The 60,718-nt window shown below is 37.6% G+C and overlaps 1 pseudogene; it reads right to left on the bottom strand.

Annotated features, from left to right (window-relative positions):
- Nucleotides 1–659: 659 nt before the first annotated feature.
- LOC113074636 (netrin receptor UNC5B-b-like) lies at nucleotides 660–49,771 on the bottom strand (annotated as a pseudogene).
- Nucleotides 49,772–60,718: the final 10,947 nt, after the last annotated feature.

Below are 60,718 nucleotides of genomic sequence, written 5' to 3' on the forward strand. Positions count from 1 at the left end.
TATTATATATATATATATATATATATAATACATAATATATGTAGACACACACAGTCACACACACACACACACATATACATAGAAGCCAAGTCAATTAAATCAACCAATATTTGATTATTTTTAGATTCTTAGCCAATAAATAATAAATAAATAGTTGTCCCATGTCAGTTCAAAATATGGTGACATCCTACATAATTAATAATATAATATAATATAATATAATATATATAATTACTTTAACTGATTAATTAAAATTAGAAATGGTAATTATAAATAAATAAATAGTCATATTTAAAAAACAAGCTGTACAAGTCTTCACAAGCTGTACAAGTCTTGTGACTGTATACATTTTAAAAATGGACTGTGAGGTGCTATCATCTATTTCATATTCTCAGTTCATATGAAGTTTTGACTTCATTTCATGAGGTTCAGCTTTATCATGCAGGACAGTGTGCTGCATATCCAGAGATGAACAGGACAGAAGTGACAGAGTGAAACAGTACACACACACACCCACACACGTACTTCATGATCATACTTATATAGCATCTATATAGATTCATATTTCCAGTCACTTTTCCTTGGGTTTCCCAGACACAATCACGTGAGTAGCCAGACACACAGAGAGAGAGGGTTAAAAGTGGATGTCAAATAAAAACACTGTTATTAAAAGAAAACTTACGATGGGTTGCTTGTTCAATAGAAACCTTTTTATCTGTCAGAAAAAGGCAAAAACAAAGACAAAACAAGAAATAATGAACATGAGGATGGATGAGCAAAGTTATGAGCGTAGATCAGAGATGACTGCAAATGAAAGTGGAACAAATAATCCATAAATGCAAATACAAGACTCAAATGATATATCAAAGCATAAACTCAGAAATCACAGTAAGTTTATGGCAGGCAGAGCAAAAGTAAATATGTTAGCGTTCTCAAGGGATGGTAGGCACTAGAGGAATCATTTGTGAGGAGATATATATATATATATATATATATATATATATATATATATATATATATATATATATATATATATATATAAATGTATGTATGTGTGTGTGTTTGTGTGTGTGTGTGTCAATGCTGCATTATTGATGCTTGAATCTGGGTTGTGCTCCAACTTTAAGCCCAGACAGACCACACTTAAACTTCCAGTCTGCACTGTGTTCTGGCTGAATAGTGTGTGCATATGTGAGTGTGAGTGTGTGTGTGTGAGCATGCTATTGATGTTCTCCTGAGATAATTCACTGCTGTCAGTTGTGCTCTTCCAAAATCAGCTCTGGGTTGAGCATCCAGTGTCAAGATGAATCTGGCTCACCATCACATGGCTGATGTGTTTCTTCACTTGCTAGTATTAAAGTACATTTGTCTGGCTGCCCATACTTCACGTTTACCCTCTTGCCCATCTGTGCTCACAGCCATGTGCTAACTCATTTTCTGAGGGTGTGAGGACAGTTGCAGTTTATTTTTATTTTATTTTTTTTATTTTTTTTACTAAATGAAAATTGAAAACACTGCCTGGCAACTAGAAATATTTGTTAGATATTTTTACAGTTACATGTATTTTATTTCAAGTACATGTTTAATGGTATTAATTTTTAGCTTTAAAGTACATTTTGTTCTCCATTTGATCTATTTTAAAATATCAATTATTTTTGTGATGCTAAGATTTTTGTGATAGCAAATTTTAACTTTAAGCTAATTTGTTCTCCATTTTAATGTATTTTAAAATATCAGTTATTTCTGTGATGGCAAAGCTGAACTTTTCATCAGCCATGATTTTTTTTTCAGGATTCTCTGATGAATAGAAGTTCAAAAGATCAAAAACAGCATTTATTTGAAATATACATAATTTAAGTAACATTACTTTAAAAATAAGTTGAAGTTTTAGTAATTTTGTTGTGTGCTTAATATCTATATTAGTGCTGTCAAACAAAATTAAATCCAAATAAAAGTTTTTGTTGTACATAATATATGTGTACTGTTTAATTATATATATATTTCGGTCATGTGACTTACAGCGAGCACACAGTCCTTCTGTGCAGTTCTTGCTCTCCATCATGCTGCCGCTGCAGTGACGTCCTCCGTTACGGGGTGGGGGTGCCTGACATTCCCGGCTTCTCCAGTGGTGTGCACTCTGTCCCACACGCTGACCACTTGGCCCACTCAGTCCAGCCTCCGTCCACTAGAAAATACATAATGAGCATTTACACAGCGAATCATGAATCTGTTAGTGGATCTGATATGAATATAGTGTGTCTGTAAGATTGTGACAGGGTGTCAGTCTTCACCTGGACAGAGGGTGGTGCAGGTGACCCTCTGGAATGGTGGGCCGTCACAGAAGGCTCCTCCATTGAGCGGTGCTGGATTGGTGCAACTGCGTGTTCGTCGCTGCCAACCCCGCCCACATTGAGCATTGCACTCTGACCACTCTGTCCAGGGATGACCAGCCCCCACTCACTAAGAAGAGCCAGATAAACATATACATGAGCCAATATACACTGATATGCAGTTTGCTCTGAGGAGAATGAAGCCTGTTAGACACACTCACTGGACTATTCAAAGAAAAACAAGCAGCAATGCAAAATGAACTACTTTGAGCAGTACAACAGGACACAATGTACAAAAGAACTGCATATTATGTCAAACATAAGAGATAATGTACAGTGAGTCAGCATGTCATAATATTACAGGACAACCAGGACCCTGATTTAAAGCAGAGAGTGCCTTGAAACTTCCTCAAGGTTTTTTTTTTTTTTTAATAGATTAATGCACTCATTACACAGATACTTACCAAATTATTTAATAAAATTAACATAAAATATTTGATTTTGTGCAGAAATAATTATTTAACCTACCATTCGAAAGTTTGGGGTTGGTAAGGAATTTTCAGAATAGAAGTAGAGTAAAAACAGTTATTATAAATATAGAATTATATAATATTATAACAATACAAACCAGGTCAGGATGGGAATTGAAAGGCCTCAGCATCTCTGGCCCTAGCAGAAGGAAACTTAATGCTCAAAGATATCATAGAAGCACCATCCATTGGGAAGGCAAGGCCTAGGAATGACCCCACTTCCAAAGGTGTGGGAGAGAAGAGACATGGTCCAGGCAGAAATAAGGGACCTAGAAGAGGGAAGGAAGGCCAAAGTGAGCTAGGAATCCAGGGAGCCTGGAACAAGGTGGTATCTCCCCCAAGAGGAAGGTGACATGGGCTGACCTTTGGAGGCTCGGACTCGAGCCATACCGGATCTCATTCTTGCTTAGGGCCGTCTTTGACACCCATTCCAACCCCTGTGAACCCTACACAAATTCGGGGATGAGGGATGACCCAACATGTAAGCTCTGCAGGCAAAAGGCAACGATGGCACACATCTTGACAGGAAGTAAGACCGTGCTTGCCCAGGGCAGATACAGATGCCACACTGACAAAGAACTGACTGTGCTAGCTGACATCCTAGAGCAGGAGAGAACCAGGAAATATCAACATAAGAGAAAGACGCCACCTGGTATAACATTCGTCGAGGAGGGGACAAAGCCACAAGGTTCTCCTGCAGTCTGCCCAAGCACGGGAGCTTAGGGTAGACCTGAAGAGAAGGCTTCAGTTCCCAGATGTCGTCCACACAACCTTAAGACCTGATACGGTCCTTTCCTCCACAGAAGGAAAGAAGATCATCCTAGTGGAGCTTACAGTGCAGTGGGAAGAGGGGTGGGAGGAGGCATTTGAAAGGAAGTCAGAACACTATAAAGATCTAGTGCAGGAGTGCAGGGACAAAGGTTAGCAGACATGGTTGTACTCAGTCGAGGTTGGATGTACAGTAGGGGGGCTTCCCCACCCAATCAGCCTGGAAGCTGATGACAGACACTGGAGTGAAGGGGATTGAGAGAAAGAAGGCAGTGCGTAGACTGGGGAGGCAACAAAGAGAGACTCCTGTTGGATTTGGAGCAGAAGGAAGGAGTTGAATGGCTGGCTACAACTGCTGACCCACCAACAGTAGAGTGTTACGGTTAAGGGTCGAAACACTTCAGGATCCTTGGTAACCATCTGATGACACAACCTCCTGGAACAAAGGCTCCAGCCATTGCAAAATTACTGAAGGGAAAGCATCCGAGGATGTATGTTATCATTGAAAAATAAATATTTTATAACATTATAAACCTTTAATGCATCCTTAATGTACAAAAATGGATTCTAACAATAAAATTAAACTGACCCCAAACTTTTGAATGGCAGTGAAAATATTTGAACTATTTAAATTACACTAGAATAAAAAGAGTGCAAAGTAAGACAAAAAAACATGAAACTTTGGTCAAATTTTAAATGATCATTATAGACTGCAAAATGGTGAAAATGAGTATTTCAGAAAGCTGTATGATAAATATTCATAAACACTAGGCGTGATTCTAGTTTTCTTTTGTCTAGAGAAATTCCCCTTGATAGTTTCAATCAATGATTCGGATCACTGCAGGGATTCTGATTGGTCAAGTGGTTACCGTAGACGATGAGTGTGGCAGTGCTGCTACGTCGCTTAGCGACCACATTGCGAGCCACACAGGTGTAGTTAGCCGTGTCAGAGAGTCGAGCCTGCTTGATGATCAGGTCATGGTCGATGGTAATTAGAAAGTTTGAATCCAGCGCTGGGTCAATGAGCTCTTCGTTCTTCAGCCAGTCCACCTGTGGCATTATAAGAAATCAATCCATTCACTTTGAAGTAGAATGATGTGCATCAGGAACAAAACTGCACTTAAAACCATTTGAACAGAAAATTAAAAAGCACCAGGCATGCTCTGAATACAAAAAGGTATAACTGGATGAATATATACAGTGTAAAATATCCTGCGTGGTTGAAAGTTTTATCAAGCCAGTGATATTATAGTACAGCCACAATCAAAGATTGTATGTTAGTTATTATGCATGAAACAAACTGAGAAAAAAACCCAGTTGGAGGTTGAAACAATAACAGAAAGCATAGGAAGGCGATATTGCACCTCAGCAGGCGGGATGCCCTCTGGTGGACGACACTGCAACAAGACTTCCTGCTCCAGACGCACTTCCCTGCCAAGTGGCTCCTGTTCAAAGTTCTTCCTTAGGTCTGATAAACACAGAAATATTTATTTTTTACAAAAACAACAACAACAACAACACAACAAAAATCTAAGTGCTTCCATTTTTTTTAATTCTAAGCAACAAAACAACAACCAAAAAAGCATGTGTTATGAATTAAAATAGCACAAGCAAAAATAGTGAGTGTTCTTTAGTCAGAATACTAGGTTCTCTTCAGGTTCTGTCTTTTAAATGCAGAGTGCCTGCCTAAGAAGGCATTTGACACCGACAGATCACATAAGCTGCTGAACACAAACTCACAGGCGATGCGGACGTAAGCCCGCCGGCTCTTTGTGGTGCCTGCCGAGCTCCAGGCAACACACTGGCACCAATAATCCTCCAGTCCAAACAACTCCTCTACCTGCGTCCGGGAGACAGAGATATCTACCTCTCTCACTACTAGACCTGAGACAGGAAAAAAACAGGAACATATCAATCAAGTTTTAAATGTATGCATCACTTCTGACAGATGTAGTAAAATTGCAAGCCCCAGACTGTGCTTTTTTATTTAAAATAATACATTTTTGGTGATGTTTTTAGCACAGTATGTTTGTCTTTAAAGGTTTATACAGAACGTTCGTTCAAAATCAATTCCCCAGTGGAGAAAATGAATGGGATCGACTCAACTGTCAACTTTCTGGAATCAATCTCTGAAGTGTAGCCTATTCTACAGTACATAGAAACTTCACCAAGCCAACACCTGTACTCCAACAGACATGTTTGAGATTAATATTCTAACCTCTAACTACCTATTAATGTCTATGGTTTTACAAGTCAATGTTCAACAATCACATATGTGACCCTGGACCACAAAAAATGACAAAAAGTCAAACCATACATCACTTGAAAGCTTCGAAAAATTGACACTTAACACTGGTTTTGTAGTCCAGGGTCACATATGGCGTCCACATACTTTTTGTCCATATCTCCACACTTTACCTGTGATAGGGTCTAGACTCTCCTTGGTCACATGGTCATTCTGATTCACCCATTCTCCATTGCATTTGAAGTATATCTGCGTGGCCGGCGCAGCCTTGCAGGAAAGTTTGACCGGTCTGTTTTCACTATGAAGGCGTCCTCCGGCTCGCTCTGGAATTCCGGTAACGGTTCGGCCGGGGCAGACGGAAATGAGTCCGGGAGAACTTCGCTGTAATCGCTGCCATCTACAAAAACAGAGGCAGAGAGGTAAGAACATGTGTACAGTTTATTCACAAGCATGTCTCTGTCACAGCAAATGAGTTTGGCCTGAGGGGTAATGGTCGAGACAGTCAGTGTGTGTTGAGAAAGACTCGGTCCGTGACATTTCAAGTGTACAGTACTCTAGTAATACAGCGTCTGCTCAGTAAAGCATCCCTGGGGAGTCCACACAGAGCCACGATGAAGGTGGGGGAGCTTGACCTTCCATTGAAACGCCCAGTGATCACACATTATCCCCTGACATTTTCCCAGTGACAGATCCCTCCCAGCACAGAGCTCATCCAGGGGCCTTCGTGTTTCACGGCTCCGCACCCAGGCCCTGTCACCTCCAACACGACAATGCTGTTAACCTTTCGAGCATTAAAAGCTACACAGACTATTGACTACAGAGTGAAAATGAGGTCTGTAGACACTGGCGCCGCGGGGCAAAACCAGAGAGCTGTTGGTTTGCACTTTCTGTGATTTGTAGCACACACTTCTCAGAGCGCACTTTTTTTTGGTCGGGGTGGGGCTGTGAAATGCTATTTTTCTTGACTAACCTTAATTATACTAGAGTGATAATGTGCTAAAACTTGATGGCATGTGTTCAGATAAGTAAACATCCTCGGGGTTTTCCCCCCAGCTCAATGCACTACATTTGTTTTCAATTTCTATTCTTCCCTAGTCTGCAAAATGGAAATAATAGTCAATGTCAAGCCTAAAAACTCATCCCAGAGCAGGTCTCTCATTGGCAGGCATAATCACAAATGACAACAAAGGCAATTACAAACAAAAATCCGACTCCGATGGAGATGACACCTCCTTTTGGCCGTGACAGGGGAGAGTTCACCCATTAAACTGCAAAGGCTCTCATGGTTGAAGGCACTGCTTGAGTTTAATTATCACGCATGTACAACTGTCATCAACTGGCATTGTAATGATGTGACTAAAATATTTCTGACGGCACAGCTTATCTTGCTGCAGCGCAGGAACATGATTAAGTTCTCATTCATATCCTGTAGCAGGTTGGACTCCAAAATCAGCAGCTTTGCCATCACAGGATTTAATTAAATGTTAAATAGTTTAAAACAGAAGTGTTTTTTTAAACAGATATTTATATACTTACTCATTTCTTTTATCTGATCCTTTCCATGTCAGTGAAATCACTACATAAAATGTAATATACCATCAAAAAAACAAACAAAAAAAAGCCAGAAATATTCTTCTCATGCACATCAGCTTATGTTCAGGTTGTGGGTTAAGTGCCCCTAAAACTCGCACCTGGTCAGAATTCAATAAATGGTAAAATGCAGATTCAAAGAGAAAGACTGAAGGACAGAAATGGAGAGAGCGTGAGAGACTGGGTGGTGAGGAGACATCATAAGTGCTCTGAAGGCTGACATGCGGGTCAACTGTCTTTGTGTGCCTCTGTGTTTGATGGAACAAGCGTGTGTGAGAGGTACAGGGTCTGGACTTGTCCGCTGACTGCAGAGGTGAAAGAGGTGAGGGAAGAGCAAGTTGAAAATTGGATTTTGGAGGGTGTTTTCACATACAAAGGAGGAGAAACTCTATACAGGGCAGGTCGAAATAGAAAGGGCAGAACAGAGGAAGAGAGCGGGATAGAGAGAAAGAGAGCAAAAAAAAAAAAAAAACTAGGCTTGACCACTAATGCATTATCACAAACATTTCCAAATCATTACACCTTCAGTGCTACTTCACAATATAGTCAAACGAAAATGTCTCAATGTTATTTATTACACAGAATCTTGAGATTTTACAACTAGGCAAAGTCCTGTGTAGTGTTACTGTGTGTGTTCGTCACAATCAAATCTAATTTACGCACACACATCAGATAGGTCACACATAGAAGGTCCTATAGCTGAAAGTGTCAGTCCAACTTTGTGTCATTTTATGACAGCTACGTCCTTTCTCCAAGCTCACAGTGAAAAACAAAAAACATTAGGACACACACTCAGTATAATATATATATATATATATATATATATATATATATATATATATATATATATATATATACCTAAAGTACAGATTAAAATAAAAAATATATACAAAATAAAAAAAATAATGAAATATTAAAATAAAAATAAAATAAAATCGTTAAAATAAAAGACAAAATAAGAAAAGAGTTAAACAAAAAAAGTGTTTTATCCATTAGTCACAGACAACACAAAGCATCCTCTTGACATTTCAAGCAATATATCTTAGAGGATGGTGTTCACAAAATTGTCACCATTATAAACTCTGCACGTCATAAAAAAGCATAAAAAATAATAATACTTTGTTAACAGAGAGATTCAATCGTTTCAGCACTTTCACAAATATCGCTCTCCCTTTCAAGACGTGAAAGTGCATTGTGCCAATGACTAACTCTGCATCTCTATTTTTCTCTCTCTCTCTCTCTCTTCCCTTTTCTCCTTTCCTCCCTTTGTGTCGCTCTCTCCTCCGACAGCTGTCAGCTTGTCTTTTTCAGACTTTGACTTCTCTGTCGATAAGCAATTGTGTTTCTCTTTTTCCCCACTACCTCCATATGGCATCGATTGCTACAGAAAATCACCAGTCAAAAACATAGCCTGTCATTCCCTGTCACACACACACACAGAGAAGAGGAAAAAAGAAAGACATTTTGTGGAAACAAGGAAAGAAGCTGAGAGAGAATGTGTGCTAGACTTCTTTATGTGTGTATGTGAGTGTGCACGTGTGTGAATGCAGGATCTTTTGGGTGACAAAACATGTGTGAAAGTCAGTGTGAAAAAGATAGAATCAGTGAGACAGATACAGTCCTGAGCATATGGAAAGGAGATGATGGTTTTTCTAATCTATCTATCTATCTATCTATCTATCTATCTATCTATCTATGTATCTATCTATCTATCTGCCTGCCTGTCTAAATGTATGTCTGTCTGTCAATCAACAAAGCTTGATTTCTTAAATTGTAAAATTAGCTTGATTGTTAAAAATAAGGTGAAATAAATGTAGAAAAAAAGCACACAATAAAGACTAAATCAAGAAATGAAATCAAAAAATCAAAAATAAAACAAGAGGCTAAAAATTAAATAAGGAGGTTTGTGTATATATATATATATATATATATATATATATATATATATATATATATATATATATATATATATATATATATTTACACACATACATTTTTTTTTTTTGGAAGAGCACAACTTGCCTGAAACACATAATAGCTCATACTCCACTGGGCTGGACACTAACTTTACAAAGAAGGCTCTCAAACAGTTTGAAGAGCAGACATGAATACCCATCAGGCCCTTTGGCAGCCCACAATTTAGCTGGAATGGTCCTGGCACTCCTAAAAAGAGGGAAGCTCTTAAGAGGCCCCCGACTGCAGGTCTTTTATCACTGTAATGATAGACAAGACACAGCCGGGACCAAAGCCTCCCAGATCTCAGTCTCTGGGAAGGGTGTAAACATCCACACATATGTGCAAACAACCATGCACACTCATGAACACAAAAACAAGACCGCGTCCAAAGCAGAGGCAGATGCACTTTGGGATGTGCGTGAAGCGATTCTGTTAAGATTGCAATGGAAGAGAAACAGAAATGCTCAAAGGGACAACACACGCACAAACAAACACATGGCTAACAATGATGTGGCCTGAAATCAAAAATGTTCCTGGACCTGTCTCGTCTCTCTCCCACGCAAACGAACAATGCAAGTCAAAATTATACACAAAAGAATGGCGACGCTCACTGAAGAAGCCACAGAGGGTGTCAGACAGTGCAATTTTGCTAGCTCCAGAAAGTCTGCAGCCATGGGAGTCACACTTTATCATTAGCTTACAAAGGCTGTCATTACAGTCCACATAATATATATTGACTACAGCTTTACCCTCAACTTTGCAGCTCTTATAATGATGCTTTGAAAACTAGAGGATCTGGACTTCATCAATGCTGAGAATCAACATTTCTCACAGTCAGACCTCAAGCGGTGAAAATGAGTGGTGAAAACCTGCCCACAGAGACTCTAAGTACTAGAGTGTTCAAATCTTCTGCCCTAAAGTGGTTTTCACTACTTACTTATTAGTATTTTTATTGACAGAAATATAATGAGGATGTGAAAAGAGTATGTAAAGGGATAGCTCAGCCCCCTTAAAATATATTTTAGGTTCAGCAGCAGAAGGAAAACCAGACTCCTTTAAGATGTTCTTTCAAACCCATGTAATAGCTCTCAACACAAAACAGGTAGAAAAACACAATTTACAAATTTTAAAATAATTACCACTTTACAGTAATTTGCACAGCAAACAGCTAGTGTTACTGACTCATCCGCAAGTGTTTGATATAACCTGTGTTACACCAACCTGTTATGTTTCATCTTAACTGACAACAATAACCGGTTCTTATGATTGTGTCTGATTGGATGAGGTCGAAACCTGTTGATTTATGGAAACCTGTTCTCACACCTTCGTTCAATAATCTATTAATGGAACACGTTGCCTGGCAACTTTAATCAGCCTACAGTTAATTTATTGCACAACACTGTTTGGCAGAAGAACTGTGTTTGTGCTTATTGCTATTAATAAATATAATTATATACTGAACTTTGGTTTTTATTCTTTTGCTATTTCTTTTTAAAGAAATACACTACCATTCACATTTTTGAAGTCGTAATTTGTTATGAAAAATACAGTACAATTTTGAAAGATTAATAATAAAATAAACACACAAAAAATCCCGGCCTGGTCCTCTGTCGTCTTGCACTGTCATTACTCCTCCATTTATCCTACCGGAGCTCCTCCGTGGGACTCCAGACCAGTGAGTTGAGCAGGTGTAGTGTATTAACATTAACTCCACTGGCCCCGCCCCTCTCGTCACAAAGATAATTAGCAAATGTTACTTGAGCAGCAAATCAGCATATTAGAATGATTTCTGAAGGATCATGTTACGCTTTGCCACCACAGAAAAATATAGGCTACTACAATAGCAAAACTAGGCTATTCTAGTTCACTATATCTATATCTAAATAAATATGTAATAATATTTCACTTCATTACTGGTTTTGCTGTGTTTTGTATCAAATAACTGCAGTCTTTGTCAGAATAAGAGGCTTCTTTCAAAAAAAAAAAAAAAAAAAAAAAAAAATTACTAACCCGGAACTTTTTTTTTTTTTTTTTTTTTACCAAAAATATAATACAAAAATATAGTTTCATGGGCACTTAGAAATATTTACCCACTGGCAGGTGTCAGAAAGTTCATTTTGGACCGCACACAGCTTATTTCAATGGCACTACATTTTTTTTTACCAATTTTAACAGCACTACAGAGAGAGAGAGAGAGAGAGAGAGAGAGAGAGAGAGAGTTTGTGTGTGTGTGTGTTCTAACCACCACTACCATCATCATCATCATCATCATCAAGTTCTCCACAGGAACACTGTAGTAATGGGCACACAGGTTGGACTAAAGAGAGACAATGAAGGATGGATAATAAAACATCCCCTGGTGCTTCTCATAGGACAATTATGAGTGATTAATATTCTGAGTAAATTTAAACAAACATAATATCTGGATTGGAGCAAGGACAGAAACATGAGCTGGACAGATCTGTTCTACACATTTTTCACCCTTCCATGTTAGTTTATTCAATATTTGGCCTTATTGATATGCTTCCAGCTGCCAATAAATGTCTATCAATCTTAGTATTACATAATAGGCCATATATAAATCCATTCCATAAAATTCTGTAAATTTCGCCTAAAAAATTCAGTGAAAAATTCTTGGTGAATCGTCTAGGCCTACACTAAGAAGAATCAAGGGTAAAGGGAAAAGGAGATGGGGAACAGAAGTGTCATTGAAGAAATCAAGAAAATGGTGTAAAGAAGACAGGAGGAAAAGGACAAGATTGAGTGAGAACAGATAAAACCACTGGAGACAGGAAGAGAGAGTGACACAGCCTGCTAGAGAGTGTGTTTTTATAAACACCGGGTGAGTAAGGTGTATATTGACAGGTTTTGGCGGTCCATTAACACATCTAACGTAAAGAAAGCGGGAACATCGCAAATCTACAAGGTCACAATGAGTTCACTGCACGCACACACACACATACACAAACTGTCTTTACTCGCTAAATTGCCATGCACAATGCGTAAAGAAAAAGGCAAAACGTGTTTAGAATAACTGAGTGATGTTAGAGGACAAGAGTTACAAAACATAAAAGAACAAAAACAATCAGTAAACATGAAAGACATATTTCACCCTGGATGGATTTCCCAGAATGCCCTTCACTTTATCAGCCTCTTTTTCCTCTCTAATCTGAATCAGAATCAACACTTCTTCCCTTGCAGGACAGTTGAGCTTGTTATCACTTGGCATTCTCTCACCGATACACACAAAAACACAAACTGCAACATGTAAACACTAGCATGTACAAACACATATGCGTCTACTCAAATGAGGTGTGAGATGAAGATCTAAGAATAATGGCTCGAGAATCATCATGGCAACAGAAATGTCACGCCTTTGATTGAATCTAGCATGTTAACAAGCTCTAGTGTGACAGGGCTATTTCTGTCCTCTGTGTATGAGGGGATGTGTGCGGACTGAGTCTCAAGGGTGGCTGGCAGATTGGCATAGGTGAGGGTTTGTGGGAAGCAGATATTTGAACTGACAAGAATGCTGCTCTCACACGTTCAGCTCATTTTAAGAGCCGCCGGACAAATAGGCACATGTACATGCATTTTCGCAGACGCTGAAGTCCCTTAGGAGATATATGTTGGTGTGTAAACAGACACAAAGAAACACATGGCATGAATGTTTAGACATTATTGCACAAGGTCTTGACTCCGCCCCTCTGGTGCACATCCACTCCATCTGGCTTCATAGTTACCATTGAGAATATTAATGACGGCAGCTGTGGTGTGTGTTAGTTCTCAATATCAATGATTGGTGGTCATTTTCAAAAGTCCAACATAAACCTACTAGACCAGAAAATCTACCAAATCACACCACACCAACTGAAATATTTCAGGTCTTTTATTGTTTTAATACTGATGATTTTAGCATACAGCTAATGAAAACCCAAAATTCCTATCTCAAAAAATTTGCATATCATGAAAAGGTTCTCTAAACAAGCTATTAACCTAATCATCTGAATCAACTAATTAACTCTAAACACCTGCAAAAGATTCCTGAGGCTTTTAAAAACTCCCAGCCTGGTTCATTACTCAAAACCGCAATCATGGGTAAGACTGCCGACCTGACTGCTGTCCAGAAGACCATCATTGACACCCTCAAGCGAGATGGTAAGACACAGAAATAAATTTCTGAACGAATAGGCTGTTTCCAGAGTGCTGTATCAAGGCACCTCAGTGGGAAGTCTGTGGGATGGAAAAAGTGTGGCAAAAAAACACTGCACAACGAGAAGAGGTGACCGGACCCTGAGGAAGATTGTGGAGAAGGACTGATTCCATACCTTGGGGGACCTGCGGAAGCAGTGGATTGAGTCTGGAGTAGAAATATCTAGAACCACCGTGCACAGGCGTGTGCAGGAAATGGGCTACAGAGAAGCAGCACTGGACTGTTGCTCAGTGGTCCAAAGTACTTTTTTCGGATGAAAGCAAATTTTGCATGTCGTTTGGAAATCAAGGTGCCAGAGTCTGGAGGAAGACTGGGGAGAAGGAAATGCCAAAATGCCTGAAGTCCAGTGTCAAATACCCACAGTCAGTGATGGTCTGGGGTGCCATGTCAGCTGCTGGTGTTGGTCCACTGTGTTTTATCAAGGGCCGGGTCAATGCAGCTAGCTATCAGGAGATTTTGGAGCACTTCATGCTTCCATCTGCTGAAAAGCTTTATGGAGATGAAGATTTTGTTTTTCAGCACGACCTGGCACCTGCTCACAGTGCCAAAACCACTGGTAAATGGTTTACTGACCATGGTATTACTGTGCTCAATTGGCCTGCCAACTCTCCTGACCTGAACCCCATAGAGAATCTGTGGGATATTGTGAAGAGAAAGTTGAGAGACGCAAGACCCAACACTCTGGATGAGCTTAAGGCCGCTATCGAAGCATCCTGGGCCTCCATAACACCTCAGCAGTGCCACAGGCTGATTGCCTCCATGCCACGCCGCATTGAAGCAGTCATTTCTGCAGAAGGATTCCTGACCAAGTATTGAGTGCATAACTGAACATAATTATTTGAAGGTTGACTTTTTTTGTATTAAAAACACTTTTCTTTTATTGGTCGGATGAAATATGCTTATTTTTTGAGATAGGAATTTGGGGTTTTCATGAGCTGTATGCCAAAATCATCAGTATAAAAACAATAAAAGACCTGAAATATTTCAGTTGGTGTGCAATGAATCTAAAATATATGAAAGTTTAATTTTTATCATTACATTATGGAAAATAATGAACTTTTTCACAATATGCTAATTTTTTGAGAAGGACCGTTATATATATATATATATATATATATATATATATATATATATATATATATATATATATATATATACATACACACACACACATACATACAAACATGTCTAATATTTATTAAATTATATTAAAGTTTATTTTATTACTTATTGTTTTATTTATATATATTATCATGAAAGTAACATAAAAGTGTCATAAAAAGAGCATGATGGTAAGACGCTGATGGCAAATCTTCACATTTGGCTGAATTGTCCTCTTAAATCAGGTAGTTCCTGAGTTTCTAGAGTGTTTATATGGGCATTTAACACATTAGATGGGAATGGCATGAAGATGGAGAGCCCATCAGTGCTCTTCTTCCTGTGCTGCTGACTCTGTATTGGGGCGCAGCTAGAGGGCGCCACCCCCCACTGAGCCCATTTATCAGCCACCATCAATAACTGCCCCATTCCGCAGCACCCCCCTCTGAAAACCACTCTCCCCCAACACCACCTACCGCATGGGAACAGACAGAGAACCCCCAAACCATCAATCACCCCCAGACAAACACCAGGAGGAGAAAGAAAAAGTAAGATCAAGTGAGGGATTTTTACTCATGTGAATGCGATCGCTGAAACAAACAGCTCTTAAAGTCAGTCAAGTGACAGCAATTCATGGGTGTGTATGTTGTGCAATGCAAGGTGGCACCGGTGCCAGTCACTCTGTATGTGTGTGGCTGGTTGCCATGACATTCAGTCACATGGACCAGATCCCCCTGAGGACCTTTAGTTGATACACAGATCTCCATGGAACAGCACATTACTGAATTCAACACCATCCAGTGCTCCCTTCCTGTTAGTTTCCTGTCAGAACTAAATATTTCAAGATAATTTTTCCAAAGGACAGAAGCAGTGTCATATCTGGATGGAAGAAGCTTTTCATCTCGGATTCAAGCTGAGCTCCTTTATCATTTATATTTTTCTGTTTTAATATTTTGGTGTCATGCAAAATAAAAAATAAAAAAAGGTATTTTTCATCTGACATACCAGTAATTATTTAATTAAGGTGTCTATGATGATTTGAAATATATATATATAGCCTATTTTACTACTATAGTGAGTACACGGGGAGTTCTCCATCTGTGCACCTTTACCCCCAACACATACCCCACCCCCTTCCTCCTCGGGTTGAGCCGTGGAGCCAGGCTGCTTTAAATGGGTGTAATTAGATGAGAAGATGAGCAGCATTCTTTCCTGAGGGCAGGGTGATTACAGGCCCTCTCTAGACTCCCTACAATTACCCACTCTATTCCAAACACACACACAGGAATGTTCTCTCCCCTCAACAAACTACTCCACCTGATTACCACTCAGTAGAAGGACATATAGAGGACGACATGCACACACAAGCACTCAAACCCTAAAATGCCAATTTTGGAGAGGTGAGCTGAACGCTCTGACCTCTGACCCTTGATGTCAACACACACGTCTCAGGCAGTGATGGAGTAATGCCCAACAATACCTTCGCCTTAAACCATGGACACAGACCATTTCTTTGTCTTTCTTTCAATGTATCATATCAGAGAGACTGTGGTAATTATAGAAAATGGTATGTTGAGAGACGCTCACTCGCTGTGGATTATAATGAAGACCAACCTGTAAGTCATTAAGTCTTATTTTGCGCTTGAGAGAGTCAAAGACTAAACACATTTCTTTTCAAACCTCAGATTTCTGAAACATTCATATCACACTCTCAAACGTGTATCAGTTAGATCCAATATTTCCCAGACATTTAAACAGAAAGAATAGGCAAACAGATAAATATTGTTTGTATGTGCATGTGTATTCGCCAGGAAAAACATTATTAAGAAAAATAAAAGATTAACACGATGCGATGCATTACATTACACTCACAAAACACGTTGAAACCAGTCTCGTTTTCTGATTCAGAGCCAGTGATGTGTGGTGTATTGTTGTTTGTCTATAATCACATTCTTTTAGAGCAGAGTCAGCTAATTTCTTTGCTAAATACAAAGATCACTTCCACAGATGTGCTCAGTTATAGATCTTTAGTTCATTTTTGATTTAGTGGTCAAGTTGCTTAGTGGACCAGAATAACCCTAACCTGTCTTACGAACCTCTTAAAAAAAAAAAAAAAAGGTACACATGCATTGGGAATAATTACAATAATAGTAAACTAATCACACCACAACAAACCAATATGCTGTATTGTGGAAACATAGACTTAAGACCATAAGCTGTCATCATTTACAAAAGAAAATTCAAGCAGCCAAAAGCTTATAATTGTGAATAATTCTATTCAAATATGTGGCAAAAACAAGTTCTCACTTTAAAAATCATGTTAAATGGTACAGCACTGTATAAATGTAATGAGCTTTTGCTTGGTTGTGTGTGTGTGTGCGTGTGTTTATGTGTGTGTGTGTGTGTGCGTGTGTGTGAACTGCTGCATCATCAGAATACCAGTGTTGCCTTTGAGATATGTGGCTTCACACATGTAATGAGGGAAAGGAGGAGCACTGCAAGTTAAAACTATGAAAAAGTAAAAGATTAACAAAACAGAACAATGCAAACAAACATACTGTAAAAAAAAATCCAACAGAATAAAAAGATCACAAGAAAGTAACATGAAAAAGGAAACAACAAAACAAAAACAAATAAGAAAACAACAAAACAAAAACACGAAATCCAAACAAACAAAAAAATGCAAACAAAACACACAATAGAATAAAAAATGACAAAGCAAATATCAGAGTGCTAGTGAACATCAGGACTTTATCTGCGGCAGGGTTCTCTAGAGAGGGATACGATTAGATGAACCTTCCAGAAAAATTTCATCAGGACTCAAGAGAAGATACTAAAAAAGATAGGAAGAAAAGACAGACAGAATAGAACGAGAGATGGAGCAAAGGGGAATTTACCCAGCAACCCTAGAAATCACTGGAGAACACGAGGATGTGCAGCGCAGCGGCTAATCCAAAGAATCTTACTTCCACACAAAAAAAGAGAAAGAAGAAAGTCTAGTAATGAAACGACATAGTTTGGAGACCAGGCTGAGAAAGAGGTTGATTGTTCAAGTAACCAAGGAGAAAGGAGAAGAGTGAAGACAGAATAAGGCAATCTGTTGTAGAGGAGGAGGACAGAACCAGGAAGAGGGAGGGAATGAAAACATGTGTGCCGTGTCTAAGTAACCATGGGAAAGAGTGGAACATGGAGAGAGAAAGCTAGAGGAAAATAAAGAGACATGGTATTAATGCAATTCCCTGAATGAGTTTAATGTGGCCAGGGGTATGTTGGGCCGCTGTTGTCTTCGGCGCTGAGCTGTCCTTACGAAATGTGTTGTGACAGCCCAGCATCTCCTGAAAAAATGCTTCAGCAATGCTGCACCCGTCATGTTAATGAAGACGTGTGAAGACGTGCAAAACCGGCAACCAGTCGACACATTGCGATTGTCTTGCACACGAACATATCGGTGTATGCACAGATGCACAGCGGTAAGAACAGACAGCCGACTGAAGCTCGCTGATGAGCCGACGCAATGCTGAATCACTCCGATATTCCACGTACATAACAGATGCTGAAAGACTGGCATGATCACTCGTGCCTGTGAATGGATGGGATGTGATATATTGGCTGTAAACAGCCAGACACACACAAGCAGGGGGATTGGCATCACTCTGCTCTGTCATTGCGTCCCCTTGCATCAGAGTGTTCCCCTGGTGCTCACTCAGGCAAGAACAGGTACAAAGAGCACCAATGGCGCTCCTTACAAAACACTCCACATGTACACACAGTTAAGATGGAAAGATGCTTCGAGTTGGAGCCGTAGGGTAAAATTAGCAGACAAACCTAAAGTTTACTTAAGAAGACGAAAGATAGATAAAACGAGAAATAAGGTAGTACTAGAGCGCTTCATCGATCTCCTGACCCTACATTGGCTTTGGCTAAGTGAATGTGTCCTGGGTTCAGATTAGCAAAGCGTAATGCAGTTTACAATCTTTATCTACCCTGCTTTTTGCTCTTTCCTACTGATTTATTTTTCATCCGCCATGCCACTATCCATCTTGTAGATTTAACTTATTTAACCTCTGACCCTCAACCCCCTCATAACCTCTAATTTTCTCCTGCACTCACCTTGTAGATAGACAGCACAGAGTTCCTGTCCTTCACCTCCATTAAAACAACAGTAAAAAAGCTCTTATAGGCTATAATGCCTCTCACTTACATTACTGGTTGTTTTCCCAGTCTAGTGACTTGGCACTCTGATGTAAATTATTCATAAACAGTGACTGACATGCTGATGGTATTTTCATCATAAGCAGACATGAGCGAGTGTGTGTGAACATGATATGGCATCGCTAGATTGTAGCTAGCAAGTTGAAATGCAATATTTAGTGCACAGTGCATAGAAAATAAGTAACCAAATCTTTTACAAGTCTCAAATTTGTCAGCTCACATGGGTTGTCTGAACCGTGGAAGTCTAGAATTCCTGGAGAAACGTTATGACAGTTATTCGGTTGGAAAAAAAATACTGCTGTATATGCATTTTAGTTAAACCCACGCTTGCAGCATTTACTATGAACCAAGCCACTCTAAAACACTGAAAACACTGGATCATGAGCTGCATGCGTGTAAATGAACACAGTGCTGCACTTCACTCCGAAACACTCAATGCATAGACTATATTTAATTAAATCACATTCTTGCAATTTAATAATTGCACTTATCCATATTGAGATTTTGGTTTTATTTCGATTAATTACACAGCCTTAAGACACGACTTAAGTTGGACAGTCTCTTCCTGTCTAAATAATGTTCCTTGGCCAGAACAAGCTGAGTGTGGACCAGATTTTATACTTAAAGTCAAAGTCTGACTTAATTTGTACATGAGGCAAAATATTGTAACCTCTGATGAATGAAATCTTCACAGAACGTCAGTCATTTGATGTGTCACGACTGATCTAATTCCTCTGACTAACTATATTTTGGCAGAAGGGTTTGATCAATTTTGTTTGAAACTGTTATATTGCATCATTAATTGAAAACACATTATCAGGGGTCCTGTCAAATGAAAGCCTTCCACTTGACGCATAGCAAAATGCAGGCTGTGTGAAATCACAGCTGCACTGCAGTGATGGACAGATAGTGACAGTGTGTTACTGGGAGCTGTGGTAAAGAAAGACTGGTCCTGTCACATGTCCAGAGCCCTGGGCTTGGATGTTTTCTTCTCTGATGCCTAGACACAGCGACTGGCGTGACGAGCCCCTGTGCCTGCTATGACGATAACAAGCAATGACGTCCCCTGTCTCTCTCTCGTCTCCTTCAGCTGCTCTTCCCTCCTTCACGGTGTCTTTTCCCACTCGTTTCACACAGCCAGGGCAATGGATGAGGACTCCAGTCTCTGTAACAGTGGCAGTGCTCTGGAGTGCAGAGAGGATGCCAACTGTGTGCCTCTATCAGTTCAAGCATTCCTGCTGTGCATGTTATCACAACCCTGCATGATTGATTCATTAGCAGTCTGATGAATTTTACAGCTGTTTTGTAGTGTTTACATAAACGCCAATAATAGCTAAATAAGCAATAGGCAAATATATGGTAAAATGTAGAATTTAAATGTAATTATATATAAGTGTGTATTTGTGATTAATTTGATTATAATCAGGGGTGCACATAAGTGGTCTGCAGGCGCAACCAAAATAAGAAAATTGCACTCAGAGCATGCGTTTGCGTAACGACTTGATTGACAGCTGTTAATGCACAATTACCATTTTAGATTGACAAATTGTACTGTATAAGATTTCTATTCAAATTGAAAACATAAATCTTTATAATCTTTAGCTACATGACTAAATGTAAATGTAAATGTAGGCTACCCACTAAAGTATTCAAAGCACAATCCAAAACTGTGACATTTCATTCACTGACGCGCCGGCAACCCGCCAAAATAAAAGTTTACTGATATTAAGTTTGAAAATGAATCATTTAAATAATTCAAATTAAAATAATAATAATCAAAATATTAGCATTTTATTTTTAAGTTTACTATAAACTATACACTATATTTGTATTTAATACTAAAATTAAAATTTACTAAAATTAAAACACACTTTATTATGTAATTTATTATTTTATAAAAAAATAATAATAACCCCTTTAAGGATCATGTGACAATGAAGACCACAATAATGGCTGCTGAAAATTCAGCTTTGCCATCACAGAGAAATTATATTTTAATATTTTGAATATTATAATTTCTATTAATAAATTAATAAATCTTACCGAGCCCTTTTTAACAGTAATATATAGTATTCTAAACATTTATTCTGTTAATGGAGAAAAATGCTTTTTACAGCAAAATGGTGTAGTTATGATTCTCTCCTACCAGAGGCCAATGAGGTCGTGCTAACCAGCCAAACCATGACCCCTCTGGTACTGGTACATGTACTGAGCCTCAGACCCTAGGAATTTAAGTGTTTCTATATTTGTTGTTTGCAAAGTTTTCTTTTACACATCTACATAATTTTACCATTCCACTCACTGTGCATCAGTATTAGTGGCTTTGACATGCCGCATGGATCACATGCTGTCTCTGGGTCAGCTGTTTGTATGCAGCAGCGCTCTCTAGATACTGTGGCTGCATATGGACACTGTCTCCAGAGCAGAGAGGGGCGGCGTGGGCCTGACTATTGCTGAGCTTTCCGTTGTCCCTCACCGCATTCAGGCAAGCCCAGAGCTATGTGGCTCCCATTAGGATGATAAAGAGACCTCTCATCAGCTCAGTCCCTCTGGCCAAGAGCTGACATAAGATTTACCTTCAAAAGAGCTTCGTATACGCCAAACAGCCTGCTGAGAGACTGAACAGACGGAGATAGAGTGGGGGAAAACACAGAAAGAAAGAGGACTGTACCTCTTGGCCATATTTATTATATTTCTAAGCTTGTAGTCTAGATTTTCTTAGGCTGTAGTGTAACAGAGGAGCCTTCATAGTACAAAAGCACTAAGGTTTTAAATGTAGAGGGTAAATCAATAGAAAGGCAGGGAGACGGATGGGGAGATGCAGTGTGGACTGATAGAGAGAAATAATGAGGAAAAGGTAAGAGAAAAATGATGTAGGTTGAGTCTGACCTGCATAACAGAGAATAATATTGATTATTACTAAATTAGTGCTGGACTGACCAAGAGCGCAACGTTTAAAAGAGTAAAGACTAGACTGAACAGGTAACAGTTCACTAAGAAATTAAAATGTTATCATTTACTCACCATCATATTTAAAATGACATAGATGAAGACAAAAGCATCAATGTATCACTAAGAAAAACTATATTCAACGCACTATTATTATTATTAAAGGCACAGCTAAATGTGACATTTATTATAATGGGTTTATGTGTTCATTCTGTTTTCATTCACTTTAATGGTACAAAATCAAATTTTGTTGCAATGTTGAATGGCTATATTTACTCATTTTATCCGAAAAAACTGATTAAAAAAATCCCATTAAAAAAATGCCATTAAAGGGCTCATATGATGCAATCTAAATGTTTTCCTTTCTCTTTGGAGAGTAACAAGCGCTTGGTCCATAAAGAAGATCTGTAAAGTTGCAAAGACTAAAGTTTCAAATCCAAAAAGATATTCTTCATCAAAATTAAACACTATCACTTTCAGGCTTGACCTGATGGTAAAACTAAGGACATTATTAACCAGCCAATCACAATGCACTGGGTCAGTTGGCCAATCAGAGCAGACTGTGCTTGTCTGAAGGAGGGACTTTGTAGAAAATGAAGTGTCTGAGAGACGCGGGGCATAGAGGACATACAATAATGTACAGTATTTGAAAAATTATGTGTTTTTTGAACATTAAAGCATGTCAACATATTCTGTTACACAAAATACACAAAATAATGACACAATTATTTAAAATAGACTTTCTTTCTTTCTTCTATGTTCATTTGGAGATGCAATGTAAGAATATATTTAGGATTACACATTTTTATGTTGGCTGTGATTAAACACAAACGTGCTTGATTAATTAGCTATTTTTTTAATCGACTGACAGCATTACTTTATAAAACCTTATCTTTATTTACTCATCTCTATGTCATTGCAAACATGTATTACTTAATTTTTTCTATAGAACATAAAATACATTTCTATGCAATTACTATGGATGTAGACAGAAGCTTTCAAGCTTCAACAAGGATGTTAAATTACAATAAAAATGTTATAAAAATATGTTCAAGTGAACTAAAAGAAGTTTAATTCATGTACTATTTTTTTTAATCCTTTTTTATGAATTGATTTTTTCATGAATTGGATTGATCCTTTCAACTCTCTGACTAGAAGCAGTGGCTCAGCATATTATCAGTGATGACTATTACTAAATAAACTTCAATTTAGGTCTGCTTTCATATAAATTACTATCTGGATTCAGAAGATTTGGAATATAGTGCACTGCACAAGTCATATGGAGTTCAATGATGCATTTCATTCCTTTTTGATGCTTTAAAGCTCAAGTCCTTGTGCATCAAGAAGGAAAGTCATAGAAGTTTAGAACAACATAAGGGGGAGTAAATGACATTTTTGGGTGAACTATCCCTTTAAACACAATGCCAAACACAATTAGGGCAAGCCAGCCAGCTTAGAAGAGAGGACAGAGACAAATAACATGAGGTGCTTTAGAAAAAATCACTTTATCTATGAATGTGCTGTTACAGACAAATCCGTACGGATTCCACAGCAACACGGTGACCGTTACTAAAGCCAAAATCTGAGAGAGTGGGTAAATCCACTTACGAATGTCATTAACATGAGCAAAGGCAACATATGGGGGCTCTAACGGATGATGTCATGGTTGGGGTGGTCTACAGGAGTATAGGAATAAACAATGCCGCCCATACTCGCCCCCCCTCAGACCTTCACCAAAGCCCAGATTATTGCAGTCAATCATAATAGATTATCTTTCCACGAGAGCCTATAATCGCTTTGTGAAATCATAGCTAAATCACATGCAAGCCAAAAACATTTTTTCCCGGGAAATGCTTTAGAAAAACATACTGTAGGTGAAAAAAATAGTCTCTATTGTACATGGAAACAGAGAATAGAAAACCAATATGAGTCCAAAATCATTTCCATGTGCACCGCAACCGGCATGCACACACACATCCTCACACACTCAAACTAATATAATATCCAAGTGTCCCTGTGGGACGCTCTCAAACCTTTTAGGGCCAATGAACCTGCTATTTCAGTGGAATGGGTGTGTATTTTTTGAAAGCGCTTGTCTGCTATTAAGAGAAAAGCCTGTCATATGAATGTTGCATATCTCAGGGGTCTTGTATTAACTGACTCTTCACACTTAGCTGTCTGAAACAATACCCAGGACAACTACTGACAACAAGCCTGAGTGGGCCTTTGGCCATGGGACAACTCAGAAAAGACATGAAAGGTTACAGCAGGGGTAAAAGGGCAATCAGAGCTTCACATTGAAGGTACAAATGGATGGTAAATGAGGTGCCTAAATGCCTTAAAACTCTGAAGACTATTCCCGGTTTGTTCTTCCTCAAAAGAGACCACTGTACGAACTTGGTAACTTGCCTTGATTTAGGAGTGATTAAAAAATATCATTTACACTACCATAAAAGTTTAGGGAGAGCAAGATTTTGTTTTTTTCCCCCAATAAATTAATAATTTAACTCAGCAAGGATGCAGTGAATTGATCAAAAGAACATGTTTTAAATAAATGCTGTTCTTTTGAATCTTCTATTCCTCAAAGAGTCATAAAAAACATCAGTTAACACACATTAGTTTACATCAATGATAATATTGTTTCTTGTGCAGCAAATCAGCATATTTGTTTTATTTCTGAATTATATATATATATATATATATATATATATATATATATATATATATATATATATATATATATATATATATATATATATATATATTACCACAACCGTCATAATTCCTTGTAATTATACATTAAAGGAACAAGGGAAAAAAAACAAATGCAAACATTTAAGGAGTCAATAATGGCTCCTTAAAATATTAACAGCCAGCCCATCAAAATGAATTGCTTGAATGAAAAAGAAGCTGAACAAAGTATTATATTTTTAACAGAATGGTAAGTCTTTTGACTTCTGGGTATTTAACTTCAGCTGAATAGTTACTCAGCAGTTTCCCTGGAGCAACCTGAGGTTAAGTGTCCTGCTCAAAGGGCAAAATGGTAATAGCATTCTCTTAATAATTGCCAGTTCACAGGTCACCTCATCCTGGGATCAAACCTGTAAAAGAACCTCGCCACTAAGCTGCCATGTGCACAATTATACTACATTGTACTTTTTGATGAATCACTATGAATTACATTTACATGTGCAAAGTCTATGAACTTAGAATTTTAAGGAGCAATTTTAATTGCAAATTTTGTAACAATACTTTAAGATAAAAAAAAAAATCCTTGGTTAAAAAAATTCACTAAAGATTTTTAACAAAAAGCAAGTATAATACCTTGAGGGAAATTAACAATCTAAACCAAAATTAACAAAAAATGTCTAGGGGCTATTACTAAAACCACAGTACGAATTAAAAGTATAAATACTATTAAAATCTGTTCATTTTTATCACCTCACATAAACACGTTCGACTACTTAATGTACTGTGGAGAACACCAGTCAGCTTTTAATGTAATGAAGTTCTTTAAGAGACTATGAAGTACTTAAATAATATCACACCTGTGTATTTGTACATAGTTTAAGAGGCTATATTTTAGCCTAGAAACTTTATTACCACTACAAGGCAACCATGAGTCACTTACCGACATGGAGCAATTTATCACTTCACATAAGTGCTATATATTTAATAATACTGTACAGTAAAAACATAAGATTTCTCCCTAGTGTACAATCTAAACCATATTCTGTACAACATCCAACAGACGTACACTGCATGTTGTATATTAATGTTCTTAGTTAACTTTTATGAAGTAAAATATTCAACAACTAGTCCGCATCCACTGTGACTCATGCATACTTAAAATCCATCCCAGAAGTCTGAAGTGAACCAGGGCGTTTCAAGTCATGCTCTAATCTCACTGTACCATGAAATGCAATTCGTAAACATCACATGAGGAAAAACAGAGAGAGTGCAAGAGAGTAAGGGAATGATAAACCAAGAGACATCAAGATCGCTATCAGCAAACCGAACTAGACGAGAGGAAAATGCAATGAAAACACAAAGTAGCGCGTGTAAATTGGATAACATCACTGATGCGCTCAAGTTGTAGAAAAGAAGCTCAAGTAAAAGAAGTGGTGACCAATTACCTGCCAGCACCCTAAAATCTTCCAGCTCATAATCTAATTGCGCTCTGTTTAGCCTAGCCCACTAGATCCTCTCAGGCGTTCCCTGGAGGAGGGAAGAATAATGAAATGTACACTGCAGCCAGAGCCGGGCCCCGGCTGAGAGGAAGCTAGTGTAAACACACAGCAAACCCCTCAATCTCCCTCATATGAGCAATAAAACCAATTCTAATATGCAGTTGGATGCATGCTTTTATTTGTTTAGCTCAGGTGCATATTATGTGGTCCAGTGAGAATAGATGCATTAGTAAGCTAAAGGAGAAGACAAAGTCTCTTTCTATCTCTGTATCTCTCTCTGCCCGGGGCTGAACACCTCAACGCTCACTTGCTGCAGCTCTCTGCTCCCTCTTCTTGCTTCATAATTCATCTTAAACTGGGGGGGGGGGGGGGCAAACAAGCAGTAAAGCAACATGAGGATGCTAAAAGCAAAGCCCATCTTTCAAAGGACTGTACTGTATGTTAGGGGAAGCAGAAGAGGACAGATGCGTGTGTATATGTCTATGTCTGTATTAAAGATGAGCCTCTGCTATTACATAACAGCCCAAGTGCCCAGGTACAGCTGAATGACACAATACTAAACATTCATTGAATAAGTGATGTAATTCTTCATCTCAGACAGACAGCATGCCTGATACTCACTGCAGCCTCGAGCACACCTTTTGACCAATTAAATGCCGGACTTTTTTTTATAGATTAATAATCAGTGAATAAAATATTGTACTTACCAAAAATCATTTCTTGCAGATAAGGTACACATAACTTTCATTTGAATGTTTGGGTTCAGTATGGGGTAACATACCATATTAATTTCAGTTGTTAAATGAAATGAACGCTTATTGAGGATGCCTGACACCAAGACGAATTCCTTGTGTGGAAATAAAGTGCTTTCTATTTCTGATTAAACTGAATAATATGACAGTAAAAAATATTAATAAATGTTCCACAACATTTTTACTTCATATTCAAAGAATTCAGAATTGTTTTTTACTATTTCAAAACTTAATATTCTCCACAAAAATATTAAGAATTAATAATAAAATATACATTTATATATTTATTTATGCACACACCAATTCATCATATCAGAATGATTTCTGAAGGACTATGAAACACATCAGCTTTCCCATCAAAGGATTTTTTTTTTATATATATATATTAAATTAGAAATATTTAATATTAAATTTTAATAATATTTCAAAACTGTAATGTTTTACTGTATTTCTGATCAACTACATGCAATTTCGGTGGGCATAAAATACTTATTTCGAAAGCATTTTTTTTTTATCTTACCAACCCTAACCTTTTAAACCTTTATATTTTTGTTTCACTTTGATATCATGTTCTTTTTATACAAAATCCTAAATAAATAAAGTTACACAAAACATGGTATTAGATCTTTTTTAATATTATTTTTTTAATTTATTTAAATATTTAAAAAATATATGAATTTAATCTCAATAATTCTTATAAAATGTCCAGATCTTTCAAGACCATGGAAACCTGTAGCCCATTCTGGCCAAAAATAAGAAAAAGGAAAAAAATGTGTAGACTTTTTGAATCAGAAGTGCAGTCAAATATGCATCAAATGGTCAGTGAACAGCATGTGTCAGAGGTTATGTAATCCCTAATCTGTTTTTATTTTTTGCCGGAATCAACACACACACACACACACACACACAAAAAGGGCAGATCAGGCCATGTATGCAGTAATAATCAACAGAGAAAATATGTTGAAGGGGGAATATGTATGATACAATGACAGAGCTCATCATCAAGTAATCTTCTCAACGCTGGCTTGTTCCCGCTCTGTCTCAGTCGCTCCGCACTCCCCGTGGGCATGCTTAAACGTTCACATGAACAACAACGCAAACATGCCAACGAAGAAATCAATAGCGGTGTGTCATAAGTGGCGAAGTGATGAATACATGCGCTGTATGCTGATGGAGTCTGTCTGTTTAGATCATCACTCTGATGTCATGTTTTTGGAATCTAGGACAGTGGTCAAGCATTTTAATACATTTTCTATTAGAATAACATGGTCAGTAAGAGCGCGAGTTGGGTACAGGACCGGCCAGGCCCTAAAAATAATACAGAATCTAATCTGAATTATGGTTCAAAGAGATTAGGGGTCCGTAATCCCTTGAATAAACAGGGTAAAAAAGTGAGCATGAAAAAAAAAGCTTAGGTGGGGGTTGAACTCCCTCCTGCGGACACCATTTGATAATAAGTCCGTTTGTAGGTCCTCTGAGATGGACAACACCATTTCATCAAAACCACGCTAATCCCTATGCCATCCCTCTCTCTCTTTCTCTCTCTCTCTCTTCTGTGAGCCTCCTCAATCCCATCCTCCTTTCCCTTTGACCATCCATCTCCCAAAAGCCTCATAGCTAATCTGAAAGCCAGGACTGAAAATCCATGGCTGTGATCCAGGAAACCTGGAGCTCCAGAATTGACGTGATTACTGGAGTAGTAAGTGAGATTGAAAATTAAAGGGATAGTTCATACAAAAATGAACAAAAATTGAAATTGAACAAAATCTCAATGTCCATAGAGTGGAAGTCAGTGGGGTTCAAAACAACACTGAACCCCACTGTCTTTCATTGTATCGACAAAAACAGTCTTCAAATAAATGTCTTCTTTTGAGTTCCAAGTCTTTGGAACAACATAAAAGACAATTATGGGTCAAATCTCTTTAAGGTATGGGTGGTTAAAAATCACTGTTACTAAAATGTGGTTGAAATAGACATAAAAATGACTAAATGTAAGGCTGTGAATGGCATTTATGCAATTGTTGGAAAAAGGGACCAGTCCAGTCACAGCATGGGGACACTGAACATGATATAGATTTTGTGCTTCAGCTGTGAGCGATGCACCACAGGAGACAGCTAATGTTGTGAGGAAGACACACATCAAAATTGGTGGGAACATTAATAAATTATAATTGAATGATAAAAATGTTAAACAAAAACTGTTGCAACTGATCTGCACTGGTAAGATATTTTTTGCACAGGCACATCTTCCATGGCATTTTTATGTCTATGGCAATGTTTTATCTGCTATAGCTGCAACATTATTCAACACTGTCTTGTGTTTCATATATTAATCTGTCTTTTGTTCAAAATCTGTCTTTTACTGAAGCCTTTGTTTTCTGACCTTTGGATGAGTTGTGGTGAAATGCCATTCGACCATGCATGACATCAATGGCTCTTAAATCTTACAGCAGACTGCGGTCTGACTTTATTACGCTCAATGAAATCAGCTAATTTATAGGCTAGTTAGTCTGGAGAATATTTTCAATCTACAAAGACCTAGCATTATTTCTTTTTGAACCAAATTGCAGATATCAAACGAAAATCCCTTACATTTATTTTATACTTCCTTCCTCTGAAGAACAGCCGCTCTGAAGACCTCAGCTTGGTTTATAATAGACAAGAATATTTCGTTTCACAGTTCGTCTGGTGGTAATTTTATTGCACAATGTAACATTTCTGAAGTTAAATGTTAGTTTCATCTCTCGAGGTGATAATTACCAAACAATTTAGGGAGAAAATGTTCGGGAATAACAGTATCGGCCATACTTTCTATTACCTCACTGTGACTGGGTGGGCAAAGTTTCTGAACACTCAAAAGGTGTCACTGACGTTTAAATAAGGTCATATTTTAAATCCGTTTTCTTTTTTTATGGAGGAAGTTTTGAGTAAAGTTACAGTACCCTTCAGTTACATCTGAAAATAGAAAATCTCACATTTTTGGAGTACTAAAAACAATTCACAAACAAATATTTTAATCAAATTAGATTAATACTAAGCTACGAAACCACACTGCCATTGCATATTTGATTAACTTGGGCCTCTTTTGGAGTTGTCCTTCATTTTTGAGAAGCCTATTTCACACATCAGACATTCTGTAACAGAAACAGAACCACATTACGGAATAATAATTAGTGTTAATGTTTCTGACAAATCACCAAACCAGATTGAAAAAGAGACTCTTCAAGAAACAGAAGAAGCCTCAAGGTTCGAATTGATCAAAGAGTCAGACGACTCTTTTTATGTCCTTCGGAGGTATTTAAGGCTGTATCTCTGTCACAGGGTGCGACAGACACCCTTATCCAGGACGTCTCTGTATAATTACATGCAAGAGGGCCGTCATTTCAACACTGCTCCCCTCACTAGATGAAAGACAGGTAAGACATAGTCATGTAATTGGCCCTCTCGCTGAGGGAAGAGGAAAAGAGGGCAGGTGGGTTTGTTTCAATATGTCCTATTCATCCTTGTTCCCACCATTTCTATCTGACTGTCTCCAGTCGATTGTAGGTCATGTTTTCCAATGCGTCTGTGTCTTCGGGACATATCTGTGGCGCTTAAGCGTCCAGATTTACACACTCCACACCACTGTATAACGGTCACTCAATGTAAACACGTGCACAAACAAAATAAATGCTTAAACGCAGATGTATGCAAGCGTATGAGACGAGGGTGGACACATCAACTAACAAAGACTTGCTTTCAGTAACACTTGGTAATTTAAATCAATGAAACAAAAGCGTTCTTGCACTTAATAGCAAGAGCGTGTACACAACAAGATAATCGTTATTTGCTGCTGACAGCAGAAGATGTAAGCAGCAAATGACTGCGAGATAGACTTCATGTGCCTTCTTTTCTCCACCATTTCACCTTCGATTTATTCTGGAAATAAAAAATTAAAAGGGACAAATGGGGTATTTATAAGTGATTATGAGATACTAGAAGAAGGTATTACAGTGATGACACCTCAAATTAAAACATAATATAAACAAAAATATAGAAGAATTAATTGATCAATATTAGTGAATAAAATAAAATCTGTTAATAGGAAAAAGTTTAAAAAGTTTAAATGACTGGGAATACGTTTACCCTTGCAGATCCCCGTAGAGCTTTTGTTGTGCCTAAATCCCTGTTCTGGACAGATGGCAACATAAAGACCTCCACCAAAAGTATTCTCTGACCCCAGAACAGAAGTTAGTCTTTCATGCCAGTTTGTTTCTTCCACCACCTGTCAACCCCTGAGTGACATACTGTAGTGTACAGCTCTTACATCTCTCCTGACAGACCGGAGAATACACACAAAGACTTCCTGTGAGCCTGTCCTTCCAAAAGCATCTTCTGTCAAACCTCTCTATCCCATGGGCTGCTGGTTGTCTGTTTGTCCCTGCTCAAGTCAGCTATTAAGATTCAATGTTTGGTCGTTTAATGTTAAAATGCTACACTTCAGACAAAGGAAGAGGGTTGGAGGTTTAGGTTAACCTTGTGCGCTGGCACAAAAGGTTAGGCTTTGAGGCTTAACTGCACTCTACGTGGCTTACAGTAGAGAAGGTACAGATAGAAGTATCAAGACAAGACTGTTTTTTCATGCTATAGAACGAATGAGAATCTTATGAAGTGTAACTGATTTCAGCTCTCTCATTCTGTAGTAAAAGACAAATTTATTGTGTCATCTTCAGTGCTAGAAACAAAATTCATTTTCAAAACAGCCAATGTCATTTTTTTATTCATTGTTCTCAACTGCTTGCTAATGGATATTTAATTGTTAATTCTAATTTCCCCTGTTTTTAAATTTTTAGGCACCCATTATCACACTTAAAGTTTATCTCTAAAAACGCAAATAATTTAATACACACTGTTAAATGTAATCTTCAGCTAATGTCATAATAAAAGTCTAATTTTCCATACTGTATGTTATAATGTTGTAATTGTAGTATCTTTATTTAGTTATTTAATTAATTTGATCAAGATATTAATATTAGCCATTTATCAGTTTTCGGTCATAACATGAAAATAATTATCTGTTTATTAGTATCTGATTATTTCAAACTGAATTGTATTTTCCATAACTACTTAGATATCTTTCATGATTGAATTCTTTAAATGGGTTATATGAAATTGCTAAAAATAACATTATTTTGTGTAATTTTAAGGTAAAATTTTTACAAAGCTCATCGGTCTGAAAAGCCAGGTGTACGCCGATTGGCCAGTTATCCAGTGCGTTGTGATTGGCTGAATGTCTCAAGCGTGTGATGGAAATGTTATGCCCCCTTAACATACTGTGATGCCGTGTGTCCCAGTTCGACGACAAAATAAAACCCATTACAAACGAGGCATTTGTTTCGTCCAATGGGAATATAATTACTGATTATAATGGCTTATACTGTCTTTTACGCATTGCGTATGGCGCCACATAAACATAAAACCATATCTGCATTTGTGATCAGAGAAACGACAAACAACAAGCGCTACTCTACACTGCTCAAAATTTGCGTAAGTGATTATATATATATATATATATATATATATATATATATATATATATATATATATATATATATGTATATATGTATATATATATGTATATATGTATATATATATATGTATATATGTATATATATGTATATATATGTATATATATATATATATATGTATATATATATATATATATGTATATATATATATATATGTGTATATGTATATGTATATATATATATATATATATATATATATATATATATATACACACACACACACACACACACACACACACACACACACACACACACACACACACACACACACACACACACACACACATATATATATATATATATATATATATAACTTTTATAAAGAATATCTCTCTTTGTCTTTGAGACTTTAGTCATTGAAACTTTACAGATCTTTTAACACTCCAAAGAGAAAGGAAAATTTAAATAGCATCATATGACTTAAAGAACATTTTTTATAAAAATTTTAAAATGTAAATTTCATTTTATTTTCAGTTTTAAATGCTGCAATAATGTAGTAAACTATCAGATACTGAGATTCATTTTAATACCTGCAGAAGATTACACTTTTCTATGTAACTAAATTCATGTTTTAAAAGGTTAACTTTAAGCGTAAGACAATGGCAATGGTTGTTTATATATAAAATTGGAAAAATGAGCATAAACATTAAAAAATTAAAAATGTAAATATGTATTATCTAAAACCATTCAATAAACAATGTTGCTCTGAAATATCATGCATTCACAACAAAAATCAGAAAGAAACACTTTGGATCTTGACAAATGTGTGGTCAAATAATAAAAATAACTCCTATCAGTCCTGATGTACATTTTAAATAATGTTTGTTATTATTATTAAGCTTAATCTCAGTCAAGTCAAATACAGCCATAAAAACCTTAAGAACTGTCATATACAGAACTGTAGTGGGATAGAAAAAAAAAAAACACTCTCCCACCGATGGTCTGACAACATGATGTCAGAAATCATTATTAAAGAAAGTCCCACTGCTTCACTTCAACATTAATCAATCAAAGAGAAACACCCTGCCCACATCTCAGCTTTCAGATCGATAAACATCTTCACAGCCTTCATGAGTGCAATCCTGCTCCCCCTCCCCACAGACCTCAGGTCTGGCTGGGCTCTGTACGGAGCGCTCCGGAGCGAGACGTGCAGGGGCGGCAGAGTATAGAACGGTCGCGCAGGGAGTTAATGAAGCCACACCAGTCAGCATGGCCGTCCATCTGTTTCCTTAATCCTTGTAAACATGAGCCACACTGTGATAGGGTGCTAGTCAACCCCATTGCTGTGATTTACACACTTAAGGACAGTGCTCACTGTGAATGGATGGATGAGCAGGCGGGGTTTGGGAAAGTGTCGGCCGTGACAGCTTTTATGAGATGTCTCCGCAAAGTATCAGGGTCTGCAAGTAGCCATATTAGAGAGGTGAAGCGGAGCTGAGTGAGCAGAAAGGTGAGAGTGAGGTCGGCCGTGCCATCCATCTGTCCATCAGTGGGTAAGAGGCTTGGGGAACTGAAGAGGAGGCATAAGTAAAAAAAAACAAGTGAACGCAGAAAATCCAAACATTGCACCAGCAATAAGTGCGAAGATGCCAATCTAGATTAAGGTAAAGTGTCAAAGTGAAGCTTGTTGAGTTTGCACAAGTGAGGTGTGTGAAAACACACCTGATTGACAGGCCTTGTGAAAATGGCCTTGCTGTGAACCCCAGTTAGTAGTTTAAGACCCCCTCTGCTTCACTTCACTCTCCAATTGCTCTTTCGCACTCATCCCATCACCCACAACCTGTCAGGTTCAGCTACCGCTCACATTTTTAAACCATTCTTGTGTCTGAACTTGCTATGCTACTACTTAACCGGCTAACTAAAAGATTTGAGAACATATTTAAACATCTAAAGTAGGGATGTCAAATTTCGATTATTTCCATGATCGATCGTCGTTTAAATTAACGATCAATTAATCGATTAATCGTTAACCATAATACTGCAAAATGCGTCTATTGCAGGCACGCAGTCAGCGGTATGACAGGATGTGCAAAAGCCACACACACACACACAAAACGCTTTCTCACTTGAATTAAAGAGGTTTTAATCTGAATAAAATGCTAGTAGCAGGATTATACAATGAATAGATGCGATTATGATCATTTGATAAAATGAAGAGATTGCGCCATACTTTTGAGGTCATTTTACTTTGTTGACAGTTTCCAGTCCCTCACGGAGAACGCTGAACGCGCCTCTTTAAATGGTTTTGTGGTGCTCGTTGTTGTATTTTAAAGCACAATTGCAATGTTTTCAACTGACATTATTGTATAAAATTATCCGAAATAGGGCTGCACGTTTTCAAGTTTTTCATTAACCGTTAACCGAGGCCCTTAGCGGTTAATAATCGGTTAACCATAGTGTGCGCCAGGGTTTCCGTTGTCCGGTAATTTCCAGACATTGGCCAAAAAAAAAAAAAAAAAAAAAAAAAAGTCCGACAAAATTTAATCTCACCGGTCAAACTGTCCTATTAAAACTACCTAATAATCCCGCCCACTAACACAATCTGTATTTGAGAATAAGCCTAAAATGTATAAAGCAAATAGGCTATACACCGACCTTTGGCTATGTTATAAAGGAACAGGCTCTAGTAATGGTTATGTAACTTTCCGTGTTTCGGCGAAGGTAACAAGCAGGCTCCGCGGCCGCCTCGCTAAGGCTATGACTATGATATGTTTGACAGATACAATATTTGAAAATCGATAATTATTTTTTTTAATTACATTTATATCTGAATTTATGTCAACCTATAGACTTTCAAATATCAAAATGTCATGAATTAATATGTATTTGTGTACAAAATGACATATAAACATATTTTCCTATTATATTTTGCCTGGAAACGCTTCCAACAAGGCGTCAGTTCTATTTCAAGCATGCACGCGTCGAGCCGCGCCTGAGCCGCGCGTCTCACGCAGGCAGTCGGCAAGCTCTAACCTGTTAACATGGGAGCCGAATTAAAAACAGACACGCCACGCAGCTGAGATGCTTTCGCTCATCGCCACGCATCCAGTGAGTCCTGACCAGCCTAATGATGCCCGGGTGTTGGCTGTTGAGATTACAACAACGAGGTGGTACTTGAAGAATATCTAAGCACTGTATTGCAATACTTGCATTTTGCCCCGTCACTCTCAATTTTAAAGTGCTCCAACGCTGTACTTTTTTTTGCCCGCTTCATATTAGAAAAATGACTTCTTCTTGTGGACATTACAAATGTCTGGGAGCGCTCTGGCGGTCTCTGGTGGTGCAAAAATGTATTACAACTAAATTCGATGCACGCCATTGACGTCACTTAACCGAGCAAAATGTTTCACTCGGTTACGCAATTTTTAACGGTTAATCGGTTAACCGGTTAACCATGGACACCCCTAATCCGAAATGTGGAGCGCGTGTGACTGCGCTGCACATTAAGTGAACTACATCGGCGCTGCTGCACCAAAACACAGTTGCTCACATTAATTTGATCCTGCTGGATTCTGTCCTAGAAAATGTCAGATTTTTAAAAATCCGGCATACAGCGCATTAGATCGTGACAGTGCATGTGTGCAGACGAGGATGAGCGAGCGCGGCTTTGGCTAGATTTATTTGGAGGTTATTGCTCATGTCTCATTCGGCACAAATCGAAATGTTTCCATATTCGCAATGTATTTGAATGTTAAACTATTATTTATAATGTAAACTAGGCTTGTACTTAACACGCATTCGCATATCGACGGAAAAGATTATCCTCTTCATATGAGCAAAAACGCGCCCACACTTCTGTTTTAAATCCGTTAATCTTAATTAGCCTATTTAAGTCGGATATATTTCGCATAGCCGATTTAAAAAATAAAAAATAAAAAACATGAAAACAAATTGTTATTTTTATTTTGGGCCTATTACTTAGTAGGCTATAAATTTTCCTTAAAGCATCCCATTTTGTCCCAGCGCTTAGAACCTGTGCCCTAGTCAGGTCCATGCAGAAACTTGTGAACGATGCTCGGCGTCACCGTTTAGTGACAGCAGTGAATGCTCCGGGAATGTGTCGGTCACAGCGCCTATTAATCGCTGTTTTGAATCCAGCAATTATTTATTTAGAAATTATAAGATCTGATTATGACAAGTGTGGTATAAAAGCTTTGTTTATTAGAGGAATAATAGGTTAACTGGAAAATGTTAGATCGCGACCATGCTTTTGGACCCCATAGTCTTCATTTACGCGGCTTTGTTCTGGTTTGCCGGTTGGTCACGAATTTCCACAAATTCAGTATATTTAGGCATTGTTTCTTTTCCTAAATCTTCATAGTCTAACCCTCTAATTTCCCAGGTTTATTTTATTATCTTTCGCTTTTAATAACTGTTTTCGCATCTCTTACTGTGGTAAACATGGGAAGGGAAATTAAAGATTTCATGAATTAAGAATTCGTTCGATTTATTAATTTGTTCCCTTATTTCACTTAAATCATGGGTTATTTAGGGAACAAAATTAATGAAACATGGACAATTGCCACATTAATAATTCGTAGGAATGAATTAACAAGTTGTAGGAATGAATAGACTACCTGTCCTGTCACTGTGTCCCGCAGCCCTGCAAAGCGCACGATATACAACAGTTATCTGATGAAATGATTAGTAACTACATTTCTATTGCAATTAATGTTGAAGAACTTTTATGTTGTTTCTATTTTAATGTACTTTAAAGTTTAAATCACATTAAAAGCTTAATTTGTAGCTACATTGTGAATGAATGATGATGCTTTTATATATCTTCACCGTCACTCACTCACAGCCGCTCGCACGTGTTGAGTGCGCATGAGCCGCACGCAGCCCAACATTGAATCGGTTAACCGACCATCGATAGCCTTAATCGATTGCATCTCTTATCGACAATTAATCGATCGTCGATTAATCGTTGACATCCCTAATTTAAAGTAATTTGGAAATTAATTGAATATATTTCCATTATAAAACCCATTTGTGTATAAGACTCATTCAAATCAATAATTTGTATTTTTTTTAACTATTCCTTAAAATAAACGTATTGTAAGAGTCATTCGTTCGGAATCAAGCGGGTTGTGATGTTTTTTTAATTCACTAAAAAGAACTGGTTTTAGACATTTTCAGTTTTGTTTGTTTTTGCCAGCAGCCCATTAGAACAAGTAAAAAAAAAATTTTTCTCACCGTTATGTTGCTGGTATACTGTAGTTTTACTGCATCACATTCAATACACGCTTCATACTATTCCAATGAAAACTGTGATTATTTGAAGAAGAAAAAAAATCTTTATATTTACTCAGCCCTAAAAAGTTTTTTAGTTCACTGTCTTTATGCAATCATACGCTTTTTTAAATGGACGAGACTGCTCAAAAAAAAAAGTGTCTGAAGCCTTTGTGTATGATGTCTGTAAAATAAACGTGCATTGCACCTCTGCATTCCCACTTCAAACAGCTTCCAGAAGTAGTCACTATAACTATTACAAGTAAAACTTTACTTGGTGTACGACTGAAAGTACCCCACCCCTAAAAGTAGATTTCACAGGGAATCACAGAACCAACTTTTTCCGATTAACCCTTTTCTGCATTTAAAAACACATTAAATGGCTCCAGAACCTTGTCGGTGGGGACGCATCACCAGAGTCTGGGAGTCGGGCCAGAGGGTGTGGAAGCAGCAAAAACACATACTCCATAGGGATTAAGCATCACTATTTTGCTTTTTCCAGAACAAGCCCAGCAGTCAGGGTGCAGCCAAAATCCATGACACTCATCCCAAGGGCGTTGACTGTGGAACTGGGCCTCCTTGACTAGACATGACCTGCTTTAGATGTGTAAAGAGTGCCTTTCATTGGGTTCATTTGTAAAGGTCAAATTCTACACAACAGCTCCAGTGGATAAAACATTTACTGCATTGCTTTCCCTGTGAACCTCTAGACTGGATATATTTATTAACATTTATACACTTCTCTCGGGTGTCATACACTCTCAAACATTCTCATTTCCAAGTCAGGCAGAGTCAGGGTTGCTTTATTACAAAAGCACATTGTGTGTGGCCTTCTACATCTGGCACAAAGAAAGCTACAGCGACGCCACAAGAGGACATTACTCTTTGGTCACACACCATCAGACTGCCTTTACCAGCACGCCACACACACAGGGGACGTTTCGTTCCAGCACTTCGACATTGAAAACCAGCCGGTGAGCAAGCATGTGTGTGTTCTCGGATAAGACAGGCCACATCCCTCCCAAGAGGCCCCCTGTAGCATGCAAACCATGGCAGAACCCTAATAAAAACCCCAAGAGATCTCCTTCACCCCTGGGGCAGATGGGAGTCTTAATAGGCGTTAAACTAAAGCCTCTTTCACACAGAAATTCCTGAAAACACATGGATATTGTGTCCCGGGATTTGTCCCGGTATCGTATAATTGTGGTTCATTCACATTGCCAGTGATTTTCTGTTCAAATCTTCACACACATCCCGTAAAGACATGTGACATTACGATGTGACGTAATGTGACATGCAATGTGGCATGTTTTGTTTCACTTAAGCTGGCGAACGATTACAACTTATTACAACAATTAACTGATCTCTTTTTCATTACAGTTTGCACATATTTTTCGTCACGAATTTTAGATCTGCCTTCAAATCACAAAAATGATAGGATTCTCCACACCAGCTTTCGAAAAGGGAATGCAAACTCCCCTCACAATAAAGGAACCAGAACAAATGGGAGCACATGAGGGAGTGGATAGGAGATGAATGAACTACTAAAAAGAACAAGAGAAAGGTGTTTGACAACAAAAACAATCAAATATTGGAAAGAGATGCCATATTTTGTCTCTGTATGAGGTACAGAAACAAAACCATAGTGTCACACTTGGGCATAAACCACAGGTTGGCTGTGGTCTAATCTTCAGGCATGGACCGGGTTGAACTTCCTTTGAAGGCTAAGAAGATGAGGGAAATCTCCATGGCCTCAGAAAGTCTCTCTTTCAAGGCAGAAAGCACAAAGGCAGGTGGACTGCAGGAGAACTATTCACGTGGCCCTGGCACCACCGCTTCCAGACCCCTGCCGAAAGGAATCTGACATGCTACCCAAACCCCCACCAGCACCATCAGGGGGTCTGAGCTGAAGGCTCTTCATTCCTTCATTCATTTTCATAACTCTTTTAACTTTCACATATTACTTTCAAGATCCTGATGCAAGCCATCGGTTTGCCAGTCTGACTCAGAAGAGAGGCTTAGAGAGAAAAAAAGACCAACTTTACAAGTCACATCCATCTATCAATCAAAACGAGGAGTATCGTTTCTCTGGCCAGCAACTCAAAGCAAACCCTGAGAGCGAGCGACTGACACTTCTAGATGTCTGTCATGCAGTTGGGTTTGGAATGGATGCTACTGTATGCAGCCATAGCTGGACCTTGCCAGACACAGCAGCCTGGGGAAAGGCTGTCCGCCAAAGACACTAGCCGCATTTCCACTGTCGGGCCAGTGCGAGCCAGGGCTTAAAGCGGGCCGGGCGGGGCTCATAGCCTCGGGCCAGTAGCACGAGGCCAGAATAGCGCAGGGTTTCCACAGAGGAGCTTGAAGCACCGCTGCACGTCACTAAAACACGCCCTTTACACGCCTCTCAGAAAAACGTCATGCAACCTCATTATTTCACCAACAAAGAGAAGTTATCAGAAAACTAAGAAATAAGTCACTGGAACATGCGCGATCACAAAACAAACATAATAAAAGCGGCTGTTTGTTTGCATGCTTTGTTATATATTCAAATTCAAAAGCATCGATGTTTTAACTATAGAATTGATTTAATTTATCAGGACTCAAAATTAATCTAAATACACTTATTACTATTTTATTTATTTATTTATTTTTAACGCTTATGAAAATAGCCTGCTTATTCAGTCGAGTCTGTTTCTGTTTATTAGCCACAGTAGCCGTCATATTTAGAATGAATGATAATATCTCTATTTTTATAAAAGCTCCCGAACAAAAAACATTATTAGGCCATATGATAGGCAACGTGAGAAAAACTCTCGAGACGAGGTTTGTGACAGATAATATAAGTTACTTAATAAATACACGATTGTGATAGAGAATAAGAAGCTGACGTCTGATTTCTTCAAGCAGTTCATATTTTACCATGTTTACTATGGTAATGTGTTTAGCATTCATATCTTTTTCATGGCTTATAAATATTTCTGCCTTGTATGGTGATTTTAATCCACATTGGATCAAGTTATTTCAAACACTCGCTGCTGACTGAAAGAGAGTTTTGAGCTCGACTTATTTAAAAAAGTGTTTAATGCTGGTGTTAAAGCTGTTATCTTTCTGAAATGATCCGCAGTGCAGTCTCGCTATTTTTTATAAAAGCTCCCGAAAAAAATCATTACTAGGCTATATTTTGATGATATGCAACGTGAAGCTTAACTTTTGAAAGGAGACGACAGATAAAATGTTACTTAATAAATACACAATTGTGATAGAGAATAAGAAGCTGACGTCTGATTTCTCCAAGCAGTCATATTTAACATCTTTACTGTGTAACGTTAATGTTTAGCGTGCATAGTCTTTTACATCGCTTATAAATATTTCTGCCTTGTTTAGTGATTATAACCCACATCGGATCAAGTTATTTCAAACACTTGCTGCTTACTAAGAGTGAGTTTTGAGCTCAACTTATTTTAAAAAGTCTTTAATGCTGCTGTTATAGCTGTTATCTTTCTGAAATGATCCGCGCTGATGCTCTCCAGACACGGAGAAACTCCGCCTTTGTTCATAACCCCTCCTCTAGCCCCAGCTGGCCCGCTTTGGCCCAAGGTTTTCGTCGGGCCAAAAAACCTGGCCGTTGGCCCCGAGGAAGCCCCGGCGAGGCACGATCAAGCCCCGGAAGTGACAGTGGAAACGCGACTGGCCCTGGCACGCACTAGCACGCCCGGTCCTAGCTCGATAGTGGAAACACGGCTACTGTTGGCTTGGCATGAGCCTCGGCTGCAGGTCTGGCTCATTGTGAAATATTCAGGAGTCTCCTACAAGGGAAGTGTGAAGCTTGGAGTCGACTGGCTGGCATTAAAAAGAAGAAGATGAAAGACTTGGTCACATGTACAGTAAAGGCCTAAGACTTTAAACTCAAACATGACGGCTCATTGTTCAGGAGAACTGAAAAACAAGTGTGACTAAGAATGGAAAGCCGGGACAGGAAACGCAAACATACACCGTCAGTCACTCTCTCAGTGCCTAAAGGAGTTGCGAGTACACTGACCCCTCCTCCCCATCGCCCTTCACCCCACAAACACCCCACACACGGTGGCAGAAAAGAGCCCCATTCAGTTCTCTATTCAGCCCGCCACAAAGCCACCCCACCGAGTCATTCTTCTATGGACCCTGTCACTCTCCGCCCCTCCGACCCACCACCACCACCCAGCTGCCGTAAACCAGGGAGGGGTGAAGAGTCTCTCTCTCTCTCTTGTATTCTCATTCAGCTATCCACTCCTCGCTTTGACTTCATTAAAGTCTCTTTCTTTGCTTTCCCATCATCCACCCATTGCTTTACACACAATGTTCCCCACAACACTCTCTGAACAGATTCTCTGTTCTTCTTGTTCATGTATCCTTGAAGTCAGTCTTTCTGCTATAACTCACATAATATGTGTAGTAAAACTGTGACAATCAATCCCCCCCACCCCCCAAAAAAGTTTGATACACTTTTACTGTAATAAAACCATGGTTATTTTGTAAGGTAGTACAAAGACTACTTACCAAATATATAAATAAACAAATACACCCATATTAAATATTGATTTGAGCTGAAATTAAATATTAACTTAAATTAGAATAAAGCATTTAGTAAATTACAAAGTAAAAAAAAAAAAAAATCAGCCTAGCAGCAAGGTGAACACTATAAGAAATTCAATTGCATATTTTATTCATGTGCAATACATATTTATATGGACTAGTAAGCCAAAACAAATTCCTTCTTAATTTTAAATAATCTCTTATTCAGCTATTTGTGGGTTTTTTTATAAACAGTATTTTCTACTTCTATTTTCTTCTGAGCTTAGCAGAATTTATGCCCACCATATATATGCTAAAAGTTTGCCAAAAGTGATTTTTACTATAGTCAGCTATTCTGGCATTAAAAGACAATGACAGCGAAGTCATTGGCAGATATGAAAGTTGCATGAGCAACAGTGAAATTAATAATTGAATCTTCATTACACATAAATAAAAATAAAAAAACCGCTGAATATAGCAATGGACCAATCAGAAGCAGTATTGCAGAGAGATGTGCAATAAATCTTTTTAGTCTAGTGTCCTTCCGCTCCCACACACTCCCTTTCCTGTTTGTTCCAGATTTATGATATTGTACATGCACAGTATTGGCAAAGCATTAAAATGTCCACCATTAATATAGATAGCTCTAGGCATCGATAAGAACCTTAATAAAAACTTCTCCACTCAACGATCTGCTCATCACTCGCTCTTCTCTGTCGCTGTCCCTCACTCTCCCTCCTTCTCTCGTCCTGTCGCTGTCTTCTTCTCTCAGTCTGTGCCAGGGACTTAATGATGCTTGAATGCCAATGCTTCTGACTCCTGACTTTCCACTCTCACCCTCTTTTTTTAATAAAGTCTATTTAAAAGGCAATCCCTATGCTTCATCGATCTACATCTCTCGATGATATCTCTCAGGCTTTTTCTTTATCACTGCTTTTTACTCTTAAGTATGAATACAGCTGCACTCCATACTTCACACACACATATCCACATAAAAGAAAGAAAAAAAAACATATCTATTTTAATGTTAAGGTAGATAAACAACAAAATACACCCACTCTCTATGTCCCTATGAGTAAATAATCAAAATGAAGATTACAATATATATATATATATATATATATATATATATATATATATATATATATATATATATATATATATATATACTTTATACACACAAACTTAAGTTTGAGGTCAGTAAGATTATTTTCCAGAAAAGTCTCTTATGCACACCAAGGCCACATTTATTTAATTAAAAAATAAACATAATGTAATGCAATGTAAAATAACAGTTTTCTATTTTTAAAATATATAAACAAATTTAAAAAGTTATTTATTCCTATGATGGCAGTGCTAAATATTCAGCAGTCATTACTTCAGTTTTCAGTCTTACATGATCCTTCAGAAATCATTCTAATATGATATTTGGTGCTCAAGAAACATCTCTTATGATTAGCCATGCTCGAAACAGTTGTGCGGCTTGATATGTTTTGTAACATTATAAATGCCTTTACTGTCACTTCTGATAAATGTAATGCACCCTTGCAGAATAAAAGTTATTATATATCAAATACCGGCTGAAATAAATGTTTAAAAAATAATAATAATAATAATCTGACAATTCAGCATGTAATTCAGTCAGGCGATAATGAAGTGTTACTAACAACCCTCAACAAGTTTCTGTACCACCCCTCTCACACCTGCCTGCACAGACGACACATGTCCAACACCACTTCAGAAATCCATTGCATCATAAACAGATCACACGCACAACCATAAACTGCTTTAAAATATTAAAGAGGGCCACTTTACAGTGATGAATAATACAGTTTGGGGGTGAGTGGAAAACCAGCAATCTCCTCCAGTGCCCTCTCCTCACCCCTCTCTCTGCCTCCCACAGCGGCCATAAAGCTAATGCACACCACAAGACTGGCGGTTCAGATCTCTGCCAGACCTCTCACCGATCCATGCATTCCTTCCTTCGCATTTCCCTTCCTCTAGACCTAATTACAAGCTGGTTCTCTTCCTACCTAAGTTTTCTTCTCTATGCCTTTTGTAGATTTTGCATTCATGGACGAATTTAACAACATGAATCTTACCTTTCACAGCAAGCAAACTCAACCACAGTTGACCTATTCTCAGACATAACCAATTATCCCCCCATGCCCTGGACTACCGGCAGAGAATTCCGGCAGCCTTGAATGGGGGGGATCCGACATGTTATGCTCTCTGAACATGATAGGCAAGAAAGAGGACACCTCCCTACTCCATCTTGACCTTAGGCACTTCAGCTTGACCTACATCCGCCCACTTTTCACTAGGCCTGAACTTAATCCTCTTGAAACTGTCCAAACAATACGAATCAGAAGTTTAGGTGTTATTCAGCGCAGTCTCGAGAGTGGAATCTTCTCCAGCTCCCAAAACACACAACCCGTGCACGACTGCACGTGAATCCAGACAGTGCGACTCCATTGCGTATACAACAGCACACGTCTGCCGTCTCGATCCAGCTCAAGAGTGTATACAGGGACGTTCTGCCAAACAAACACACATGCATAGACACACACACAAACAGGGAGGAGAAAAGCTGATTGGGCAAAGGAGCCAGAAGTGGGTTCCTGGCAGTCTGGGTAATGAATGTGTATGTCAACACTGAGAGAGCTATACCATACAGGAAATCTGAGCTCAGCACATCCACAATACAGACAGACAGGAGGGGCAGAGGAAGAATACAGGACTGGACAGAATGAGAGAGAAGATAAACGTTATCCATCTTGAGTCTGATGTTTTATGGATGATATGAAATATGCGCTGACATCTCCGTCTCAACGAGAGACAGGCTTGGAGTACTTCTGTCTGTAAAATCTAGACGCTAAATGTATGCAGAAGCAGTTTCTCACATACTGTATAGGTGAGATCAGGGCAAGTTGTCACTTTTTTTATACACTACAATGAATAATTCTTTGAGTGGGTTTATCTAGTTATTTCTTGACTACAAAAAAGCAGCTGAATACTTTCAATATTTATTGCCCAAAGGAAAAAAAAATAGTTTGCTAAACACAAATCCAATAACATGGCATGTTGTCTCATGATGATTAATTTAGAACATTTAAAACAACTTGTTCCTACACATATCCTCAAAACACTTTTTTCACCTTTTCAGTTAAATTTTTTAGACAACTTCCCTGTGTGACAACTAGGCCAGATCTAGTCTATATTAAAAACCTGATGTCCAAATAAGCATGTTTTCTAAAATGGTCTCCGCTGCTGGTAGATCAAGGGCAAGGACAATTAAACTGCAGTTCACATCCGTCTCCAAATCTGACGTTAAATCAACCTGTCCTTTTTCTTTCCGATTTCTCTTTTCCATTGGAAAACCAATCAGCTAAACCCTTAGAATGTGCACTTCTGATTACATACAGTATGTGGCCAGAGCGCGGAGAGGGAGAGAGATTTCTTCGACGCTTCATTGCTTCCCGTCACTTTTAAGGTCAGACAGAAGGTATGCTAGCCTTCATACAGAAACAAAAACATGAAAAAAAACATCTACTCATGAATATTTCTCCTTTGTATGACAAATAACAATCAGACAAGAACTTTTTAAATATGTCAGTGAATGGTTTGGTTATTTATATTAGGTCATTTTCAAAGGAATCCCTATATGATCATTGCTGCCAATTCAACACGGTTTCTTCCAAATTCTTCTGTAAAAAGTACTTAAACCGAATGAACTTCAGACCACATTACCGATTACAAATGAAAACAAAACTGAGCTACTTTCAGCAAAATTCATTACTCCACAAAATTAAGCTTTAAAAACATCAGACATGGGGACTTGTGACTTGGTGACTTGGACTCGAGTCGACTCGAGTCGCTATTTTTAGGACTTGAGACTTGACTCGGACTTGGAAGTTACAGACTCGGGACTTGACTTGACTTGAGACACGATGACTTGAATGACTTGAGTGTTAATCACATCATGTTTTCAGTTTGAATATAAAATATATAAATAATTTTTTTAAATAAAGTTGATTACTCAGCTGGAGCGCAGGCTGAGAATAGCGTCGTGACTGGATCAGGAGACTATCATCAGTCATGCCCTCTCTACCTTACACACACCACGCCCACTTAAATCAGATATCACATCACGATCACATCAACATGTCAGCCTGAGAGGTACCGAGGGTCATCACTTTTGTCTTCAATAGTTCGCTCCTAAAAACGCGTGGAAAACGCTGGGTCCGCCGCTTTCTCCTTCTTTCCAAAGCGCTCGGGCAGAAGTGCTCCTGGGGCTTCTGTCGTTGCTAAGCATCCATGACACGCTCTCTCTCAATGAAGACGCGGAAATTTCAGCAAAGTATAAATGGATTTGCAGCACTAAAAATCGCTCGCAGTAGCTCTGCTACTAAATTCATTTCAAAATGGCAATCCATATACAGCTATGAACAGCTGTTCCTTCATCTTAGCTGAGCTGTCAACGTTGATACGGGAAAGGATGAAGCTGGTTGGTTAGTTATTGTCACATGACCTGCGGTGCGCTTGCGGCATTCTGAAAAGTTTAGATGTTTTTAACTCGATGTGGTGCGACGCGCGCGCTTTGCTTCCATTATGAGCGCGCATACTGCGCGCTTACATTGGAAAAAACGAACTTGCGCGCGCAAAAGACGTGATGTGAACGGCCCCTAATGATCCGCTAGCAGGCCGTCAAAAAAACGCATTCCAGGGGCGGCGCTAGGGCTGGGCTAAGGGGGCATAAGCCCAGAATATTTTGTTACCTTGTCTTTCTCATAGAGCAAAACAATTAATCAGAAAAACTAATGTAGCTGCCGCGATTACCCAATCACGAGAAGTGCATATATATATATATATATATATATATATATATATATATATATATATATATATATATATATATATATATATATATATATACACACACAGTACAGAATATAAATATGACAATTTTTTTTTAGTTGTTTCATACTTTTTTGTTATGTACAGTACAGACCAAAAGTTTGGACACACCTTCTCATTCAAAGAGTTTTCTTTATTTTCATGACTATGAAAATTGTAGAGTCACACTGAAGGCATCAAGGGCTATTTGAGCAAGAAGGAGAGTGATGGGGTGCTGCGCCAGATGTCCTGGCCTCCACAGTCACCGGACCTGAACCCAATCGAGATGGTTTAGGGGTGAGCTGGACCGCAGACAGAAGGCAAAAGGGCCAACAAGTGCTAAGCATCTCTCAGAGAACTCCTTCAAGACTGTTGAAGACCATTTCAGCTCTCATCAAGAGAATGCCGAGTGTGTGCAAAGCAGTAATCAAAGCAAAAAGTGGCTACTTTGAAGAACCAAGAATATTACATATTTTTGGTTGTTTCACACTTTTTTGTTATGTATATAATTCCACATGTGTTAATTCATAGTTTTGATGCCTTCAGTGTGAATCTACAATTTTCATAGTCATGAAAATAAAAAAAAAACTCTTTGAATGAGAAGGTGTGTCCAAAGAGAGGAGTCTGTTGGATGTTTAGTTTTATGGACTCAATGTTGAAAATGTAAAACATTTCAAACACTGTTGGCAGAAGTGAAAAATAAATAATTTTAGGAAGTTACAATTTTGTTTGATTCCATGATGGATTTTACTGAACATGAGTATTTACAATGCAAATCCAAATTATTTTAATTTACTGACAGTTACTTATATCTTGTCTTTTAACTTTATTAAGATCAGATTCTGCAGGTAAAATAACAATATTAAGGTGACTTGACTTGGACTTGACTTGACATAGCTTGTGACTTGACTTGACTTGACTTGCCCAAGAAAAAAATACTTGGGACTTACTTGAGACTTGAAGGTTAAGACTTGAGACTTACTTGAGACTTGCACATGTGTGACTTGGTCCCATCTCTGAAAAACATCTTCAGAGGAACTTCCGCCACCGCTTAATCAAGAGCATGTGCTTGAAGTAACCCTAAACTACATCAATCAGAAAAGTAAAATACCAGAGAGGAAGACATTTTAATTCAGAACTCTCTATCTCTGCTTTTCTTCAGATGTTGTTTCCTTTTTTACAAGGTTTATTTTTTCTGTCTTTCAGGAGCCAGGAAGGCATTGAGCTAAACCTTAATTACTCCAAGAACACCAGGGGTTCTGCTTTTTATCCGCTGCTTGGAAGCTCAGCATGGCAAGCAGAAAGAGAGGAGATCAACTGAATATTCCTCTCTGAAGGCAGAGAGAGACAGAGAAAGAGAGAGAGTCACATCCCTTCATCTGGTTCTTAGTTATCTATATCACGGCATAGATAGATAGATAGATAGATAGATAGATAGATAGATAGATAGATAGATAGATAGATAGATAGATAGATAGGGTTTTATACAGGGTTTACTATTTCAAATGAACAGTGCCACCTGTTATATTTCAGTGATAATGCATGAAGACATTTAGTAAAGTGGATCAACAAAAACATTATTCAATATATTTTCCCCCATAATCCCTCTATTAATGCTTCTATCTCTTGTAAAAGGTTGCAGGAGCTTCTATGCAATTTTTTTTTAAAAGCAGGCCAGAAAAAGTAGCTTGCTTTCTTTATAAACGATCAGTGAGTCATCTGCTGATGTGTAAAACAAGGCATCACTTAATGGTCTTGATAGTCGACAAATGTTGAGAAACACAAATCCTGCTCGACGACCTCGTTATCTCTAAACTTATCTGTGTTTTGGGTGTGTAGCCTATACGTGAGTGCGCGTGATTAGAAAATTCATTCCACTCCTCTCCTCTCTCGTATGTTTCAGACCGAAAGTATAAGGAAGTGGTTTATTATTAATACGTACACTGTGCATGTTAATATGTTCTTATTAAAATGGCTCGTACCTGCGTGGATCACAAAGGTTGCGCAGAGTAGAACTAAACCGAGCAGGGAAGCGGGAGTTTGGTCGCGGTGTGTCCACGCTGAGAGCATCTTCACCCGGTCACGCTACTGCCAAACGCCCCCCAGGTGCTCTCGCTCCAGTCGGCTGAACTCTCGCTGAATCCTCTGAGAAGGACACTCCAAACAGAGTGTAAAACGTGGAGGCGGGTTTTTCCTTAAACTTCACAAACTCACAAAAGATCGCACCGTGGTTTATAATAATAACCCAAATCGCGAAGCGACAAATTTTGAATTACAGTTACAGAAAATGTTCAGTCATGCACATTGCAGTCTCCCTCCGTAGTGAGACACAAAATAGCCAACAACCTGCGTAAAGTTCATCTCATTCACAACTCCACTGAAGCAGCGAATGCGTTTTCTCTGGTACTGTTTGAAAACAACTGGATTTTCCGTTAACAAGTCGAAAACAAAATTATTTGACAGCTTTATTCCTGTTGGGACGAGTAGAAAAAGTTGTCCGCAAGCGTTAAATTATAATGCCATAGTTGTGTGGTCTCCGCTGTTATCTGTGGAGCGCCATAGTCAAGACGCTGCCGCTCTTCTGTGTCTGGAGTACTGAGTGTAAACACACGGACACGGGTAAGAAGCGCGAGCCTCCAGACTCTCATCTCCCATCAACCAATCATCAACCTTCACAGACCCAAACTGAGCGCTGGCGAGCAGAGACGCGAATAGAGATGTGGATGGAAACACGGAAATCACGGAGACGGATTCAGGGATTCACGGGGAGGAACAATATCCATTATATTAATTATAGCTGAATTAAAATGATTTTTTAATTTTACAAGGAATTGTATTATTATTATTATTATTATTATTATTATTATTATTATTATTATTGTTGTTGTTGTTGTTGTTGTCATTATTATTGTCGTTTTGTTGTTGCATAGATTATATTTTATAAATATAATAAAAAATTATTGTTTAGTTATTCATGTAACCGTTTTTTCTAGTAAGGTGAGCTGCGTTCTTTGACCTTTACCATGTACTTAATCATGATCTTCTGTTATTATGATTAATTAAGGGTGGTTTGGATGAAGGGTGTTTAGAATGTGTTAATGTTAGCTTTAGTATTAGTGTTAGTAACACAATCACAATTTACTGTGATGCCTCCCAGCACGTTTTATTCACGTTCAGTGCATTAATTAACGTGTTTTTGGGAAAACCACAAGAGGGCGACAGTTTCTACATGTGCTTTTGAATAATTTTAGATGCTGAATATGGGCTGATTGTTTAGTGTCCATTTGGTTTCATTGTTCCCCTTCAGAAGGCTGCAGTCAGAGCAAGTTTTGGTTGTGTAAGCAGGAAATAAAATGTAAACAGGTTATTCAAATTGCAGTCTACTTACCACAGGAAGCAAAATCGTTTGTAATGCAGATGGAGGAGGACCATCATTTAGGGTCCGGAAAGGGCAGCAGTTCCTGATCTGCAGGTAGCAGACAGGGGAAATGCTCTGTAAACAACAATTAAATTGATATTTAATGAGAGTTTACACTGATTTGTCAATGTTAAAAAGTCTAAATGTTTACAGATCTCAAATCGAGAAAATGTGAAAAGTTTTTCATGGTTTACAGGCACAGCACTACAACTTTTTTACCCCATATATCAGGTTAAATTCTTAAGTTTATAAATATGTTCTATTTACACCTGCTAAAGTAGCTAATAGGAAGAAAAAAAACATCCTGTGAAGACATACTAAAAATGGTGCTTGTAAAAAGAAAGTCTCGTTAACTGTCAGACAGTGTTCATGCTAAAATGACTGTGTCTGGCAGTCTTTAACACAAATCTGACTTTGAAAGCTCATAATCCCAGCGGACCAGTGATGATTCCCCGCATTTTTCCCTCTTCAGTTTCCTGGAACCTGGATGTGTTTCAGAATTCAGAGTTTAGTCTGGTCATAAAATACAATAAATAAGATTTGTCAAGCAAAAAAAAGAGTGAATGGTTACGGGATTAGTTCATCCAAAAATGAATAATTGCTAAAAATATATATATATATTCACCCTGAAGCCATCCAAGATGTAAATTAGTGTTTTTCTTCATCCGTACAAATTTGGAGAAATTTTGCATTTCATCACTTGCTCACAACAGTGGTTCCTCTGCAGTAAATGGGTGCCATCAGAATGAGAGTCCAGACAGATGATAAAAACAGCACAGTAATCCACAAGTAATCCATATGACTCCAAACCACTAATTAATGTCTTGTGAAGTGTTTATCCAATCCATCAAGACGTTTTTAATTACAAAGTAAAGTATTGCTTCCAAATAACATGTGAGTCCTCTATCTGCAATAATGCGGTTTCTCATGAAAAAGTAATCTTGTCTGAATCATATGTGCAATTATTATACAAGGTATAACAGTCTAAAACAGTTCTAAACAAATGTGATGTTAGAAGAGAACAGGGGATGGACTGGATCAAATTGTGGAGCAATGGAGCAATTGAGGAGCAATGGTTTAAGGTTAAAATACCTTAAAGATGGATCTGTTTCTTACAAACACGCATCTGTTCACTTCACAAGACATTCGTTGATGAACTAGAGTCACGTGGATAACTTACAGATTTCTGTGATATTTTTATCATCTGTTTGAACTCTCATTTTGACGGTACCCATTCACTGCAGAGGATCCCTTTCTCCAAATCTGATGAAAAAACGAACTCATCTATATCTCGGATTGCCTGAGGGTGAGTCATTTTCAGCAAATTTTCAATTTTGGGTGAACTATTGGTTTAATACTCAGGTTCAAGAATCAATTAATAATGATGGCAGATTTGTGAGCATGGACATAAAGAATTACTCTGCTGTATCTTTAATTCAATCAAGAAGACACTGCAACTAGCTGAGCAAACTGTCAAAACGATTTGATCCTCTGTGTCATCAGCTCAGATAAGTTTGCAGCCTACTAATGGAACACGGTTTGCTTTCATTACTTCCCATGCATATCTCAAACACATCTTCAGTTGCTGTGCAGATGGCAATCGCGATAAGATTTGCGGTGCTTCAGACTGAATAATGTTGAGATTAATTGGAAATGTAACTCATGATGAGCCGTGTAACAGTGAGCTGAGTAGGTAAGGAGTGAGAATGACAGAAGCGTGGGGGTAAAGAGGATGAATAATGGAAGATGATGCTGCTCACTGAAAAGAGACAAAGAGAACATGCACATTCTATTATAGTCATTAGAAGAAAAATGCTTAAATATATGTCTAGCACTACTCGCATTAAAAATCAAACTTTGAAAAGCATATAACGTGTCCCTTAAATTCATGAAGGACACCCTAAAATAGTCTGTAGGTAATAGAGTGGGATAACAGAAAATTATTTTCAGGAATTATGGAGCTGCCCTAAACCACAGACTTATTATTCCTGCTGCGTTAGAAAGGAAGTCATGCCATAGATTTCAAGTAAGATATGTTTTCTTCTTCTGATCATACTATTCAGTTTGATTATGATGGTAGCATCCATGTTCTCATCTAACACCATCATGCTCCAATGACGGTATTACATTACAAATGAGGGCTGTGTATGAATATGAATCTAATGTATAAAGACAAATACAGTACATAACCTTTAGACAATATATGTAATCTTTTTTTTTTTTTTTACATAAAAATATATTTATTTTTACTGTATTCATGGTTTAATATGTATAATGCTTGAGAAATTATTTGTGTTCACCTCATTATTTCTGTGTAGGTTCAGGTTTTGTCATATTTGTGGGAAACATCCCTAGAAAGTTAAACCTGAATACATTTACAACCTTCCCACGTAAAGATGAATAATGTTTTAATTAAACATTACATTTAAACGTAGGTGTAGGGTTAGTGTATAGACAATAAATAGACAATAATTAGGTCAATATTAAATATTTGGTTCCCACGAGGAATGTAAAACCTGACACGAACCTTCCAATGGTCCCCTCGAGGAAAATGGCTAAGTAACATTTTAATTAAAATCTAAAATTGCAAAAACAGTCACTGTAGGTTAGATTTAAGGGTAGGTGTTGGGTTATAACATACAGAAAACATACTAATAAGCTCATTATGATAACAATGAAAAGGCCCTATCAAAATGGGTGCATGGTTATAAGTATGACTTGTGAGTGATTCCATGCTGAGTTCACCTGTCCCGCCTTGTTCTAATCCCCGGGTACACCTGGGCCCGTGGGCCGCAGGAGCTTTTAGCAGATTGCATGGGCAAGACTATTACTCAGATTGTTGTCCTAGAAACTCAGCTCTCCTGCGGGGCTATGGGGAAAAGCTAATGAAATTAAAGGTGCCACAACAATTGGGAAAAATGAGAATTTTCTGTTCGCATGATCCTTTGAACCCTTTCCATCAGCTGGATGCTGAAATGTAGGAGTTGGCCTTAAGCTAACATAGTAAAAAAGCAAGGCAGAGAGGTCAGACAAAGGTTTCCAAGAGTCTTTACCTTCTGCTTTTTCAATTTCAGAATCCCTTGCTTGTAATATGTGGAACCGTGGACTGCTAGGATCATCAACGAGGGAAACAGATCAAAGTTCTGCGAAACTTGCTGAAAAAGGAATTATTTATTAGTGATAAAAGACCCAAGAAATTTCTCATGGAAACAGCTAACGTATCTGCTAAAGGTTCATTTAACTTTGAACAATACAAGCAAACAAGCAAGTACACTACTGGTAAAATGTTTGGAATAATAAATGATTTTATGTTTTTGAAAAGAAGTCTCTTATGCTCACCACAGCTGCATTTATTTTTGCATTTAATCCTCAAAAAGACATAATAGTCAAACAGAAAGCAGTTGTTTTAAATTATTTCAAAATATTTTTATTATTGTTTTTAGAAATATTTTAATTTAAAACAACTGCTTTCTATTTGAATATATATAGAAAAGTGATTTATTCCTGTAATAGCAAAGCTGAATTTTCAGCAGCCATTACTCAATTCTTCACAATTCATTCTACTAAGCTAATTCGATTCTTGTTCATGGCTTTTTGTAGATTTTTTGATTAACAGAAAGTTCACTGAACAGCAAACATTCAAAATAGACATGTTTTGTGATTATAAATGTCTTTTTTGACACTTTTGATCAATTGAATGCATTCTTGCTGATTTTAAGCAATATTTATTTATCTTTAAATCTTACTAACCACAAACTTTTTAATGTACAGTGTTATATTACTGTACTGCAAAAAATATTAAACCGTTTTCAACATTGATTAGAAATGTTACTTGAGCAGCAAATACAGATTTGCCATCACATGAATAAATTACATTTTAAAATGAATTCAGATGGAAAACAGTTCATTATTATATCACAATATTACTGCATTTCTTTTATCAAATAAATGTAGTCTTGGTAGCACAAGAGACTTCTTTCAAAACCATTGAAATCTTAATCATTTCACATTTCACATTAAAACAATGTAGATGTTCTACAAGAAAATACAACTCAAATGTCCATACTATAATTTAGCACAGCATACCATTAAAACAAAGAGACAAGACAAATTACTTCAACAACATTTTCAGATCTCAAATAGCTTCCAAAACCCTGGCATATCTCATATTCCTGTCGAAGAGTGGTGCGGGTAAACAGAATTTAATCGGAAATGCATGTTTTTGTTTGTAATTACATGCTGACAGAGAGAAGCACAATACCTTTCAGAGCTGTCAGTTGTACTGAAGACCTACAGTATTCCACACAAAATGCAGGTTTGCCACTAAATAGCAGGTTATTTTTTTATGAGAGGAGATTCATCCTAAATTGTTTGCAGGGTAAACAGACCCATTCAGAATGAGTCAGCGCTCCGTGAAATAGCTGGCTTCTGGTTGATGCTTACACTATGTGGCATTTAGAGCACATAAAAGCAGCGCAGATCTGAGTAATCCAGTCCTTACATCTCACTGTCACCTGTGTAAAGACCTGAGCATGAAATATGAGATTTGAGAAGACGGAACAGTCTGCTGAGAAGAAGGCCTCTGCATCTGACAGCTGAGTTAAATGTGAAGAGGACTCACTTACAATATTTATTCCTCCAAATACGCAAATATTTAAGGCAGAAACATGAAATGATACATTGTTTTAATTATGAGTCTGATCATCTATAATTGATTTTTAAAAGTAGTAGCTATCTGTTATGGCTCTGATTGCCATAGAAACATATTAGTTCAATTAAATATGGTTGCTTCTTTAAGTATCCACACAATTGATCTCCATGGAAACATATTTATTCCATTAAACAATCTTGATTGAAGTATCCAGACAATTACTCCACATTTGCAGCATTCATGCAACAGAAGTGATTTGAAGTAAGTGGCAGTACAAGATTAGGCTCTATTGAGGGTGCTTCTTCTCCCAGCATACCAAGTTCACATCTGTGCATCTTTCTCCTCTCTTTCTCTGCTCATTTATTTAGTTTGTCCTCCTCACACATTTAGCTCAAGCATAATGTGCTGAGAATGAGCCAAGCAAATGGGTCTCATCAGGGAGATGTAGGTTGATTTATCCAAATCAAGAATAAATTTGCTCTCTTTTTATGTGTGTACATGCATGTGTGTGTCCTATTGATGAAGGCTAAATGCTTAATTAAATAGCATTTGCCTTCATAAAGGCCTTTGGGAACATGGACTATAAACACTGAAAGTTCAAATGTCAACATGGGTCATATATATTAGTCAGTGATGTGGTGTAAATCCATAGCATACTTCAGACAATGGTATTATTTGGTCTGTCTCCACACATTGTATAGCTTGAGATGGTGTGATTAAATACACCAATGTTCAATATGCAGTTAAATTCATTTTTAATAATTATTGAAATAAACTATTGATAATTTGTGTATATGTTTGTATATTATATGGTTTAGTTTGGCCTCTCATACCATATTGTATAACTATATATTGTTTGTACTGTATTTTATAGTGTTGATTGTTCTGCTACTGTATTGCACAGTATATATTCTATTCTATTCTATTCTATTCTATTCTATTCTATTCTATTCTATTCACCAAAAATATAGCTCAGTATTCTAACTGAATGATGACAAGCAGTGTGGCTAGTTTTGTAATTAAAATAGAATAGACATAGAATAAACACTTAAATTGATTGTTAATAGTTATTGCAATTAACAATTCTTCATAATATTGTGTGTTTATATATATATATATATATATATATATATATATATATATATATATATATATATATATATATATATATATATATGTGTGTGTGTGTGTGTGTGTGTGTGTGTGTGTGTGTGTGTGTGTGTGTGTGTGTGTGTGTGTGTTGCCACTTGGTGCATTATTATAGAATAAAAAGTTAAATTCATTATTAATTACATAAATAATTATTACGATTAATGATAATTAGTGTATTTTTGTATATTATGTTTTTTGCTTCTTGTTGTATAACTATACATTGTTCCATACTATATATAGATTTCTCTGTATTGTTCTCCTACTGTATTGTAGCCTTTATATTCTGTTCTATTCTATTCTAGATTTACCAGTAATAAAGTTCAGTATTTTAACTGCAGGTTGCCAATCAGTGAATGTACTTTAATTAGTGTGCGTTCACAGGTGTGATAAACAGAATTAAAGAGTCTAAAATATCCACTTAATCAAACATCACTTTAGCGAAGTAAGTTACGAATGTTCATTTCAGAATTAAGTGGAACATTCACTAGGAGCAGTCAACAAGCAGCCAGAGCAACCACAGGGGGAAAATATATTGTATGGTTTAGAAAGTTTCAGGTGTTTACTAAGAATGCATCCTTATATGCAAGTATGTGTGTGTGCACTAAAATTAATGAGCATGGGACAAGGAAATGCCACCTACTGGCATTTTACACAAACAATCTCTGGTTTGGTGAGGAATCAGGGAAATGCCTGAGGGCAGAAACATGTCTTCTGCTGTTCTCTCTTATTCCCTCCATCATCCTTCACTCCATCTCTCCTGGACCACCTCACTAATGATCGCTCAGAGTCTGGGACCCAGCTATGCATCATTTACTAGGAGCTCTTGAGAGAGAGGAAAAGAGGGAGAGGGGAAGAGATAGGAAGAATTAAAAAAAGGGCAAGAGACTAAAGAGAGAGGAAGACCTAAAGGGATTGGAGATAGTGTAATTTGGAAAAAGGAAGCATGGCGTAGAAAGTGGGAAAGAAAAACAAGAGGAAGGAATTGATATGAAGTAACAGAGATAAAGAGAGAAGGACTGAGGGGTGACGGTGGAAATGAGAGTGATGGAAACACAGTGTGCTTGTGTTAATTTCATTGGCAGAGAGCTCAGAAACATGTCTTTGACCTTCCAAAGTCATGGCTCCACTACAAAACAAAATAAATACAAGCGTATAAACTTTGCTTCAAATTAAAATGGGCAAAAAACAAAGACTAAAGATGATCAACAGGAGGGTTCATGAAAGGGTTTTTAAAAAAAATGTAACATATAAACACAATATTGCCAGTTGTTTTTTTTGTTTTGTTTTTTGCTCCACCTTTGGAAACTGGAACTGAAGCCTAAACAGGTGGTGTTTCATTTCTGAATGACTCAGTGTTTCTGAACAAATCCAAGGAGCAATCAACGACTCATTCATAATGGAAATTTCCTGCCTCGTTTCTAAATTAATCCATTTTTTAACAAACTAATTAAATTAATAAATCAATGACTCACTCAAAGACAGCTGTCTATTTTATTCCTGAATGAATGTATTTTTAAAATTAATAATTTGAGTAAATGATTCAATAACACATTTATTAAGAGGTAGAAAACTGCCTATTTCCTTCCTAAATAAATCCAAGTTTTTGAATTAATCAAATAAGTTAATGAATTAATGATTGACTCATAAAGAAAACAGCCTGTTTCATTCCATTTTCCAGCAAATTAATAACTCATACAAAAAACTGCCTGTTTCGTTCGTAAATGAATCAGTGTTTTTTTAATGAATTGATTTAGGGAATGACTCAATGACTCAATGGCAAAGATGGGTGCTCTTTGGTTCCTGAATAAAAATGTTAAATTAATCTGTTGAATAATGAAAGTAGTCACACTTGCAGCATGCTAACAATGGGAAATTTAGAAAAAACTAATCGAAAAAGTGTTAATTTCGGCAACGAAGTTGAGAACAAAAAATATTAATTAAAAAAAAAAATGCTTCTGTGACAAAGATGAGACATTGACAAGCTAAAACTAATATAAGATGATAAGGGGCATTTCATCCAAAATTTAAATTGTAATCATTTATTTAAAAAATTCCAAATTTAATCCTTGATACAAATTTCTTATAAGCTTAATTGATTTGGTTTTAAGACTAAAACTAGACTAAAACGATGAAAGTCTCAAATTACTAAAATGTGACTAAGACTATTAAGCATTTTCGTCTCAAGATAAAGGCTAAGACTAAGACTAAATCAAAAAGGCCTGTCAAAATGAACACTGGAAAACCCCAACAGACTAAAATGCAGAAATTCAGACAAGCGAAGTGATACAAACAGTGAAATGTCCAGAGCAAATCAAATTAGAGGACTAGAATTAAATGTATAATGCTCAATATAAACACTTCCCACCTTCTCCATGTTGTGAAACAGCGAAGGAAACATCCATTTCTATGTTTGGCAGTGTAAATAATATCTGGAGTCAAAGGTTTACACCAAGATTAAACCCACGGCTAAACACATCCATCCAATAAAGCATTTAAAGGGTTGTCGATCTCATAAATGTCTTGGTTTTATGAGCAGCTGGATGTATCGACTGTTTTGCAGTATCACAGATAAATGAAAGTATATCTAACAGTCGTCAAGGATAGCAGAAAGCATCTGCCTTCCATGTGAGCCGAGCTTCCCAATTCTAGTGGACAGGAGAGAGAAGGAGCACTGTGCACAGAGTATAAATGGAGAAGGTGAGAAAGCGCTGGAGGCGATAGGAAAGAAAAGGCCCATTCTATTAATCATGGCTTTGATGGAGGGCACCATGGAGTGACAATAAGTTCTGGTGCTCATGCAGCAAACCACGAATCTCAGCTGCTGCTGGCCTTCACTGCAGCTACCTAGAAAGACCCCCATGGGCCCACTGCTCAACCCCACTCTATAAAAGAGACAAGTGGAGACTAGCTTTAGAGTAGCAAGGGATAAAGTAGACAGAGTTATGGAACAGCAGTTCTTTGGAAAAGCTATAAAAAAAGGAGCCAAATTAGACACAATGTGTGCCTTTTATTTGAAGTCAGACAGAGAGATGATAGGAAAATGCTTGTATATTATCATCACAATGGATTTTAGAAATCTAATAACCACCTAAAAGCCACCACTTGTCACCTTTGGTTGTAACCAGACTGTCTGATAAATGAGTTCTTATGACCTCAAGAATAATAGCGTGCAAATGTTCTGTTCTGGACTACAAGCTGCTCGCTGCCTGGTCACCTTATTAGAGGTCTATATAAAGGTCCAGGTGTGTGTTCGCTCTGTTGCCCTGCACAGGCTCCTGAATCACACCAATCTCACCTCCTCCTCAGGGCTGAGATATGGAGAGGGGAGGAAGAGAATGAAATGGAGAATGAGAACATAAAAAGTATTTCTTTAATGCTGTGTTTACTTTATGTGGTCATTTGTGAAGTGTGAGATGTTACATTACTGCAGCTCTCAAGCAATAAGGCATGAAGTGTCTGAGGTATATTAGGAACTTTCTCTTTTTTTCTGGCCATTTCACCTATTTTCAATATGCCATTTACTTTCTTTTTATGTTTTTAAACAGATTACTTAGATTTATAGGAGCTTTCTGCTGCTTTTCTGCTGACCATGTGAAAACCCCTTTAAATAAATATTTTGTTGTGGTTGGTTGTTGCAAAGATCCATAGTAATTTGTTCTATTTCAGCTGTTGGTGTTATTTTAACAACATTTCCACCAAACATGACTCCTAAAAAAATATGTAAATTAGAAATGTCAAGAATGTTTGTTCAGTGCTGAAAACAGTTGTACTCAAAAGTTTTGTGGAAATGATTTTTCCTTTTAATTATCAAAGGATTCTTTAATGTCTAGAAAGTTTCTAGAACAGCATTTATTTGTGGAGTAATTGTGGAATTATATTTGAATTTAATTAAACAATAAAAATTGTATGTAACTGTTGATTTATTTATAACATGCTTGCTGAATAAAATAATTAATTTCTTAAAGAAAGAAAAATGTATGGTACACTGTAAAGAAAATTCTGTAAAATTTACGGTAAAAAAAAACGGCAGCTGTGGTTGTTGGAATTTTACCATAAAAACTACCGTAGCAACATTCTAGGTTTTACAGTTTTACTTAAATTTACAGTTAAATACTGTAATTTCATTAACTGCTATAATGGAAATACACCAACTTAATGAAGCACTGAAATTTTGTACCTTTGTAAAACACTGATAACCATACTGGTGGTCACGAGAAAGTCACATAATGAACCAAAGCCCATCACAAGCAGCTTTTGAAAAATTAAGTATATAGAAGATGCACGGTGTCATTCACACAAACACTAGTTGTACAGTGCTCTCTCCACCTTTAATACCGTGACTGAGGTGCCCTTGAGGCACTGAACCCCCAACTGCTCCCCAGGCGCCGCAGCATAAATGGCTGCCCACTGTTCCG

This window comes from Carassius auratus, unplaced genomic scaffold (genome assembly GCF_003368295.1).
Source record: "Carassius auratus strain Wakin unplaced genomic scaffold, ASM336829v1 scaf_tig00015269, whole genome shotgun sequence".
In the NCBI taxonomy this organism is placed as follows: Eukaryota; Metazoa; Chordata; class Actinopteri; order Cypriniformes; family Cyprinidae; genus Carassius; species Carassius auratus.